Source organism: Gymnodraco acuticeps, unplaced genomic scaffold (genome assembly GCF_902827175.1).
Source record: "Gymnodraco acuticeps unplaced genomic scaffold, fGymAcu1.1, whole genome shotgun sequence".
Taxonomy (NCBI): Eukaryota; Metazoa; Chordata; class Actinopteri; order Perciformes; family Bathydraconidae; genus Gymnodraco; species Gymnodraco acuticeps.
The window spans coordinates 35,410-98,689 of NW_022991750.1; the positions used below are offsets into that span (position 1 = coordinate 35,410).

At 40.8% G+C, this 63,280-nt stretch overlaps 1 protein-coding gene across 1 annotated transcript; it reads right to left on the bottom strand.

Annotated features, from left to right (window-relative positions):
* Window positions 1-41,750: 41,750 nt before the first annotated feature.
* On the bottom strand, window positions 41,751-51,753 carry LOC117534927 (acetylcholinesterase-like). Its single transcript, XM_034199201.1, has 10 exons — window positions 51,646-51,753; window positions 49,888-50,196; window positions 46,478-46,712; window positions 46,177-46,309; window positions 45,934-46,085; window positions 45,145-45,331; window positions 44,667-44,977; window positions 43,804-44,013; window positions 43,569-43,726; window positions 41,751-42,181 (listed from the first exon to the last, which is right to left on the bottom strand). Exons 2-10 carry the CDS (start codon window positions 50,186-50,188, stop codon window positions 42,087-42,089), a joined length of 1,782 nt encoding a protein of 593 aa, XP_034055092.1. The 5' UTR covers window positions 50,189-50,196; window positions 51,646-51,753; the 3' UTR covers window positions 41,751-42,086.
* Between the last annotated feature and the right edge of the window lie 11,527 nt (window positions 51,754-63,280).

Below are 63,280 nucleotides of genomic sequence, written 5' to 3' on the forward strand. Positions count from 1 at the left end.
ACCTCTGGAAATGCTTTTTTTTTCTATTTGCATATGTTATAATGACAGCCCCCTGGTAGGAGATGTTGGGGCTATGCATATACATATGTCCATATTAATGCATTTATGCACAGAAACAGTTTTCAATCTTAACCTCTCTACATCCCTTAGCTCACATTTTCTATTTCTATTGCACCTAAATCTCTACTTTCTTATTTGACATGCATTCATGTAATACAATTCCCTTGTACTTTAACAACCTTTTTCTTTTTTATTAAAGGTTGCTGAAGTACATCAAGTGCTAATATAATGTTCAAATGTGTATACTTGAACATTGAAGAAGCACGCTCAACTATTTGACCCTCCACAACAAACTGGTGGCCCATTGTTTTGAAGGCCCCTCATTTAAGAAAATACACACTCTCCCTACAACCAGATGCACATATGGCTACTTATTATATACATTTTGTTTCCATACTATAGCAAAGGCATGCCTCAGCCCTTGTATTCAAGGTTAGAATACCAGCGTGAGCCGATCGGAGTAGTGACGCCTTCGCTGTCTTCGCAGAATAATTAGCAATATGCGCTTCTGTGTTGCAGGGTGAGTGTTTATTGTTCAGAGAAACGGCCGTTTGGTTTTGGGACAACAATCTTTCGGACATATTGGCATTTAGTCCAATGTGAATTTTTTTTTACAGACTCTTGAGGTTTAGGAATAATTGGCCAATCGGAACAATGGCATGGCACCAACAACTGCACTAATATGGGATTCAGAGATTTTCCTTTCATTCTGAAATGCAATGTTCCCCACAGCTTTCACCCTGTCATGTTTGTTCATTTGTAAATGGCAGACTCGCTTGAGCACATTGAGCAAACAAAATATATTTTATAAGATCATTTAATCACATTACATGTCTTCAACCAAATGAATTTCATTTTCATTTCATTTTTATTTGTCCCGCTCATGGTACGCCTAACCAAATGTACAATAATTACCAACAAAACATGTCTCTACATCTGAATGGTTGATATGACAGCATGTTGGGGTGTGGCCTTGGCTGTCTGACTGTGGAAAGTCATCAAACAAACAATGAACTTTGATGTTTGCTTGTACTAGTGTTCTAAATTAGATTAACCACTCTAATTACTTCACAAATTTGAATGCAACCTGTTCATAAGAAAGTGTGCATTCAGGCATTGCAATTGGTTGTTTGATCAAACTACGATTCCTTACTTTTATTAATACCAATGTTAACAAATACTATAGAGACACATTTTCACATCACATTGTCTGGCCCTGCTTTCAGGGAATCAGCAGCAACATTGAAATACCTTTAGAAGTTTCAGGAGTTCAAGTGAAACAAGTTGATACAAAAACTGATAACATTGATACAAAAACTGCCATTGCAGCACAAAGTGAGACGCTACAAAACAATGTTCATAACTGTTTATGACACATTTATGATAGTCAAGGGTATGTAAAAGCAACAGAGATTTTGATAAGGGAATAGTGAAGCCTACAGTAGCCGATGTCTCAGTGTGGAGCAATAGATAGCGATGCAGGACATTGACCAGCATAAAGACCCTAAGAGAGAGAGAGTTCTCTTAAGAACTCCTGAAATCTATAAGTTGCCGTGCCAAAAAATGTCTTACTTAATTTAAATCCATGAGGGTAATGGATTTTTTCTCTGTGGAGAAGTACATCCTTACTTGACTTTGTACGAGAGGTGTGGAAAACTGGTGATGGATAGACAATCAGAGTAACACGAGGATATCCTCCGATGTTGTCAGACTGTCAATCAACACAGAGCAGTCAACATGTTTTTCCCTTCTCCTTTACTCAAAAGGATAAATCCCATTTGCAAGCAAGACATTTTTTTTTGCCAGGAAAGCTAAGTAACCATGGCAAACCTGTGATATATAATAAGTGAAGCACTAGAGCCATTCTTCCCCCCTTACGGCCCGTCCACACTACAGCTTCAAAAAAAGCTTGGAGCTGGGCGTGTCTGAAGCTTGGGGATTTTATTCGAGCACCGCGACCAACAACCAATCACATGAATGTATATTGCATTAATGTAATGCAATATAGTCTATGATGTGGCAGAGGTAAAGTGTCAGCGGATGATGAACATTTATGTGATTAATGTCTATGGTGCTATTTTATGCTAAATATAGTGGCTAATGGCTATGCTTGCTAGCTATGTTAACACTACGTAAACTGGATATAAACTCCCCAAACAGGCGAAAACCTACCAGTTTCACCCACTGTCTCTGCCACCTCCCTCCATGACTGGTTCTTCCGGTTTATATCCCGGTAGGTGAAGAGGGTCTGGTCCTACAGTGGCGGTTCTAGACCAATTTGACTGGGGGGGGCCACTGGGGGACCAGTTATTTTCTGAGGGGGGCACAATAAATGCAGGACGAAAAAGAGAACTAGACAGTATGAAGTAATTGCGAATAAGAAAACAATGCAATACAGTCATTGGTATTTGTTTCAGTACACTTATTTATTTCAGATAGATCTTATAGTTATTACTGTTAGCTTCAGCTTAAGTTATAGTACAATTTTTGCACTAACACCATATCATATTTATATAAAAATAAAGGCAATGAACAGCAGTGGCGTTTTCTCCCGGAGGCCAAGGGAAGCCAGAGGCGGCTGGCTTCCCTTGCCTCACAATCCAATCAAATCGCATCAATTTAGTGTTGCAGTGACGCGTCCTAAAATCCGGAAGTAAGCTGCTCTCGGTTTCCCTCGACAAAAAAGCAACGGGATTTCTCCATAGGATTTTGGAAAATAGCTCGAAATAAGGTCAGTGGAAAACAAACCTGTTAGATAAATGCAAGTTTTGTTCAGTCGGATAATATTCACATGTCTACCCTACTTTTATAATTTTCGAATCATAAATCTAATGATAGAAGATAGATAGCGTCACTGCACCACTCTCACCGCCGTTAGAAAGTAGCAAGCAATTGAAGCAAGTGCAATTATGGAGGGTGGAGATGTGGAGTATTTCATCAAAAGTAATTGTACTAAACTTCCGCTACAGCAGCAACAACAAATAAAATCTGATGACAGGCCGATGCCCAAACTGGAGCTGTGTACAGCGAGGAAAAAAGGAGCGAATTGGACGTAAAACGTTAAAGGTCTCCTGATTTAGTTTGTGAATGAATGCTTATTAGAGTTTCGGCTGGAGAGTGCGTGCGGACCTGTCGGTTAGATAACAGGCGTGTGTAAGTCCTGCATCTGATACAAATGTGTGTAAAATGATACCGGGTGCTGTAATCACTCATCTGGTTACGTTATTACATTGACCACCACACCCCCGACCCAAAAGAAAGGACGTATTATTGGCTTCCCCTAATTTTTTCCCCACGCCACGCTACTGATGAACAGTTACATCTCTACTTTACATCTACAATTACACGGATACAATAGTTTAACTCACCTTCAATTATCGTGGTAGTCTCTCGAAACGTAGGTTTCAATCAGTCTTTCTTGGATGCAACAGCCTCTGATGATCCGAGATGAAAAGTGTTTGTTTTTCGCACGCTTCAGCCGGACAGTGAAAGTGAGTGCACCGCTCTAATGGGTCCGACTAGAATGACGAATAACGTTAGTTCCGTCTATTCCGTCATTCAATAAATCGTGTAATAAATCATACATTTTTCATTTTTTTCACTTTTCATTTTTAGGGGGGCCACAGGGGGGTCAGCGGTCAGTGTTAGGGGGGCACTGCCCCCCCCCCCCTAGAACCGCCCCTGTGGTCATACAAAACCGGGTGATTTGCTACGGCGATAATTAGTTTCTCCTCCATCTTTTTTTTAAATATAGAAATGAACGGCGGGATATCTCTCCCAGCTTAGACGCGGTTTGATTGGCTAGGGCTTGAGCTGTCAGATTTTCAGAAACGGGATTCGATTGGCTGGCGCTGGCTACTCCGGCGTCAGAAGTTGAACATTGTTCAACTTCTGCAGCCGGAGACGGCGGAGACGGACCGCTATGCTACCCACAATTCAGTTCGGCGAAAAGCGAGGCAACGTGACGTCACCCCATTCAAAGTGAATGGGCAGACGCGTTGGAAACCGTTTTTGAAGCTGTCGAAGCTGTAGTGTGGACGGGCCGTTAGTGTCTTGTAAATGCTTTATCCAGATCAGCATTTAAGATTACTCCCTCATGAGTTCTACATTTCATTTCATTAGTCCTATGTGTGTCAGCACCCATGGGCATTGCACTTTATATGTAAATAGATTTTGCAGCATCTGTGATCTCAATTACCACCTTTAAAAGGAATCAGGTTATATTTTTGGAACCAGGAAGTAAAATACCCATCAAAAAGAGGTGCTTAGCATGTGTCATGGTTTAAGTGTCAGTGTTTGGCCCCGTGTATAAAGAGAACTGGATACAGCAATGGAGGCGGGCCCTGATCATTCCTATGAATGTTGCTCAGTGGCGTATGAATCAAAAAATGGGCTGACTATCGAGAGCAAAATGACTCGTATCTTGGCCCAGAGAGCATACCCACTTACGTTTCTATAAGCCCCGCCTCCAATCCTCAACATCAAAACAACTAGCATTCATGATGGCTAAACTGCTAAACTGCCCGCAGCCGTTAAAAGACAGAAAGGAAGTAAACACCAACGGGAACAGCTGAAGAAGACAGACAGGAAGTAAACACTAAAGAGAACACCGTATTGGTTCTGGCAGAAATTAAAGAAAGAAAATATGAACAGACTTGGAAAGTTACAGAAAACCTCGATCAGTGCTGCCGTCATTTAAAGTCACGTTGCTGTTGCCGCAGGTCCAGACGTTGGTACACTGTGGAACGGACTATTTGTCTTTGTGGAAGCAATACATTCATTTTTAAATAAATACAATATTTTGTAAACAACATTGTAATTCAAGCCTTTGATTTATTTAGTATGTAGCCACGTAATGATGCTTCGAACCAATAGTCCTGCTCACCCTGTCGGTGTTCTTTTTTCATCAATGACCACCTTGCTGTAACCTGTGATTTCATTGAGTTATTTAGTTTTACAATAAATCAATCAATCAATGTTTATTTATATAGCCCAATATCACAAATGTTACATTTGTCTCAGTGGACTTCACAGTGTGTACAAAATATCAGTATGACAATACGACACCCTCTGTCCTTAGACCCTCACATCGTACAAGGAAACACTTCCAAAGAAAACCCACAGTTTAAAGGGAAAAATGGGAGAAACCTCAGGGAGAGCAACAGAGGAGGGATCCCTCTCCCAGGACGGACAGACGTGCAATAGATGCCGTGTGTAAATTGAAAAATGGCTAAATCCCCTTGTGGAGCCCTTAACAAATGCATATATAAGAGCCCTGACACCTGCACTCTGTCTTTCCCCTTAGCCTAGAAACTGAAGAGTCCACGAGGGATGAGAGGATTTCGATTGTTCTCATTAAATCAGCTCTTAGGCTCCTCTAAAGGCCCAAGTGGACAGTGTTAGGTCTTATTGTTTCCAGCTGCTGCTGATTGGCTGACACAAATGCACCATTCTACAATCCTCAGATGTTTGAGTTAACGCAGGACAATTTACAGTTTGTAATCCAATGTATACATTATTTTATTCTACCTTAATCAATCCTTATTTGTCTCTGAGATTGGGAAAATTCTGTAAAAAATGTCAGTTTTTTGGTTATGTTATAATGTGATGCTAGTCTGTGGTCAAGTAGCTGGAGCAAAAACTGTAATTTCACACTGTGTTGTTTAGAAAATGAGTTATGTGTGAATGTACTGTATATGCTTGCATTTTTTTTTTGGTGTGTCTAAGCATGTGTAAAATGGAGAAAATGTGTCGGTTCGGCAGCAATTAGAGAGTGTCTGCCTCATATAGAACTTGTGTAGTAGTGGGTATCTGTGTGAGAGATTATTTGTGTGAGTTTGTGTGTTGATGTGATGCTAGAGAGGCGTGTGTGTGTGTGTTTAATTCCTGTTCTGAACTGATGGTTAATTCCCTCAGACTTCGCTGTGATCGTCTGATTAATGACCCAGAGCGCGACTTAAAACAGCAGGCGACAGGAAGAGGCCGACACCTTCTCTTCCTGCCATCCTCTCTCTTTTTGTCTTTGGTTCTCCTTTCTCGCTTTTTCTCCATTGTATCTCAAACACTTCCCTTTCTCTTATACTGAATCTTATTTTTGACATAGACCCATTTGTACATCACTCTCTTTTCTTTCTCATCTCATTTTCTTTCTCCCTACTGTTTCCTTCCTGTTTGTCCCGTCTTTTTCTGTTTGCCCTTTCTCTTTCTCTGTCCCCTTTTCCTTTTTCTCTTGATTGTCGGATTTGTGGATTACCATAAACAATATTTTTCACCGGGTCATTGTATTCCTGATTTGTCCTTTGAAGCGAATGCAATCAGCTTTATCTAACGTCATACCTCAGATTTGAACACATGTATTCAGTCCTACGGGGATCTATTTGTCTAATGGTTCCTTGCTTAAGGAACAGGTGGGAATTAGTATTTCTGGTTGCACTGCATCACTTGCATAATGGCTCCATGGTATGTGGCCCAGTCTTACAACCTAATTACCTTGGCTTCTCCACCAGTCTTAGTAGTGTATCATCTCTGGCAAACAGTGCCGTCGGCCAGGTGCTGGTTTCACAGCACATGAACGCTTCATGGCACCCACCAAGGAGCTCGTCAGTGTTTCAGCCAATCAAAATTGCACATGCTCGGTCCACCTCCTTAGTTTTAAAAAGGAACATTTATCATTTGTTTCCAAGTTCTGTGAAGGGAAAGGGCTTGACCCAATGTCCTGTTTTGTCATTTCAGTGCCATCCTTCCTCTAGCCTCTCTTTGATACATACATGATGTGTCCCACCATGAAGGTAAACCGGTCAATGGATACAGCTAAAGGATGAAATAAAATGTTGGCAGGAAGTGACACAAGCCAACTGTTGCCCCTTTTATCAGGCAGCTGAAGCTTCTGGTGCTCAGGTCCTTCTCTGAGCAATTTGAGCCCTTTTAGGAAATTACCATCAATCTGGTGTCTGCTAGGAGAGCGTTATTGCTGGCAATGACTTTAATGAAACAGATTCATGGGCTTGTATCAGTCCATCAAAGCTGCTTGGTCGTCCATTGGGATCACAGTGGTGCCACATTTCAACAGACCCCATCCATTACGCCGAAAAAAATCAGCAGCCCTGTTTAAAACTCGATGCTTTTCCACCAATTTGTCTAGCGGAGATGAATCTGGGTACATTTTCTAATTGCTTGAGCGTAGATGAAACAGATTCAACTTTTATCTCGAAACAAATCTGATCCACTCCTTGCGTTCGTTTGACCATAAAAAGGCGAACATACAATATAATCCATTACCAGTTAGCATAAATGCGAGTGCAAATGTAATGGAAATTGAGGTCAACAGAAAATGTAGCTTCCCAAATCACCCCCTCCTTCTGAAAGCAGTCAGATAAAACCACTACCAACCCCGCCCTAAGCTCGAGTGAAGCCCCCCATCTTACCAATAATGAATGAAAAATACCACATATAAATGAAAAACAGAGACAATGAATTTGGCTCCTACATGCAGCATTACTCTGTTGCTCTGTCCTTATCCCATTTGTGTCTTCATCTTCTGTCTTTGTACTCTCCCTTCCTTATTTATCTCTGTTTCACCCTGTCACACCGGGCCTCCCCTGATAATTAAAGATGGCCCCGGTTCCACATGGGACTCATCAGTGTTGAACATAAAACTACTAGTGAAGTGGAATGCCAGAGGAAGCGAGGTAAATAATTTCCAGAGACAGCAGTTTACCTGTTGATGTCACGAGCAAATTGAAAATAAATTGTCCAGTTTGATGTGTTATTCTACCGATAAAGCCATTCATTTGTCCAGCTGAGGACTCAGTTAAGCATATGTGTGTATAACCAAGTTTGTCTGCATTTGTGTTTAGGCGCCTGTATGTTTAGCGGTATACATTTAAGTGTGTGTGTGTGTGTGTGTGTGTGTGTGTGTGTGTGTGTGTGTGTGTGTAATCTTGTTGAGGAGGACCATGGATAAATGCATGTGGCAATTTGTGATTATGGTCTGCTTCTTTCTCTACATTCTCTCTTAACTCCATCAGCCAAAGTATGTACAGACAAGTACACACACACACACACACACACACACACACACACACACACACACACACACACACACACACACACACACACACACACACACACACACACACACACACACACACACACACACACACACACACACACACACACACACACACACACACACACACACACACACACACACACACACACACACACACACACACACACACACACACACACACACACACACACACACACACACACACACACACACACAAGCATATTCAAAAGGAAACATTATCCACTGCAATGTCCTCTAAGCAATGTGACAGTCATTTCATTCCTAATGGCCGGAAGCATTAGATGCCTGTCTGACTAAAGGATTGGATCATCGTTGTCCAGAACATACTGTATCTTTATGGAGTACTGTTAGCCATTATTCCCATAATATGTACAAAGTTTAAAGGGGCCATTATGCACATTTTCAGGTTCATATCAGTATGCAGTGTCTCTACTGGGACATGTTTCCATGCTTTTAATGTTCAAAAAGCTCTTTATTTTTCTCCTACTGCCTGTGCTGCAGCACCTCTTTTCACCCTCTGTCTGAAACCAGAGCCCAGTCTGCTCTGATTGGTTAGTTGTCCGGCTCTGTTGTGATTGGGCAAACGCTTAGAGATATCCCGCCCCTTAGCCTATCACGTACAATGTGTTGGAGCGCTAGCCAATAGAAGTTGGATTGTTAAATAGTGATGTCATTATGTTCCATTTGAAAACAAAGGAGTCCAATGGAGGCGTTTGAGGCGGGGGGGAAGTGTGGAAGAGAAACTCCCTCTGGAACCGTTTAGCCTTTTCAGACCATGTACATGCTCGTAATGTGTATGTTAACAAGGTTAGAATAGGGAAATGCACCATGGGATGATGACTTGACTAAAGTTTTCTTTGCCAAGCATATATCCAATTATTTTGGTCAATGTCACGGATTTGCTATTTTCCTACACTGCTGCAAAGATGAGACAGTGAGGTAAATCCTTAGTATTTAAAATGAATCTTCCGTTTCCTGGAACCCACAAGTGATGAGTAGTTTAAGGTCATCCACACACTCTCGCTGGCTCGCTCTCAAATGGAGACACATAAAACACTTTGCCAGGGTGTTTGCTCCATGTGTATCACAGCGCTGTTTGTTTTTAAACACTGCGTATATATATTTTAATCATTGCATCCGGTCGGTACACTCACAAAGTCATCCGCACACGCAGATACAATCACTCATACTGTGTGGATCTCCTAACCTACGCAGCTATACCAACTCTCACCCACTATATTTATTTCTGTCGTTTCAAACCTCCCTCTCATGTTTTTAATAAATGTGTGTTTTAAACAGCAACAAAGGAAACTAACAAGACAATATGTAAAGCATAATACAAATCCTGCTCACCCCGAAGGTGATCTTTCTGTCTTGCTGCATATTATCCAGCTAATAACACAGTTTCTTACTAAATACAGCAATAATAGTACACACAATATTGATTTAAATATTTTTTGGGATCTTAGAAGGGTCGTATTGATTCTGCTAAGAAAATCGTGCTCTGTTCCAACGTCTGGTACAGAGACGTAACTTAAAATGACGGCAGCACTGATCCAGGTTTTCTGTAACTGTCCAAGTCTGTTCACATTTTCTTTTCCATTAACACTTGCCCTCCACAAATACAAAAATATTTTTCAAAAGATATTCCATTATGTTTTCTGATGGAGAAAACAAATGTTTGTTGTCCAAAGCTGATGTTACAATGGACCGGACTTCTTTCTGCGGATTGATATGACTGCACATAGTCCCTTGATCTTCCTTATTAACGGTCTATTCCCCTTAGCAATGGTCTGTTAACGAAAATTAACAATCTCTTAAATGTCCGAATTGACCAATCAGAATCAAGTATTCAACAAGCCGTGTAAACATATCGGATAATGGGGGAATCATCACCACAATATCAGAAATCTGAGTTTCAATAAGACATGTGATGTAGAGAAACACGGAGATGGAGGACAAAGAGATTTGGTTTCCATTCCTGTATGTTTTGTGTAGCATCATAATCTCTCATTATATCTGAGGCTGTTCCTTTTTCTTCCCGCCTGCTGTGTCTAAAATGCTGGGCTTCATGCATATGGATGAGTTCAGCGTTAAAGCCTACCAATTGGATGTGCAGTAAATCGCTGACTCTTTTGAAATTGTAAGTTATCTGGACCCCTTAATATGAAAAAAAAGATTGACTGGGGATTAAGTCGAATATAAGAGTAACCAGCAGTTTTTTCTTTCCAATGTATTCATTAATTTTATAAAGTTATCCAAACAATGATTTCTTCAATTATGAGATGATTCAACATTATTGAAATAGCTTCAAACAGTGGTGCAATGTAACTAAGAACATTTACGCAATGTAACTAAGAACATTGAGGTACTTGTACATTAGTATTTTCAAATTATGCTACTTCATACTTTTACTAGCATTTTGTTGGCAAATGTTGTACTTTGTACTCTTACTACAAACTATGAATCAACTGATATATTTGCACATAATATTAATGGTTACCCAGTAGTATATAACATATTTTAAAACAATTACCGGTACAACAATTAAAGCATGTTGACATTTGAAGGTCGAGATACAAAATCCAAATATAAATCCTGAAAATGACTGAAATAGGGCCACTTTAAAAGAGTCAGAGTTAAGATGAAAGATATTCGATGCTCAGGTGAATATGTTGTCATGTCATACTGTACGACTTAGTATAGATAGAAAACGCCATGAAGTCAAGGAATCATGTGAGTTTGAGATTACATAAAACATTGGCTTGCCATCTCCAGCCATATCATACCCTTCTCTGCCCTCTGCCATAATAAACTCCTTGTGCTTTCAACTTCCATTTTCCCCTTACAACCTACAACCAATCCCTTTCCTTATCAGCAACCGTGTCTGGGTCTCTCTGTGAATATCACAACTCAAATCATTCAAATAACTCAAATGCTGCACACAACTAAAGGAGGAAAGGTGATTTAAAGGTTGCTTCTTGGTAGATAAAATAGTAAAAAGGTGCAGTTAGGAGTTCAGAAAGTTCACCTGCACTAAAAGCTAAAAATGTTTGACGTTAAACCCCTTTCATTTCTTCCGAGTAAACTTGAAAACCATTTACAGAAAACGATGTTTCAAAAAGATTGACTGGATTGATTTGGAGAAATAAATACACCTTTTTTTGTAATGTGTTACATTCAGTAAGCTGTCTAGACTTACTTTAAAAAAGAGCCTTCCAGAAGAATACATCTCTGTCAAGTAACCTTGCATTCACAGTCAAGCTGTCAAATCAAAATCCCACACAAAAAACTCAGCAGAAAACAAAATAAATCCAGTTATTTATTTAAGATATTTTGATTTGGTTTTGTTCTTTTAAGGTTTTGATCATCTTTTTTGCCATATATAGGCAGACAAGCTCATCCATTTTCACCCACATGTTTCCTTGATTTGTGTTTTTTAAGAGGAAAACAACAATGTATAGATGCTAGATAAATGGATTTATCAAGATTCTAAACTGAAAGGGAGGATGACTTTGTCGACATGCAAACATGTTTCATAACTCCAGCGTAATCATTTTTGTTCCTGCCACGGGTCGTCTCCATAACCAAGTCAAATTCATGAAACAAAGCCTATGACACATGTTAAAATCTCATGCTCGGGGCAAGGTAACAGCTGGGAATACAAATAAAAAAGAGAAAATTAATCTGCATTGCGCCAATCAAAAATAACACTGTCATCCTGGTGAAATTATTTGACATTGATAGTATAAAGTCCCAATGAAAAGTAAAAAGATACAGGCTACTAGATACAAGGTATTTTTTGGGCCAGATCACATCAAGCACTCACACGGAAGTTGTAGTACCACCGTTTGGCCACAACTTACATTAGCCCGGCGCACTTATGGGATGGTTTGTGGTTAGAAGCCTGAAATAAGGTCTGTGTTTTACACAAGCTTGAGAGGTGTTCACTATTCATTAAATGATATAAAAGAAGTCAGTAAATACCCCACATGTGAATGTATGAAGTTTCAATGTGTCTAAAAAACAGAGGTTGAACAAGTGGCCATATGAGTCTTAAGGCCCGGACACACCGAACTGACACAGACGGACCCCCGACTGTTGTGTCGCCTCGCGTCTCTGCGTCTTGGCCATTTGTCGCACTGGAACACACCGCAAAGACTTCAGCCGACGGCCAAGTAGCACGTACGAACTGCGCATGCGTGAGTGGCAATAACTCTCCTTATCAGCAGGCGGCGGTAGTGTGTATTTGTCATTCAAAAGAGGCAACAACCGGAAGACAGACTGCGTGTTTGTTTGTTTGTTTGTAGCCTTTATTTAACCAGGTGAAGCCCCTTGAGATCAAAAGATCTCTTTTTCAAGGGTGACCTGCAGGACATTAGTTACACATGTAACAACAGAACAACAATAAGGATGACAAACAACATAATGTACAGGGTACAGTTTACAAACTCTATTTACAGAGACAGGTACAATGAGTATCAAACAGCATGTCAGCCAGCTGAGTTTTAAAATGATGCAGGGGAACCAAAGTGCTCAGTTTTAAACATGTTTGCAGACTGTTCCAAGTTAGTGGAGCTGCACAACTAAAAGCTTTCTTCCCTAAGACAGTCCTAGCACTTGGCACATTTAATAAAACAACATCATGAGATCTCAGGCAATATGTACTTTCAATTCGTCGAGAGATCAGAGAGCAGATATAAAAAGGTAGTTTACCCAACATGGCTTTGTAAATGAACATGTACCAATGACTGAGCCTCCGTACAGTTAGTGAAGGCAGACCTGCCTTGGCATACAGGGTACAGTGATGAATAAGTGCTTTACAGTTAGTAACAAACCTCAGGGCGCTGTGATAGGCGGCATCTAACTGTTCCAGGCAATGGGCAGGTGCATTCATATAGATCAAATCACCATAGTCCAGCACAGGTCAAAAGGTCACAGAGCCTTTTCCTGGCTTCAAAAGAGAAACAGGACTTGTTTCTGAAAAAGAAACCTAGTCTAACCCTCAGCTTTTTAAGCAGGTTATTGACATGAAGTTTAAAAGTAAGACAATCATCAAGCCATATACCTAGGTATTTATAACTGGTAACCACTTCAAGTACTTGTCCTTGCATAGTAACAATATCCAAAACAGGCTCTGGTATCTTTTTAGCTTTAGAAAATAGCATTACCTTGGTGTTCTCAACATTTAAAATAAGCTTTAGTTCAGCGAGCTGAGTCTGAATAATGTTAAAAACAGCCTGTAATTTAACACCAGCCTCCTGAATGGAGGGACCTGCACAGTACATCACGGTATCATCCGCATAAAAATGTAAAGTAGCTTCATCCACATTTTCACCTAAACTGTTGATATATATGGAGAATAAAAGTGGACCTAAAACAGAACCTTGAGGAACACCATTAGCAATGTTTAACCACTCAGAAGACAGCCCATCAAAGTGAACACATTGGGACCTTTCAGAGAGGTATAACCGAGAGAAGAAGAACAGACTGCGTGATATAAAAAAACAACAAATAGCGTGTGCGTTCCATTTTCACTCTACAGCGAGAAGCTCACGGGGCTTTCCCGAACCTGAGTCGAGAGCTGGAGTTAAATGAGATCTCAGATTTGCCTTCTTAATAGTTTGTTTGGGTCCCTCACTTCCGTTTCGCTTCTCATGCACTGATTCGCTAGCTGAACAGCCAATCAGAGTGATGTATTTGACCGACAGGCTTTGGCCGATTGCCTACCAATTCGACGGCCAAAAAGGTGTCGGGCCTGTCGGCACGGCCGAAAAGACACGACGGTGCAGGACACACCAATCTGAGTAGGGAGACAGAACGCTCATCGTCGGCCAGACATCCATCGACGGCCAAAATCGGCTTGGTGTGTGTGAAGCTGACAATTGAGCGGCCCGACCAAGCATGGAGGCAGAGGCAGAAGGTCCAAAATGATAACCCGGTGTGGGCATTTATTAAAACATGAACACATTACACACAGCCTCAATGCTGCTGCTGCTGCTGCTCACGTGAGCCCAGCCTGCAGCCACCAGGATCTCACACACACTCCCTGCCCAACACAGACAGGGAAACAGAGCCTAAATACCTACACACTAATCAGCACAACAAGACACAGGTGAGGGGGGAGGAGACAACACAGGGCACCAGGTGCACACAATCCAGCAACAGACATGGGGAAAGGGAACACTTTTCAGAATAAAACCAGGAAACAGAGACAGACAAACTAGTTACATAAATTACATACATTCCCATGCTTCCTGTGCAATGTTTTTAGTGCTATATTACCTGTAACGGAGGCCGAGATCTATGGGCCCAGAGATCACCTCCGTTAGTGCTTTAGAGTCATCACGCAGAACATTAGCCACCTTTAGCTTAGCGGCGGTGACCTGAAGTTATTTCACTATAATGTAGCTCTTTACTTTTGGTGATTTAATTTACGCTGCACTGTAACTTTTATTCACGTATTTTTCTTGTAATGCTTATTTTACCAACTTTTTTTTAAAAAATTTTAAATGCCATTTTCTTAATGTCTTTCATTTTTGTAAAACACTTAGAATGTCCTTGTGTTGAAATGTGCTGTATAAATAAACTTGCCTTGCCTTAACTTACACTGCTAAAAGCAGCAGAGATCATCCTGCCGAACGTGTTATCATAAACGTGTCTTATTTTCTGCAAAAATCTAGTGGGCTTACAAATATTCGTCATCACTGCACCCTGTAGTGAACCAACTAGCAAGATCTGTGCTGCAATAGGTCAGATTACTTCCCAAATCATTCTCATCAGAGACATCTGGCCTCTGCAGAGTGGAGTGGGCTTCAGCGTGCACACAGCTTCAGGGCACAGTTTATGATGCTGACTGTTGTAAACCTCTTCAGCCAGAGGGCAGGGGTGCGTGACAGAAATTAATCAAAGCATGACAATCTAATAGATGTTTTTTTTTGTAGAGAGCTGCAATTGTATGATCTGGCAGATATCACTGAGCCAATGTCAGTGCACTGAAGATACAGATTTGGTGAATTAAAGAAATGTCAAGCCAGACGACTCAGATGTATGAGAGACTGGTGGAGAGGGAGTAAGTGGATATTTGAAAGAGATATTTTTCAAAGGAATAACAACAACTGTGACCAATGGCAGTCGTTTTGTGGTCTCTGAAACCTCGAAAAGGGATCTTATCGCAGGTGCAAACGGACATTTCACACACAATCTCTTTCCGCCTCCTCCTTCCTGAGAGGTCTGCTTCTTAAAATTACACATTGCATATTCAGCACACAGATACAGAAGAGCACGCTCGCCTACTTGAACGCACTTTAAAAGAAAATCTTGCAATGCAGTCGCTTTGACTCTGTTATTCCTCACTACTTTCCCACTTTTTTCGCCGGCGCTCTTTGGAAACCTTTGCTCTGGAAACTAAATCTGTAATCAGCTTAGTCGTGTTGATGCATCAGACATTTTTAATCAGCGGTATTGAAAAGAGAGCAGCTCAACGCTAAGGCACTTGGCAAAAGCGATGCACCAAGAGGAGAAGGCTGCAGGGATCAAGAGAGGACAGCACATGTTTATTTTATCTCAATTTGAACTGCATTTACTTTAAGGATAAAAAAAGAGGTTATTTTTAAAGTGTCGTTCACGCTGAATCATTGCTCTCCGTACTGATTTAATTACCCCTATTCAAGAAGGATTAAAGAGAGAAAAAAGGACAAAGATAGTGATTGTAGAATGACATTGTAATTAAGCAAGTTTACCTTGAATTAAAGCTGTTAATGAGTGGAGCTGTAGTTGTCTGCAAACAAAAGGCATTGAGACTTAGTTATGGTCCGCTCTGGTGGTTTGACATGATTGACGAATTGATTGCCGAATTCCTTTATCACTATCCCGGTGAGATGGACGACGGATCAGCTATTTTGAAGGTTCATATTAAATGTGCCCTGTTGTGCTTTTGTTTGTTTTTCCCTTTCCTGTAGTGTGTTATATAGGTTTTTGTGCATGTAAATGGTCTACAAAGGCTAAAATCCCTGTTTCTCTCACACACACTCCCCCCCTGCCCCCCCCCCCTGCCTGAAACACCTCCATTGGACTCCTTTGTTTACTTCCGGAACATAGCGACATCACTATGTAACACTCACGCTTATATTGGCTTGCGCTCCGATACTATATAGGGGCGGGATATCTCTAAGTGGTTGTCCAATCACAACAGAGCCGGCCAGCTAACCAATCAGAGCAGACTGGGCTCTGGTTTCAGACAGAGGGTGAAACGATGTAAGAGCTTTTTGAACATTAAAGCATGTTAACTTGTCAAAGTAGAGGCACAACATACAAATATGAACCTGAAAATGAGCAGGATAGGACGCCTTTACAGCCTGTCCTCCTACAAAAAACGACCATAGGCCGATTGTTCATGCCCTTATTACGACCCAGAGACACGTTTTAAAGTGTATGTTGTTTCTTACACGACCACTAGAGGTGCTCTAGTGGTCGTGTAAGAAACAACATGCTCCCGTCCCGTTCATTGCAAACGCTCAGGAGGGACGTTTATTCACAAATAACCCTCTCTGGAAAACCCTAAATTGTGGAATAGTTTGGCCATTAAAATGCTTTTTGATTCGATTTCTGGCGAGAAGTGTATATTGTACTCTTAGAATCCACGTCCAGTCGATGTGTAGGATCTATAGTTTGATAGATATTACGAAGATGATTTGAGGTCTCGCCAGGATAATGTGTATGCAGCTTCCATGTAAAGTTAGCGTGGGTGAAAACAGTTTTTCCGGTCTCGAAGTTTTCATAATAAAACCGGATATATTCCCCTCACTGTCAAATGATTACACAGTGATATCTGCATTACTCATCCACTAAAAAAACATCAGTTTATCCTAGTTAATTACACAATATTGATTGGTTTAAATTGTGTACAATGCTTTTGTGTTTTTAACCTTCGATTCAGAGAAACAAATAGTTTTTTTTTACATGGAGGCTGCCGCATACCTCAAATCATCTTCGTAATATCTATCAAACTATAGATCCTACATATCGACTGGACGTGGATTCTAAAAGTACAATATACACTTCTCGCCAGAAATCTAATCAAAAAGCATTTTAATGGCCAAACTATCCTACAATTTAGGATTTTACAGAGAGGGTTATTGTTGAATAAACGACCATCTGTAACGTTTGCATTCAACGGGAGCACTAGAGGGCGAAAACTTTAAAACGTAATTATAGGACGTATTAAGCGCTTGAACAAACAACACATTTGGTCGTAATAAGGGCCTGAACAATCGGCCCATTTGGTCGTATGAGTTGGAGGACTTGTTGCGCCTTTACCATTTGCTGGATTCCAAATATGCAGTTGTTGCATTTTCATCTCTGGTTTAAAGATGGTTAAAATATTCATAATCATTCCTTAATCCCTAGCACTGATTTCAAATCGTATTGCACATCCAAAAAATAGTCCTTTGAAGCGAGGAGAGTCAACAGCGAGCCAAGCGAACGCCTCTCTGCATTGTAAATGGATGAGGAGGTTAGGACCACAGCAGCTAATCAGCTTCCTTCCAGCTTCAAACAGCATCTCTGGGATCCAATTTTACTCTAGAAGCAAATTATTCAACTGAAGAGATACCGTAAACTCTTGTTGACATTTAAGACTTTCAATGTTTTCTTTAAGTATAAAAACAGTCGAGGAACCGGCTAAATTTGACATGAAGGAAAAGTAATTGACATTTGTATTATGTAAGCAACACCAGGATGATGTACCGGGAAAAAAATGCAGTTTCCTAAAAGGATGAATGCATGTGCTATATTAAGTTGGGGTGGCTAAATTACCCTCACAGCAAGACGGTCCTGGGACATTTCTGGGAGAAATCTAAAATAAGTAATGTTTTTCAATTGTTTACATTCTTTTCTCACCCACCTTTTTTCACAAACCTGACCCAATGTGCAAGCCCAAACAACTGCACTTTCCTCCAGGATATAAAAAGCACAACGGTCCAACAGCACTGGGAACTAACTAACTGTCAATGTACAACCCTGTCTCCTAAAAATTACATTCCCACATAACTAAACTGCATTCTCGATTAATTTCAGTCAGAAACGTATTTTCTCCCACGTTACGTTTGTTATTAACGTATCTCAAATACGTTTATTTTCTACATATCTTTGCCATTTATTGTCTTGCTTATAATAATGATAATAGTCATTTATAAATATCATTTTAGAGCACACATTTGAAATCAGTAGGTGAGGCTGTAATTTCACCAGCTGTTACTCTCATGAGCGAGGCAGAAAATAATAGTTTTAACATGCCAAAAAGCTGCTGTGTCGTTTATTGCTCCTCAAACATTAAAACAAATCCAGAGTTACGTGTTTCTGTACTTCCTCTAAGAAGAAAGGACAGTAACAGAAGAGCTCTGTGGCTTCAGGCTTGATCGCCGTTCAAATGACAGCGTTGGTTTCCCCAAAAGTGGGCGGGGCTGTAAAGTGACGTAGATTTTACTCTCATCTATTATTCAAAACCATTCTATTTATTTTAACGTAAATTACATGCCAGTGTTTTATCTTTTTATTTATTTGTTTTTATTTTAAATCGTATAATGTCAGACTTTTTTTTCCGTCTGTGAGGAAAATAAATGTGGCTCAGAGCCTCAAAATACTGAAATCTGTATTTTTTTAAATATTTTTTTCCTTCTAATTTGTTATTCTTTTCTAAATAACACACTGTTATTTACTCAACAATAACACACAATTATCCTTGTTTTTATTTATTCGTTTAATTCTATAATCTTGGGCTTTTTAGCCGTAAATAAAGTCACCGGAAACAGACGTCGGCCTATACAGGACATTTCGAGCGATACACACCACAAACCCACTGAACAGATTACCCAAGATCCTCAGCTTGAAGCTCGTTGATTGGATGTTTTAGCCGCAATGCATGTTGGGATATGATGTTAATGCGATATGATATCCGAAAACATTTAAAAAATATATAATAATACTTTATTCCGAGTGTTCTTGCTTTTCTCTTTGGAAGTCATCACATAACGGCATTGTAATACACGGTTCGGCTGAATTAAATATTACACATCTGTCGTAGTTCTTTATTTATAGAGCCCTGATGAGAAGACTTCTGGACAAACTTGAAGAACTGCATCTTGCATTTCTTTTCACAAAATACGTCTCCTTGCAGTATCAATAGTAATTCGGCTGACTTTTATATTTGATCCAATTGGTAGATAGGTTATATTTACACCATAACGGTGCACAGCTGATAGAAAAGGACATGTAGTTTTTAAAGATATTACTGATTTTCTTTGAATTAAAGAATGTAAATACTGAGTTGAGAGAATAGTCAGTGGATTTGGGTGATGGGAGACACATCTATGGAATCACAATTTCAATAGCTTACCATTAAATGACGGATATGCCTTTCTGTCTGTGATGTTTTACAAATCAGATATTAATTTGTAAAAGTAAAACATGAGAAATAGTATAGCAATATCTGTAAAATTATGTAAAAACATGAATAAAACTACACATCTTCAGATGTTATACATACATAAGTGTCCTACACTAATAATACAAAGTTATTATTAGTATGCTGTGTGTACCTTGTGTGCACCGCCTAGTGGTTAAAGCACGTCATTGAATTATTTTTGTTGAATAATGTTATTTTTGTTGAATAATGTTATTTGATGAAAAAAATATTAAGAGTACATACTTTCATAGGGGGAAAGTAGAAAGTCAATGATAGAAATATAGAATATAAAAAATCAAGAAGATACTGTAAGTGATCTCTACAATAAAACAGTTTAGTGCTGGATGTACAAAGATATTAATATGAGGATGTGCAAAACAGACAAACTAATTAACCTTTATTAACACATTAAAGAATACTTTAGGTTAAGGTCTTCTTTCAAATAAGAAAAAAACTTTGGGGGTATCTACAGATAAATATTAAGCCTGACAAAGTACTGAACGTCTAATATATTGCTTTCCTGCAATGTTAACTATGTTGAAGCACTTATTTTAACTGATATTATACATATTAATTATACTCTTATGTATGTAGATAGTATAAGAAATGTGCAGAATTCGACAGTTTAATGGTGGAGGTATACACACATATTGATAGATGTCGTAATGCACTGTTGAGGAACCTGTGACCCAAGTTTTTCATTCATTGCATAACTACACTAGTTGTGTATATGATATGTCAATAAACCTTAGAAAATCTTGAAATCTTGAAAGGGATGTGCAAACATAGCAATTATATACAGTTTTTAATTAACTATTAGTAGAGAATAACGAGTAATGAATATACTTTATAGAGATCTGCAGATACATGTTAGTCTTCTCAAGCACCAACTATCAAATATCTCTCCTGATTGTTGGCACTTGACAATCACCTTTCCCTGAATGTTACTCAGGTGTAACTAAAGTCTGCTTAAGGGTTGTTTATATTTCACATCATTAATCAGAATCTGCAAAGTAACTAAAATAAATGTAGTGGAGTAAAAATACCAGGTTAACCTCTGAATTGTAGTGGAGTAGAATTACAAAGTAACAATGAGCTGTCATGTGGGTATATATTAATGCTGCCCATTATGGACACAAGCGATGTTCACCCATTTAGTAATTACATGTTTTAAATTTGTACACACCAATGTGTTTCCTATCGCCTAAACCTCCAGGGCTGTACACAGTTTAATACTGTTAACTTCTAATTTTGGGAAAAACGAAAACGTCTTATAAAACTACAATTCCCAGTAGAGACGTGCCATAGAGCAGTGATTCTCAAACTTTTTTCACTCATGTACCCCCTTTGAAAAAAAAATTCAGCCAAGTACCCCCTGATCAGCGCAAAAACAATTTGTTAGGGAAGAAATGCCTATATGAAGAGGTACAGTACAGCGCTGCACCATCAGTGTCTGATTTATTAAAACAACAACATTGCAACTGAGAAACACTTAAATGCTACATTTCAAATGTTTACAATCCATCACTAAATTCATGGCAAACACATTTTAACATCATGCAATAACACTAAGACGACATTAGTTGCATTGAACTGATCTTTTTAATAAGTTGTATTTACAATTTAGTGAAACATGGGCTTGTGCTTCACTGAGGATCTTTGTTATTCTGACAGGAAGGCAAACTGCAGTTATTACACTTCGCGTTTTTTTTAAATTAACATAAAATAAATCTCACGTACCCCCTGCAGTACTCCAACGTACCCCTAGGGGTCCGCGTACCCCCATTTGAGAACCACTGCCATAGAGAACATGTTGCGAAACACAATAGCCAGCATGTGTAGTTCTCGGGGGTGTTCAAATCCAGTTTTGAATAGTCTGCCGTGGTTTCGTTCCATTTCAAAGAGCTTGACGCTCGGCGTAACCTTGGCTCACTGCCACTCCAACATCCAATCACAGAGCTTGAAGATTAATCACGGGGTTTGTCAACGGGACTGTAGTCCCAAACGATAGCTGGGGATTATGGGTAGTGTAGTGTCTTCGCCATCCTAAACTGATTTGTTTTCTCGAATATCATATCGCATTAACAACACCACATCTGGCATCACAGAGATCTTCTGTTACTGTCCTTTCTTCTTAGAGGAAGTACAGAAACACGTAACTCTGGATTTGTTTTAATGGTTGAGGTGCAATAAACGACACAGCAGCTTTTTGGCTGTTAAAACTATTATTTTCTGCACAGCTGGCGAAATTACAGCCTCGCCTACTGATTTCAAATGTGTGCTCTAAAATGATATTTATAAATGACTATTATCATTATTATAAGCAAGACAATAAATGGCGAAGATATGTAGAAAATAAACGTATTTCAGATACGTTCATAACGAACATAACGTGGGAGAAAATACGTTTCTGGCTAAACGTAATTGAGAATGCAGTTTAGTTCTGTGGGAACGTAATTTTTAGGAGACAGGGTTGCAATGTAATGCTTTAATTTAATTGCTAAGCTAGCTAGCAACATGGTCAGTGACCGAAAATAAAGATCTTTAATTAAAGTTCTGAAAAAGACAATGAGAGGTATGGAAAGTTATTTGACATTTGCTTAGATTCTTTTGTGTGGCGATATGTCATTCGCTTACAAAAAAGAGGTGGGGTTTATGACTTGTACTGCAGTCTTGGCTTCACTTTTGGGCCGTCTTTTACCTATAAATACTTTTACGAGTGGAATTGTTTGTCCGTATACATCAGTGGTTGCGTTAGACTTTTTCGTTGTCCGTCATTTTGACGGACAGGATCGTAACATTTCCGTCATAATCCATTATTATCCGTCATTTTATTTTTCATGTTTTAATGATGAGATGAGACATATTTAATATTTATGTTTGGGTACTGAGCAGCAAATGTTCATTCATTCATGTTTTAATGATTCATACAGAACTTTTAAGGGCATGGAGAAAAAAAAAGATGAACAGCGACACCGACCGTGTGGTCACTTTTCATGTCAACACGAACATGAAGGATTTATTTGTTCCTGCACTAACAGCACAGCAGAGGGGGGCAGAGGCCGCTAAAAACACTGCGACCATTGTGCCTCAACAGGCAAATATGTACAATGCCATCGTTTTAAATGAGACAATTACAATCAGAAATATGAACAAAACATTTACAAGAACAACTCAATTGATCTGCTGTAGCCTGAACGCTGATTTCTGCATCGTCGTGCACCCTCGGACAAATCCGTTACTCATCTTGGCTTTTCTACAGATGTCGCAGAACATTTTTCCATCTTCCCTCCTCAGCCACTTAAACTCTTGCTCCCACTGAACCCGGTACTCCCGCTTGAACTCCTTGCCACTTGCTTGCCCCTCTGCCGCTGGCTGAACGTTGTCAGTTTTAGTCTTACTGGCTTGTCCTTCATCCTCCACCGCATCAATCCCTCTTTTCACCTCGTTTATCCACACCATCACAATTACTGGGCTTATTAAAAAAGCTTCGGACGATCAGCTGCTGTGACATTTTGCGATTGCTAAAGCCGGTTAAACAACGAGGTAATCAACGAGGTCAAAAACAAGACTAGACAGTAGCTACTTAATATACACACACTCGCCAGCAACTGGACAGGGGTGTGAATGACTACATAATAGTTACAGACTACAGTAGAGTACAGTAGATCGCCCTCAGTCTACCTGGCCACTAAGGATGTAATATAATGTGGGCCGCTGGTGGACATTTTGGCGCTGTTCCGAGTTGTGTTCTAATCTGTCAAAATGACGGACTGCTTTCAGATTTTTCCGTCATTGTTAGAAAAAATCCGTCATTGACGGAAAATATTCGGTTAACGCGACCTCTGGTATACATATATCAGTTAGCAACAGGTGCTTTACACAATCCACCATTACATTTGGCTATAAGCAAGTTCCTATATGAGGAATGCACGATGTCACTGTTACTGTACTTTACACTGTGGTTTGGTGATTAATGGATTTATAATGACAGCATATAAAGTAGAAACATCTAACTGTGATCCATCATTAACTGAAAGGGAGCTTCTATTAATCAGAGCATGCATTAACTCAACATGGCTTGAATCCTAAAACATCTCCTTAAAGGGGCCTTAGTATGCTTCATGGGATTGTCCCTTTCCTGTAGTGTGTTGTATGTTTCTGTGTATGTAAATGGCCTGCAAAGGCTAAAATAGAAGGAAGGAACATACACTGGCATTACCCAAAGCTTTTACAATACAACTTACCTATACATACTATAGGTTTCCAGCTCCCTTTAACTTCCATAACCATTGAATATATTCACAACTCAATGGTGTTACGCTGATTAATATTGGATGATAAAAGGCAAGGGCAACCAACCTACGGTATAGATATCTTCGCTAGTCTTATCCTGCATGAATCTCTCCATGACACACCTTCCTCTGTTCTCATTAAAGAGAAGCATGTAAGGAGCTGGCTAATTTCCACAAATAGAGATTACATAATGCAAAGCAATTTCAGATCTAGGATATGACGCACGACCAGGTCTGATTCACTACGTTGTATCATGTCCTCCTCCTCCTCTTCCTCCTCCTCCGCTGAACAAGGTCAAGTCGGCAATTTGTCTTTTTTGTGGTACTGCAATGGTCTCGCCATACCGTTTTAAAACCCTTGAGTGGTCATTAAAAACAACGGGCTTCTGTCCTACACATTAGTACATAGTTCACATGTGATGATCTTTGACTCGCACTGCGATTTGCACAGCAGACGACGAGGCTCCAACATGGTGGAGCCTCTAATCATGCCAGTGTCACAGCATTTAACGTAATCCTGTTGTGTGTGTGTGTGTGTGTGTGTGTGTGTGTGTGTGTGTGTGTGTGTGTGTGTGTGTGTGTGTGTGTGTGTGTGTGTGTGTGTGTGTGTGTGTGTGTGTGTGCGGCCTAGCATTACTATACTTGTGGGGACCTAAATCTGTTTACACAGTCACGTGTGGGGACTCACCTCCCTTATGGGGACAAGATGGAGGTCATGGGGAATCATTCATTTTAGGGTGAAGACTTGGTTAGGTTTAGGTTAAGGGTAAGGGTTAGGGGTTAGGCATGTATTGGTTATGGTTAAGGTTAGGATAAGTCTCCAGGAAATGCATGTAAGTCAATGTAATGTCCCCTGAAGTGATACCGTACGTGTGTGTGTGTGTGTGTGTGTGTGTGTGTGTATGTGTGTGTGTGTGTGTGTGTGTGTGTGTGTGTGTGTGTGTGTGTGTGTGTGTGTGTGTGTGTGTGTGTGTGTGTGTGTGTGTGTGTGTGTGTCAAGCTTTCTGGCCACCAACGTAAGGTTCTGGAGGCCAATCCAATAACTGTACATAGTGTCCCTTTGAGTGTAAGAAAATATGAACGTCAGGATGTGACAATATTTTTTTTGCCGTAATAATTGCCTCCAACATCCCCTTCCCCCATAAAATGTCCTTCCAGAAACTCAATCCAGGTTCAAATATTGATCTTACTATGTTGTTGGTGACTGAATTCAAAGATATATGCTTGACAGGAGTTAGTGGCCAAACAATTCAACACAGAAAATTAAGCAAGTTCGATAACTAATGGCATAATAAGCCACACCCATTCCCAGCCTGTTTTTTTAAATACACTTTTTTTAAATAAACTAGTAGTGTTATTTGTTAAAAATATAATTGTGTTAATCACAATAACAATCCGTGATTAATCAGGAATAATTAAACGTTTAAGATACTAGTATTTACTTGTATTTTTGGGGAGAAAATCAAATTACAAACTGGAAAGAGAGATTAGAGGGTTTTTCTGCAAATTCTCAGACACTAAACTATAGCATGCAGGGCCGCCCCTCCCTACAGGCCAATCACGCAGGCTGCATGGGGCCCCGCCATGCGCAGGGGGCCCCGCCCAGAGGGCCTCAGCTGCTGTGCGCAGTTCTCCGCGCAGTTCTCCGCTCAGTTCTCCGCTCAGTTCTCCGCGCACCCCCCGCGAGAGTGAGAGGTGAGACAAGGGGAGCACGTCTGTAACCCGACACCGTTGCAATGAATCGACATCTGACCAATCACGACTTTGATACGGCCACTAGTGCAGGTGAAGAGATGTCGGTGAAAAGACAGTTTCAGTCCGGCGCAAGCAAGAGGGGAAAAAACAAAACATGAAGAAACTAGAGCATCACTCGAAGGTGGGCTATTGTATGAGTCAAATGTACAACTTGCGAATGTTGTATAAGTCAAATTGCCAATTGCCATATTAAAACATCAGCTGCAATTCACGACATGAAGAAGTCAGTCTCTGCAGAGCATACAGGCTAATGGAGATGCAGTTATTTCCAGCATTCTTTATTTACCATTCATTCAAGTATGTTATGCCTTTTATCTGCTAATGTACAGGAGGAAGAGTGATAAACTGTATGTCTAGTTGGCTTACATAACAGTTAAAGTTTGCAGCTTAAAAAACATGGAGCATTTTTTTCCCTTGTATTCATTTTATGTCAATTTGCACATTTCATGGTGACGCTCAGCCCCTCCCCTTAACTCCTGCAGTCATCATCATGTCAACCACAACACAGATAAATACTGATAGAAATGTGTGTCTAGTTGTTGATACATTGCTGACAGAGGGAACTAGAATACAGATTTAAGAAATATCAGTTTTTGAGCATGTCATAAGCATGTTTTGTCTTGACTATACAACTATATTATAATAAAACAATATAGTATTTGTATTATTGAATTGATTATGATTATCATTATTATTAGTAGAAGTATTTGCATTAATTACATTTTAATCTTTTTGAGGCTAGTATTTGGCAGGAAATGCAGACGTATTCACCTGTAAACACATACTGAACGACATACATGCACATTTACCATTTACCTCACTGTATACAAAAGTAACTGTGTTGATAATAATAATAAACAGGAATTATATTTGCAAAGTAGCCTACTTTGTTTCCAAAAAAATGTGTTTCACTCCTGTCGGTTGGGGGGGGGGGGCTCATCTCACAATGTCGCTTGGGGCCCCAAGTTGGCCAGGGGCGGCCCTGATAGCATGTACACAACGGCTATCTGTAAAACGGGCGCTACAGAAGGCATATGGTACTGCAGTATTGGTGTTGTGCTATCATATTGTAATCTCCCTCTGTGCCAGTGTCTCCACTTTCTTTGCCTATTAACTGCCATGCGATTCATAGTTAACATACGCAATGCAGTTACGAGAGGAACTTGGGGTCAAACTTGGTAATGGGATTTATTTGCAATAATTCTTTAAAACGCTTTAAAGGTTTTCAGATTAATCGTAAGCGTTAACGCATTGACAGCCCTACAATACACAGCTATACGATAGATTCACATCACCCCCCAGTCTTATATAGTTTCCATTAGAGCTGATGCGCTGAGCTGAAAGTACATTCATAGGGAGTCCAAGTGTGTTCCATTATTATCCTCATCATTATCTCTATGGCCACTGAATTAAAAGAAGAACATTTTAATTATAAGGCTAGTATTAAGTCACAGTGAATAATCATGAGCCAAGTCTTTCTTTAATTCAAAAGCTAAAATATAATGGTCCTTGGCTGCCCTTCGTTATGAGTAGGTGGCTAAAAAAGGGGTGTTATATCCTGGTTTGAATCAGGACAATTCATCAGTTAAATTGTGTTCAAATGATGGAAATACTGTGTGTGTTGATGCATGACGACTGTATAATGATTAGTATCTTGACATCCTCATTAATCTTCAGACTAAAGCAAACTATTCTTTAACTTAGACAAGACAATTCTTTTGGAATATCTAACCCAAGGGACCCTATGACATTTATTTGACCTCTTACGCCCCGTCCACACAGCGGCGTGCGTTGAAGCTTGCCGGTGGGCGTGTCTGAAACTCGACCAACAACCAATCACATGAATCTCCCGCCCCTGACACACAAGCAGCGGTTTGATTGGCTAGAGCTTGCACTGGCATATGATTCGATTGGCTGACGCTTCTGCCGAGGCTTCAAAAGTTGAACATTTGCTCAACTTGGTGTAGTCCAAACGATAGCTGGGGATTCTGGGTAGTGTAGTGTCTTCTGCCATCCTTTACACCGAAAAAACATTTGTTTCTCCGAATCGAAGGGGAAAAATACAAAAGCATTGCACACAATTTAAACCAATCAATGTTGTGTAATTAACCAGGATAATCTGGTGTGTTTTAGTCGATGAGTAGTGCAGATATCACTGTAAAATCAATCGACACTAAGGGGAATACTTACTTCCGGGTGTACAATTCTCCGTTATCCAATGAGAATGGACGCTCACATTGCCTTTAAGGGCAGCCGACACAAACGAACGCCGTGCTTCCATGAGCGTCCATAGAAGCATATGGACATCCCGGAAAGCTGAAAATGGACGCTAAGGCCCCCCCCTTGCGTTGGAAAATGCCGACAGGGGACTTGACATAACTATAGGTTACTTACGTAACCCCAGTTCTCAGAGTAACATGAAGTGAGATGTCTCACTATGGGATGCGCCTCATCGCGGAGCAAACAGAAGCATCAATCTCATTACGCCAATCCTGATTGGCTGGAGATCTTGACGTCAGCGTCAGGGAAATCACCCCCTATAAGTAGCTTGCGCCACAACGCATGCGCCATTCAAAATAAGCACCTCTTCTCGCTTCACCATAGCAAGGAGGGCCGTCTGGTGAGACATCTCACTTCATGTTACTCTGAGAACTGGGGTTACGTAAGTAACCTATAGTTCTCATTAATAACACTCCGTTCGATGTCTCACTATGGGAAATTGTAGCTCCCGTATTGCCAGACGAGCTTATCTCGAAAATCACCAAACCAACCAGAACTTAACAGGTAGAGCTCTGACTCAACCAGGTGCCCAGCACTGCTTGAGTCACACTGGGAGCAGAACGTCCAGCCTGTTAGGAGGCAGACAAAAGTGAGCGGCGAGGACCAGCTCGCCGCAGCACCAATGTCTTTGATGGGAGACATCCTGGACAGAGTCCAGAATGCAGACAGACTCTGAGTCGAAAGAGCTCGCGGACCCGAGGGTGCCTGCGAACTCTGACTCGTATGAGCCCCAAAGCAATTGCTTCCACAGACCAGTGGGAGAGCCGTTGCTTAGTAACAGGCTTGCCCTTATAAGGGTTAGCCCAGGACACAAGGGGTTGGTCATTATGACAAAGCACCCTTGATCTGTCCCTGTACGTGCGTGAAGCACGGGCTGGACACGGCAAATCTGGCCGCTGTTCCCCGGAGGAATACAGTGGCGGGGAGGATGCCTTAATGTCAAATGTGGTACCCGAACCGACCGCCTTAAGATAAAGGCAGGGTTGGGCTTCACCACACTCTGTTTGCCCTGGGGCAAACTGAGTGCATGAAAACTGTACAGATAGTGCATGAGTGCCACTGGCTCGCTTGGCAGCTGCCAGGGTCAGCGTCATGTCACACTGTATTCAGATTGTACCACTCACGGACCAGGCCCATAGAGCCAAGCGCTCTGGGTGTGGGTGAAAGATCGCCCCCCCCGCTTGGGACAGTATGTCCCTGCGTAGTGGGAGCTGCCATGGCTGCCCGCACAGCAGCTGATATATCTCCGCTAGCCAGTACATAGCTGGCCAGTGTGGAGCTATCAGGATAAGTGTGTGGCGTTGCTCTCTCACTCTGGCCAGAGTTGGGGGTATCAGAGCCAGGGGTGGGAACGCGTACAGAAGGCCCGGGGGCCAATTGTGCGCGAGTGCATCCACGCCTAACGGTGCATTTAGATCGCGCATCGAAAAGAACAGCTGACACTGAGCGTTGTCTTTCGATGCGAACAGATCCACCGTGGCTCTGCCGTAACGCACCCACAGCTGGCTCACAATCCTTGGATGTAGAGTCCAGTCTGCATAAAGTGGTATACCTCTGGACAGTAGATCTGCCCCGAGGTTCCTCACACGCGGTACGTGCGTCGCTCTCAGAGAGAGGAGACGCCTACCGCTCCATATGATAAGTTTGCGCGCCAGTGTGTGTAACTGGAGAGAACGCAAACCCCCTTGGCGGTTAATATACGATATCGTGGTCGTATTGTCTGTCCTCACGAGGACGTGATGTCCCCTGAGGAAAGGCAGAAAGCGTTTTAGGGTGAGAAACACCGCTAAAAGCTCCAGGTAATTTATGTGTGCCCGCTGGAGATCTCTGCTCCAGAGACCCCTCACCGGGCGACCTTCATAAATACTTCCCCAACCTGTCAGACATGCGTCCGTGGTGACCACTTTCCGTGAAAGGACAGCACCCATAGGCACACCTCGTACTAGAAAAGTCGGGTGCAGCCAGTGGCGCAGTGCTATTACGCATTTCACAGTAACCATCACTCTCCGCGCGCCATGGCGCGCAGGGTTTAGTTTTAGGGCGGCCACCCAACGCTGAAACTCCCTCATGTGTAAGCGTCCCAGTCGTACGACCAGGATGGCTGACGCCATGAGCCCCAGCAATCGCAGGCATGATCTGAAGAGAACATGTTTGCGCAGCTGGAAGAGAGCGAGACAAGCTCTGAAAGCTTTCACTCTATCCGCTGACAAGCGAGCTGAAAAGGGCACCGAGTTCAGGTGTAAACCCAGGAAGAGTAGGCTACAGTCTGTGCTGGGCACAACATGCTCTTCTCTGTGTTTATTATGAAACCCAGGTTGAGCAGGTGCTTTACGAGGACATTCGTCTGCGTAACAGCCTCCTGCTCCGACTGTGCGAGAAGCAGCCAGTCGTCCAGGTAGGTCGCCAGGCGAATACCCTGTTGTCTTAACGGGGCTATCGCGGCTTCCGTACATCGTACAAACACCCTTGGACTGAGAGACAGACTGAAGGGGAGTACTCTGTATTCATAACAGATCCCCTGAAATGCGAATCTCAGATATTTCCTGTGTGGGTAATATACTGGGATGTGAAAATACGCATCTTTCAGGTCGACTGATGTGAACCAGTCGTCTTGTCGCACGAGCCGCAGCAGAGATGTGTGAGTGAGCATTCTGAACTTATATCTTTTTAGATATTTGTTCAGAGCCCTCAAATCAAGTATTGGCCGAATTCCGTTCCCTCCCCGTTTGGGAACGAGGAAGTACTTGGAATAGAAGCCGCCCTGACTCTGCTCGGCGGGTACAATAGATATAGCCCTCTTTTCTAGGAGAGAGAGAATATTTTTCTCCAGAATATGGGCTGACTCTCCTCGGGCCTGCGAATGCAGAATGCCCGAGAAGCGAGGGGGGGTGACAGCGAATTGGAGTCTGTAGCCCCGTGTTACTGTCTTGAAAACCCAGGCAGATGATGTGAGCATCTTCCACTGCATGCTCCTTAGAGCCAGTGGAGATGTCACATCTCTTCCCCTCTGAGTCTCTATTTGTTGTGTTATGGGGCCCTCTAGTGTCTGAACACAGTGGTGCCCCCTTTCGACAATCCCCACCGACACTGCGCATGCGCATGACGGTGGTGCCTTCACAACCCCAGCCGGCACTGCGCATGCGCGTGGCGGTGGTGCTTTTAAAAACCCCAGCCGGCACTGCGCATGCGCGTGACGGTGGTGCCTTCACAGACCCGCCTGTAATCCGCCTTTTGAGAGATGCCGTAGCTGCTCTCAGAAGAGGAACAGTTGACGGGCTGTTTATTGTTTTTCTTTTCATTTTTCCGAGCTGCGCCCTTGAATCGAAGCCTGGATGCGTCAGCGGAAAATGATTTGTGACAGAAAAATCAATAAGTGTGTGACATGTGTTTATGCGGACTTGAGGATGGTGTTGAGGCATCTCTCGAGGCGGCGGGAACACATTTAGAGCTGGGGAACCGTAGACTTCCAGCTCTGTCACAGAGGGGAGAAGGAGGGGCTGTCACGCCGCTCGCTTCTTCTTCCTCGACTGCTGGCCGAAATTCTGGGTTGGCTGCGCCTGAGCTGCAGCCGGAACCGGAGATTTTCTAGGCCAGCTCGCCCTCGTCTCCAGCCTGGGCTGGGGACTCGGGGCGGGCTTTTCTTCACGACCCCAGCCGGCACTGCGCATGCGCGTGACGGTGGTGCCTTCACAGACCCGTCAATTGTCCGCCCTTTGAGAGAGGCCATAGCTGCTCTCAGAAGGGGAACAGTTGACGGACTGTTTATTGTTTTTATTGTTTTTCTTTTCATTTTCGAGCTGCGCCCTTGGCTCGAAGCCTGGATGCGTTGGCGGAAAATGTTTTGTGACAGAAAAATCAATAAGTGTGTGACATGTGTTTACGCGGACTTGAGGATGGTGTTGAGGCATCTCTCGAGGCGGCGGGAACACATTTAGAGCTGGGGAACCGTAGACTTCCAGCTCTGTCACAGAGGGGAGAAGGAGGGGCTGTCATGCCGCTCGCTTCTTCTTCCTCGACTGCTGGCCGAAATTCTGGGTTGGCTGCGCCTGGGCTGCAGCCGGAACCGGAGATTTTCTAGGCCAGCTCGCCCTCGTCCCCTGCCTGGGCTGGGGACTCGGGGCGGACTGCGACCTCTGCGTTTTCGGTATTTTGAACCGAGCAGGGTTCGGAGCAGCTTGGACGAAGGGCTGCCGCTGCGAAGGCAGCGGCTGGGCCCTTCGAGGGAGGCAGAGGTGGAGGGCTTCGTCCTCCTTCTTTTTCGACTCGCATCTCCTCTGCATGGAGGCAAGAGCAGAGCCGAAAATCCCCTCGGGAACGATGGGCATGTCAAGCACATCCTGAACAACGTTCAGAGCCCTGGCGGACAACGCTGCAGCTCTGTAGGACCGTTCAGTCATGGTCGACTGGAAACGGTCCACCTTCGCTGGCAGCGTGGGGTTCCTGCTTGGTGACCCATCCTCGGTGGGAGGTGGGCTGCCACCAGCAGTTCCATCGGCGGTATGCGGAGCAGGCCGAGCCTCTGCGGGCGAGACCATGGTGAGGTCTCGCCGGGAGCTCCCGCCTGGTGAGGCGTGGGGCTCCGTTCCCGCGTCTCTTGCCGCCACCGGGTCCCGGCCTGAACGGCGTGGGATCCCGGTTCCGCAGCTGCCGCTGTTAGTGAGCCCCAGACCGACACAGTGAGGGGCTCAGTCTCTGCGGCGGACGCCCCCGTGTCTTGATTGCCAAACGGCGAATCAGTGGACATGAGGGAGTCCTGTTCCAACAAGCTAGCTTGGTGTGCTAGCCGTCGGTGGAGGCTCTTTCGGGTGAAAAGGGCACAATGCCCGCACGAGCCGGGGTTGTCGATAGCCTCCTGGGCGTGTTCCAGCCCGAGGCAGGACGAGCAGACCTGGTGTGAGTCTGTGCCTGCTATCTTCAACCCGCAGCCGCATGACCGAGCCTCCGAGTCCCTGACTCCTCTGGTGTGAGGGGGAGAGGCGTCCATCTTGTTCGCCTCGTGGCGTGGAGAGGACCCGCTCGTAACAGTTACGTCGTTGAGAGAAAAAGTGTTACCAACCCGTCCTTAATCCGGAGAAAAAAGGACGGTGTGGGTCCTTTGTTCTCAAAGAATATTGACTGGTGTGTCAATATACTTCTAATCCTTTTCTCCCCCGTGAGAGAGAAAAAGAAAAGCGTCCTCGCTACCGTGGTGTCGGTAGTAAGGGGAAGCTAGCTAGCAACAGGTGCGTAGCTAGCTTGAGAAAAATCAAAACCTTACCTTACTTTCCGGGAAAAGAACGGCGAGGTCGATTTTAATACTAACTGGCGTTAGTATTACCGTCTTCTTGCGAAGCAGAAGGAGTAGCCGGCGAGCGCCCGTCGACCGAAATGGTTATATTTGGGTTCAGTCTGTGGACCGTTAAGCTTGTCCGGCTACTATAGAGATGTGCTCTGAAGCGAGAAGAGGTGTTTGAATGACGCATGCGTTGTGGCGCAAGCTACTTATAGGGGGTGATTTCCCTGACGCTGACGTCAAGATCTCCAGCCAATCAGGATTGGCGTAATGAGATTGATGCTTCTGTTTGCTCCGCGATGAGGCGCATCCCATAGTGAGACATCGAACGGAGTGTTATGAATGAGAACGTCAACATAGGCCGACCTGGGAGTGAGGATGTGTTGGTCCTACATGTATACAACTTGGTGGGTATATGTAACTTGTGGAAAAGACAACAAAAGTGAATTGGAGCAAGTCCATAAACCAAACAGGAAGTATATTATACTAACAACCTATTTAGAAGAAAGGTTAATATTTAAAAAAAGACATATAACATTTGTTGGACTTTAAAGTGGAGAGGTGTGCAGATTTTTAAAAGAACAAAAATGAGGAAGGGATTTACAGGTTTTACAATTTTTAAATGAACATGATTCACTCAAATAATGTTCATTAATGCAACTCTGCATCTGAATACAAACTGTGTGTCCATGAGGGTGAATGAGGGTGTGAGTACTAAACATAATAGTTGTAACAGAAGGAAGTGAGGTAAGGAAAAGTTGAAATCATGCAGGGTTGGGTTCATATTTTTTTCTCCACGGCTAAAAATTATCGGGATAAACCATAGAAATGATTGAAAAAATAAACATTTCAAAGACCTTTTTCAATTTCCGTGGAATGATGCTATTATATTTCTCCGCTTCAACTCATCATGAAAGCCTCCTCTTGTATCACTCAGTGTCACTAAATCCCTTCTCATTTTTGAAAGTCTCTTCCTTTATATTTGTCCTCTCTCTTTCCACACTTTTGTGTTTATCTCACTCTCCTCCTGTATCCCTAATATCTCTTCCTCCCGTCATAATTGTTCTGCTCTCCCTCATCACCACAGGCTGTGTCCATCTCTTCCTGTACCGCCCTGTTCGTCTCTCTGTTTCTCTTTCGCTGTCTGGATTTGTCCTTCCCCTAATCGCCTGTCTCATTTGAATGATGGCTGTCTCTGTCTCAAATGACAGCCGAGGTCAGACTCATTCTTGCTCTGCCATGGTGTCAAATAGCGTTTTTCTGTTTAACTCCGGGGATGTCTGAAATGTTTCTTCTTATGGGATTCACCAGTTAAGTGCTGTTTTTTCATAATCATGGCTGAATGTCCTGACAAAACCTTTCAAGGTGATTCAGGTTTCTATAGACATAGGAGATCAAACTGAAATGCAAAGAAAGTTATTTGCCATCTATCTGAAGTTATTTTCAAAGAGTTTAAAGGCAATATGTTTTGAGATATTTGAGACCTGATTCAAAATATGTATGAGCCAATTAGCCCGGGAACACAAACACACCTACGCTAAGGTAAAGTTTGATTACCGAAGTCATTGTGTTTAAGTGTAATTTTGTGTTTTACGATGGAAATCTGATGCAAGTTTAATGGACAACACTACGAGGAAATAAATGGACTCAGTGTTCTAATGGAGACTTTTCGTATGGGATGTTTATTCATAAGACAAGCTAAAGTGTGCGTCATTTACTGTAACAAATCGGTGTGAGAGAATATTTTAATCCGATCTGTGTATTTAGAGGTTCTCAGTCTTTCTGTAAAACTGTTAATCACAAAGTAATGCTTTTCGTTAAACCGCATATACTCCTGCCTGTAATGTGATCCTGGGTGTAACTTCTCAGGAAGACACAGGTCAAGAGGTCATCTGTCTTCCTGTGGGGGAGAAGCTTGGCTCATGTGGGTTTGCAATACAACGAGTCTTTGTCTCGACATCTGGCATGCATTAAAGGAAAGCCCGCGTTTCTAAGGCCCTCCTCTTCTCAGGTATAGATGTGTTCCTGTCTCCTTTGTCTTCAGAGTTTGCTTGGTGTCTCATAAAGAAGTTGTGAATATACCTTGTGAATTCTCCGGCCGTAATATACTCTCAATAAATGTCCGTGTTTGACTAAGGCGAATCCAGTTTCCATTCCTGTCACGAGCATTGGCTCAGCATTGATAACAGAAGTTTTCCTCACAATCGGGACCTCAGTGGCATAAAGCATTGGCTTAACCTCTACAAACAATATATTTCTTAAAATGTGTCATGAAAACGGCGGTTGCTTAAAAGTGACTCAATGAGACTACTAAACGCCATCACGCCACACTTTAGCTTAGAGTGGTGACGTGAAGTCATGTGACCGTGATGTAGTTTGTTTATAGCCTATTTGCTTTTGAGTTTTAGGGGTTCTATTGGTGCTTAAAAAATTCCAAAGCGGAGTTAATATGTGCATTGGTTTAGTTTTTTGGTAAGGATGCCAAGTGGATACAACCTTTGGACGTTGAAATTAGTAACAACTGACAGATTAACACACCGGGGAAAATAGGAAGCAAGAAGTCTATCCATCTTATCGTCTCTTATCAGTTGGCCAGGATATACGTCAGTAAGCGACTGACTCACGCGATATTGATGGATAGACATGGGTGTTGTCACTTCTTTCATAGGAAATGTTTTTCAAACTCTGGGTCAAATGAGGTGTTTTTTTATGACCGTTCATTGCACCCGGTCAGCTGATGATGATCAAATGTGGAGTTCACAAATGAAACATTAAACCCACTTCACCTCATGGTAAAATCATTCAATAATAGAGAATATATGAAGAATGTGTATATAGTGCTACTCGTGGATATTCAGAACACCTGCGTTTGACATTGTCTGCTTTGCATTGGGTCTTGTTGTACTGATTTCACACGACACTCAGTGGGAGGTGTTGCCCTTTTTATTAATGAAGCTATCACTGTCGTGCCTATTAATCACAGCTCACCGCAATATCTGTCAAAGTGTCTTGTCTGAACTAAACTGTGGCACTGACATTAGTCAAAACAACTAACCTCCTTTGAAGCAGCTGTTCGTCCTTCAAATAATATTTGGTATATGATTTGATAATTAACACTTACGTTTTCTCAAAGGTAATAATTCATACAGTACATTGCTCATTTTCAGGTTCATATTTGTATTTAGTGTCTCTCTTGTGACATGTTTCCATGCTTTAATGTTCAAAAGCTCTTTATTTCTCTCATTCTGCCTGTGCTGCAGCACCTCTTTTCACCCTCTGTCTGAAACCAGAGCCCAGTCTGCTCTGATTGGTTAGCTGGCCGGCTCTGTTGTGGTTAACAGCATAGAAATGTCCCGCCCATTAGCCTATCACATACAATGTGTTGGAGCGCCAGCCAATAGAAGCGCTAGTGTTACATAGTGATGTCACTATGTTCCAGAAGTAAACAAATGAGTTCTTAGCCTTTCCAGACCATTTACACACAAGCACCTATAACACACCACAGGAAAGTGGTAACCCAACAAAAACATGATTAGGCCCCTTTAATACTACACAGCTATAACACATTTTAATGTTTTAAATGTTCACAAACAGCTAGTAAGACATGTGAAGAAGTCAAACCCTAACATTTAAGTATATGCCAATGGCTTTTTTAAGATTATAGAGATATTTTTAAGATATAAACTGCTCTGACCACATGATTGCTTTTCCAGCTTCTGCGGCATGTGTCAAACAATCCAGGTCAAACCCCTGCTGCCCCACAGCATCATCCAAGTTGAGGAGCAATGAAGTTAAACAGTTCTCTACCTTATTTGTTTATTTTCAGATTTCAGACTTGACCTCCGACCTGTTGTGATGACAGTGTGGAGCATCACCTTGACTTACCATAGTGATGATGCAAAGGCTGAAATTACTCCTGTGCTGTAACCTCGAAAACGTTTCCTTGTCTTTCTCCCCCTCCTCCTTGCTTCACCTGAATGTCTTTATCCCTTATGGATCCATTACATTTCATTTAGTGACGCTATTATCCAAAGCAACGTACATTAAGTGCAATAAACCCTTGAGGTACAAAATCAACAAGAATCCTGCAAGTACATTAGCTTTCAAAAAACCAAATCATTTGTAAGTGCTACTGAATGAAGCTTTATGTATTTATCATATTTTTGGCCTAAGTGCATTCGAAACAGTTTTTCTGCCTGCGACGTAAAGGCACATTGAAAATGATGGGACTTTCTTTTGAAAATACCAAATGAGGTTGTGGTCATGTCACTTCTAATGGCAGCGGTCATGTCTTAATAGACAATCTTTGCCAAAATACACCTTCTGGAACATTCCTACTCCCCAGTGTGTTGTACTTTATATCCCTTTCTTTGTGTGTGTCAGCATCAGACATTAGTCATCCTATATAAGTCACTTTAAAAGGTCAAAAAGGAAAGAGCAACCGTAACTTATTGTGTGTGTGTGTGTGTGTGTGTGTGTGTGTGTGTGTGTGTGTGTGTGTGTGTGTGTGTGTGTGTGTGTTGTGTGTGTGTGTGTGCGTGTGTGTGTGTGTGTGTGTGTGTGTGTGTGTGTGTGTGTGTGTGTGTGTGTGTGTGTGTGTGTGTGTGTGTGTGTGTGTGTGTGTGTGCTTTGTTGTGTTGGGGAAGGATCCAAACTGATTATGACAGAAACGAATTGCTTGGCATTTAACAAGCACAGGTTCCTTTTGTCAGTTAAAACGCCAATTGTTTCTTGTAATAGTAGATACAAAATAACATGTAAGTCATACAAAAAGTATTTAACAAAAATAGCCACCATATAAACGCTACATACCAGATGTTCAAACAATGTAATTACTTGTTCGTGCACAGTGTTCAAGGTCACTCCTGATCATTTCTCTCCCACATCTCATTATCTTTTTGTATCAACACTGTAACCTTTTGCTCAGCGACACTGTTTATGCTCACATTACTGTCTTCAATGACAGCCTGAGGAACAATAACACAGTATGCTAAACTGTGAAACACTTCGGATGACAACAATACATATAATTCAGCAAGTAATAACGGAAGCTATGAGATTATTTAGCATCGACACTACAAAGGACTTGTATTACTCAATTGTTGCCTAAAGAGGTCTGACTATGCTTTTTAGAGTTTCCTTTTCCTGTTTGTTTTATTTATGTTTTTGTGCATGTAAATGGTCTGCAAAGGCTACATTTCTACCACACACACCCTGCCTGCCGGAAACGCCTCCGTTGGAATCCTTTGTTTACTTTCATAACATAGTGTAATCGCTATGTAACATTCACGCTTCTATTTGCTAGCGCTCCAACAAAATGTACGTCATAGGCTAAGGGGCGGGACATCTCTAAGAGGTTTACCAATCACAACAGAGCCGGCCAGCTAACAAATCAGAGCAGACTGGCTCTGGTTTAAGACAGAGGGTGAACAGAGGTGCTGCAGCAGCTTTTTGAACATTAAAGCATGGAAACATGTCACAGTAGGGACACAGAATACAAATATCTCCCTGAAAATGAGTAGAATAGGGCCCCTTTAATGTCATGATGACTGAGTCTTCAGTAGACTCGACTACTGCAATGGTGTCTTCACAGGTCTCACTAAAAAATCTATTAGAAAGCTGCAGCTGATTCAGAACGCCGCTGCTCGAGTCCTCACTAACACTAAGAAAGTGGATCACTCCTGTTCTGAAGTCTTTACACTGGCTTCCTGTGTGTCAAAGAATAGATTTCAAAATACTGCTGCTGGTTTATAAAGCACTGAATGGTTTAGGCCCAAAATACATTTCTGACCTCCTGCTAAATTATGAACCATCCAGATCTCTCAGGTCTTCAGGGACTGGTCAGCTTTCTGTCCCCAGAGTCAGAACTAAACATGGAGAAGCAGCGTTCAGTTATTATGCTCCAAATATCTGGAACAAACTCCCAGAAACCTGCAGGTCCGCTGCAACTCTGACTACTTTTAAATCCAGGCTGAAGACTTTTCTTTTTGCCGCTGCTTTTAATTGAACTATTCACATCTTAAACTGCACTGTAACTTTTATCCATGTATTTTTTCTTTTAATGTTTATTTTATTAGCTTTTCTTTTTAATGACTGTTTTAAATGCCATTTTCTTAATGTCTTTCATTTTTTGTAAAGCACTTTGAATTGCCTTGTGTTGAAAGGTGCCATATAAATAAACTTGCCTTGCCTTGAGTGATTGGCGATAATGAACTTCAGTTCAGCTTTTTCAGCAAGTTTTAATCTTTAATATATACACATTATATTATATGTACATCTCAGAAAATGTGTCTATTAAGAGAAAATGAGGAAGAGAAATGTGAATAAGCTGCTGATTATGCACATTCAAATAACTAGACACTGTCACCTTTGCTTTTTGCAATTGTAATTGAACCACTGGCGTCATGTGTGCGAGACAACATAAGTATTAAAGGAGTGAAGATTAACGATGAACACAACATTTCTCTGTAAGCTGACGATATCATTCTTTAATGAACAGACCCAGAAAATTCAGTACCACACTTGCACGACACGATAGAGCAATTTGGAAGATACTCAGGATATAAAATTAATTTTAAGAAATCGAATGCTTGTTTCTTAAATATGACGCCAACAGCTAATTTGGAAAAGTCTTGTTCTTTTAATTTGTCACCAGGTGGCTTTAAATACTTAGGAATAAATATAACACCACACCTGGATAATCTGTTTAAAGAGAATTACAATCCACTCATTGACAAAATCAAACAGGATTTATCTAAATGGTCCACATTACCAATATCACTGCTAGGAAGAATCAATGTCATAAAAATGAATATTCTACCGAGATGTATTTTTATTTTTCAAATGTGACCATGCTATTTATCCGCTGACTATTTTAAATCTCTCAATAGACACATCTCAAAATGTATCTGGTGTAATAAAAAAACAAGAATCAAGTTACTTACTCTTATGAAACCAGAAACTATGGGTGGTCTTCCCAACTCTCAACACTACTTCTGGTCGGCTCAATTAAGAAATGTACTTGGTCTCTGGGAAGAAAGGATTCACTATGGGTTCAGATAGAAGCCAATACCTTTGACCCGTTGCCAGTGGAAACTCTTATATTTGTTAAAGACTTCAATAAGGTGAAAAATATGGCCAAATGTTTTACAGTGGTCAATACACTTTTAGCCTGGAGGTTCCTGTTAACTCAGGTATTTCGATCTTTTCTCCTATTTTGAACAATCCTGATCTTAGCAAATATTTGTTGTCAATCAATATAAACAAATGGACGAAATCAGGTATAAAGCAATTGAAACATTTGTTCCACAAAGATATAACATTGAAATCATTTAATGATTTAAGAGCAGAATATGTCATTTCAAATAAGGATTTTTTCAGATACCTGCAAATTAGGAACGTGATCCACTCAATTATTAAAAGCAATACATTGAGATCGGGATTGTTGGAAGAGGAGGAGATATTGATGTCATCGAGCACGATCAAAGGTCAAATTAGAGAATTTAATGCAGTTTTTTCTAAAAGAGCTCAGTCATCCTTTCCAACTTTAAAAAAGATCTGGGAAAAGGTCTTAGGGATACAGATAGATGAAACTACTTGGCTGAATATCTGTGAAAGAACACATTTTCCATTCACAAGCAATAAAATCAAAGAAGCACATTTTCTCAACACATTTTACCTCACACCCATAAACATTTCCAAAGAAAACTCTTCAAAATGTCCGAGATGTAAAGTAAAAGAAGGAACATTTATGCATCTGTTTTGGGACTGTGATCTCTTGAAACATTTCTGGGATTCGATTCATGCGCTCACAAAAGCCGTTTTAGGCATCGAAATGAGCCAAAATCCATGTTTGTTCCTGTTCAATGACATGCCAAACTTTAAACTGCACCCCAAACATTACAGAATACTAATCACAATAACATATTTTGCCAAGAAATGTATACTTTTACTCTGGAAGAATGAACGTCCTCCAACATTTAAACTTTTCATTGATCAGATAACACATCTGGAGAAAATGACATTGGAAAAATATAATCGTGGACATATCTTTCAAGCTCTGTGGTTGCCATTGTTTTCTTATTTGGAAAATATATCTGAGATATGACCAGTGATGGAATGCGCTATTTTTTCTGACGGCCGGAAATACTAGTTGTGTTGTCATTGTCTATATTGTCGCTGTATTGTATAATTAATTGTATAATTATTTGTTTGTTTTACTTTGATGTGGGTTTATTTTATTTATTTATTTCCATTTTTTTTCCATTTTATGTTTATCTTCATGGCTCTGTTGTTTAAGTTATATTGATAAGCATTTTTTTTGCGGGTGGAGGGAGGGAGGGGGGAGTGTAGTGAGTGTACTGTGGTACTGTGATATTACAATATAAATGAAATGGCATCGATTACTGTACACTATAATGAAATAAAAAGACTTGTAAAAAAAAAAAAAAGTAGGAATAAGTGTGTTTTTTTCAGTGTGTGTTAAAAGAAGACAATATGTGTGTTGTACAGAAAATGTAAAGTCACTCACCATAGTATGTACAAATAACTTTATTGATTTGTCCTTAAATGGTCCTTCCTGACAAACACAATGGACAACACAAATCCACAGAAACCCTGATTGTCTTTGAATGGATGTGATCTGTGTGGTGTTAGATAAAATAAAACAAAAACAAGCATATAATGTGTTTTCTGCGGGTTAAAAACGAATTTGGGAAAATCAAGCTTAAAAAAACAGCATTTGTTTAACTAAATTAGTCATTTATTGGAACAAACAAAATGCCTTATACAATAGCAAAGACCAAACCACTATATCTTATGTAAACTGTTGCATATGGCTGCATATAATTAAGCTTCATCACTTCTCTATCAATAGGTCAGAGTTATAACCAGTAGAATAAGCAGGAAGGCGTAGTTGCAGTGGATAATTATCCCATTCCCTTTTACACAAGCCAGCAGTTCATCTGTGGAGAAAGAAAGAGGTAGACAGTGAGACTTTTATTTTGTCGTCTTTTGAAAAAAGATTGTTTAAAGGTCCCCTATTGTACTGTTTTTCATCAATATATTACCGCTCTCAGATATATACAAAACATGTCTCTGAAGTGTTTGGCTCCAAACACCAAACAGATCATTGCAGCATTACCCATAATCCCCTCTGTTTCAGCCCTGTTTCCAAAGTGCTGATTCTCTGTCTGTTACTTCAGATGAAAATAAGGAGCCCCTCCCCACGCCCCTCTGAGAGACATTTGGTTACAAAGAACTCAATGGTGCTCTAGGAGGAGATTCAGGTGATAAACCTTTCAGACAGGTTTGGTGCTGACGGAGAGTAAATGTGCTGCTGGTGCTCGTTGCCTTGCTCAAGGACAAATACTGGCAACTCCCCAGCTCAAACTACATTGCTATCGGGACTCTAACCGGCGACCCTTTGGATTCCAAGCCAAGTCCCCACAGACTAAGCTACTTCAGGTATTTTTTGGGGTTGTATGTTTATTGATGTCTTTAGTTACATGTATTTTGTACTTAATGTTTAGGTTATGTCGCTCACTTTATATAAAGTTGCATGTTCAGACTAGTCGACTTAAAAAGCCATAATGTAATTTAGAAAAGGGATAAAGTGTCATTCTGGATGAAGCATGTGATAAATTGATAACAAAATTGTGACAGTGCTTTGTATGGGATCAAACATTGCGTGTGTGTTTTTCTGTGTGTGAATAATGACCACAGATGAGAAGTGCATTTGTATTATTCACTCTGTGTGTGATCAGTGTTCATGGAAGTGATGACTGACCCTCCTCTCCTCCCACTCAGACCTCCAGAGCTGTGGTGAGGTGGAGGGGAGCGAGCCAGGATACACATCTCCTCCACAGGCTAAACACAGCACAACGCCTCCCGCAATGCCTCCTACTACAGGTAACTATTATGGGCTCTGTGTGTGTGTGTGTGTGTGTGTGTGTGTGTGTGTGTGTGTGTGTGTGTGTGTGTGTGTGTGTGTGTGTGTGTGTGTGTGTGTGTGTGTGTGTCTGTGTGTGTATGTGTGTCTGTGTGTCTGTCTGTCTGTCTGTCTGTGTGTGTGTGTGTGTGTGTGATAGACAGATAGATAGATGGAGGGATGGATGTATAGGTGGGTGACCAGACAAATGGATGATGGACTATTGGATGATAGAAGGATGTATTAGTCGATCGATGGTTGGACAGATGGACGGATGCATGGATGGATCAATTAATGGATGGATAGCTGATAGTTGGATAGATGGATGAATACATTGATGGCTAGTTGGATGGATGTTCAGTATGGATAGATCGATAGAGAGAGAGAGGTATAGTTGATAGATAGATAAAGAGATGTCTAACCTGAGACTCCTTGTACTCTTGGTATTAGTTTTTTCCAGAGATGACATTCTCTAGCTGACATCATATTCCTTTGTTCGGGATGGTTGTAGTTCAGAGTGACGTACTCCTGCTTTTCAGCGGTGAACACGGGCCAGCTAGCTCCATCAAGGCCTGGATTTCTAAAAAAGAGAAAAGCCAATCAACACATTTCGACAGTACCATTAAGGTTTCAACAGTGCCAGAGGATTATGCTTACCCTACTCGAGCAAAGTTGGCCCAGTGTTTCATAAACTTCTTGGTCATGTTCACTTCATTCTTCGTGTATCCCAGGGATGCGTTCAGAGGCATACCAAAGACGAACTCTATCTCATAGCCGTGCATAACGCCCATCCATTTTGGCCATGGATTTTCAGAAGACTGGTGGTCAAATGAATAGAGGAAAGTCTTACCGCCACGGTTTGAGTAGCTGGGGAGAAAGAAGTATTAAACATGTTTTCGCTGCACTAGGTCAGATTAAGGAGAGAAATATAATAGACATACTATGTAGCCGCCACAAGAAACAAACATTTACTATTATATTTTTGATAGGAGTAATGCACTGGTACAAAGGTGCTTAATCAGTTAAAAAAACTGATGCTGCTTTGGCAAATCAAATATAGATGCAAGTGCATATTCTATGAAGATTAGAATATATGTAATTGTTTCCTTATATTCATTGTATATTTATCCTTATGTTTAGTATATTTTCACCAAGTTTACTTTTATAAAGTTAAATGAATAAAAGGAGAACCCTAACCCTATTTTAAACATAATATGCAAAGTTAAATGCAATGTGGCTTAATCCTAAATTCACACTGAAATACTAGTGTGAAAAAAATAAGATATTTTAAATATAAAACAATTATAGATTGGACTGAAGAACTTGGCAACATTTTCAAAACTGCTTCTGTGGTTGTTCCTGCTACAGCATATTCAGACATACATGTGGCCATTATGCGACCCTGCAGTACAGTAGACTATAGAGAAAAGGACAGCTGTGATGGCTGGCAAAACATATATATACATGCAGTACATCTAGTATATTATACATAGATATATCTTGGATGTGTTGAGAATTACCTGTGAGCAAACTCTAGTAGAGGACAAACAAACATGTGGTCTCCAACCAGACTTCCCAGCAAGTCACGATTCTTCATCCTGTTGTTCTCGTCTGTCCACTCAGTGTACTGGAAAATGGCCGCATCTCTTGTGAGGTTGCTTGCATTTGCCATTACAATTGCCACTCCTTTTAGGAATTCATTCCTGGTGATGAGACTCTGACCGGTGACGTTAAAGCCAGGCAATCCATAAACTAGGAAGTAGGTCCCTTCGTCTTTGTTTAAACCAAAGAGAACCTCTTTTTTGGGAAGTTTGCCGGTGCTAAGCAAAACCTGCACAGAAAAAACAAAAGGGGATTGTGACGCAATATGTTTTTCAATTTGTGTCAAAGACTTGTGTGCTATGTACCCGGTAAACTTCATTTGACAAGCATGCAGTTAAGTCAATGTTGTTAGATGTCTATATGCCTAATGACGTCTTGACACAGACACACACCTACTTCAACTTTATCTGGCAGGAAGTCCCCATCAACATGAGGAGCAAAGGGTGCGGCAAAGAATGAAGGTTGTCCGAGAACATCAAATTGATTCAATGAGATTTGCTGAGGATCGGCTTTTTGCATACAAGCTTCCATATCAGCCGGAGGAGACGTGGGGCACCCCAGTAACGTCACTAGCTTCATGGACCTTGATATTGATGCAGAGAGAGAGCAAGGCAAGAGACAGAATATGTCGGCATGAGAGGGAGTGTTATGATCTTGGTTGTTGTGTTTCCTGTTGTATTTATGAAAAGTGTTCTTCCTTTGTCATGTTTACTTTCACTTTCAGTCCTTGTGAGTTTTCCCATCTGTTATGATTGATAATAATTGTAAGTGTTCCAATGAACTCTGCAACCTCCTAACCTTCGCTGCACTCTCAATAGTTCAGACTGTGTTTACGCCGTGGTTTTTCTGTTTATTCAAGGTTCAAAGTTCAAGGCTTCTATTGGTTATGCGTACATAGCTACAGTGTAGTTATGTCAATGAAAATCTTAGGTCACAGGCTCCTCCAACAGAGCAACACAATACAACTGAAACAACTGAAAAAAGTAAATACAAAAAGACAAATTGTGGAAAAGTGAAATAGCGGAATAGTGCAATAAGATTCTCTATATGCAAGTGATTGAATATGATATATTGGATACATCATTTCTAAATTGCAGCCAGATTAATATTGTTCAAACCATCAATTCAACTTTAAATAACCAGCAATGACGGAGGGAGGGAGTGAAATGATCGAATACACCCTACCTGCGCCAGGTCTCCTCCTTGCTGACTGTTGCCCAGGGTGCATTAGGAGAGCCACTCTGCATCACAGCCCTATGGAAGAGACTCTGGCTGCCCGGGGAGAGCAGGTGTAAGCCAACAGATGCTGACCCAGCACTCTCTCCAAACAGAGTCACCTGGAAACAAAAGCCAACACGTATTTGTATTGTTTGTTTCAACAATTTTAACAAATCTTGTTGTCTGATTTTTAAAGCGAAACCATTTTACCTGTGAAGAATCCCCTCCAAAAGCAGCGATGTTGTTGGCGACCCAGTTGAGCGCCAGGCGCTGGTCCAGCAGGCCTACATTGCTTTGGATGTTCTTGTTGTCAGGAATCGACAGGAAGCCAAACGCTCCAAGTCTGCACAAGAATAAGGACAGATGTTGACAGCATTTAACTGAAGAGAAAACCACCTATTGATGTAGATTTACCATACAATCTCCATGAGCACACATTCACCACATTGCTAATTACCAAAAATGTACACAATCATATTAAAAAAACGTTTCCATTTATTTCAGTCCTTACCTGTAATTCATTGATACCACGACAACACCCTCGGATTTAGTCAGGAAGCGACCATTATAAATGTCCAGAGAGGAAGTTCCTGAATAGAACCCGCCCCCATAGATCCAGACGAGGACTGGAGCCAGCGGAGAGGGCTTGGATTGAGTTTTGTTGAATCGTGGGGACCAGACGTTGAGGTACAGACAGTCCTCACTGACAGGAGTGTTTGGGTTCCACATCTCTGATCCTTCAAACCCTGGAAAAGATTACAATAATTATCCAGGTAACAACTGAACGATTAGGGCAGTAATGCAGGTGTACGGAGAAGTCATTATCGGTTCAACCACAGAAATGATCATGACGGTATTTTAAGAATGAAAGTGGGGCGTGGATTATTCTGGAAGTCAAGTTATATATGGCAAATGTGGTATTTTATTAATTATCATTCATTCGCAATGCAATAGTTTCTCCATCATATTGATTTAATATTGGTGTAATTATTTCCACAACCTCATATTGCACTCTCTTTCTGTCCGTCTAACTACATTTATGATCTAAAAATGCTTTAAAAGCTGTATAAAGCCCAGTTTATTTTGAACTAGGAGATGAATATTCACTGACATACAGTATAAGGTAAATGTTTTTCTTTATATATTTTGACAGGTTTCGTTAATGTAGAACGTGATATACGAATACAGCTGATAAAATACAGGCTTTAACATTTATTTTGATGTCTAGGCTGCGGGTGGTTGAAATAAATATAGCTGCCACGCAATTCTTTGATCTTTCTAGCTCTCACAAATGACACCTGCTTGGTGAGTGAAAGCCTAGAATGGTTAACTCTTAGCCTGTTGTGCGCTCGGCGGGGTGCAAAAAGAATACAGCAAATGTTTTTATAATGTGTAGTAAACTGAACAGCTTGACTTGAGGGAGGAAATGAACACATACAGGTCAAACTACAGGTTTCAACTTTTATTTTGATGTCTAGGTTGCAGTGTTTTTTAAATAAATGATCAATGGCTAATATAAAATATATAATATAGATGAATAGTTAGTGAAATCAAGTCCTATAATGCAAACAGAATGGGTATTGTTATCCTCTGCTCAACCCACTTCAAAATAAATAAGTAACACCCTAAATAATAATGAGACTAAAGAAGTATTGGTTTACATGTGGACTTTCCCCAATACTAAGTAGATGTCCCAAAGGCTGCAGTCTAGTAATTAATAGATACTCTTATCTCAGATGTTTGGAGTTAAACACACTTGTGTGATCAGTCATACAGTAAGTTAAAGTTCACCTTCATTATGACACTTCCATTTGATTAATTAATTCAGGACGAACAGCAAAAAGAATAAATAAATAAAGACTTGTTTGGTTTCCTGCTAATTAGCCCCAATTTGTCCAAACAGGCGTCCAACATCAATGCCTTCTGGCCATACCTATCTGTGTGTCATATCTATATTTGGAGCAAAATGTGGGAGTTTTCTCGTATGTCTGGCACTGGTTAGCTATCAGACAACCCCTGACATGTGGTTGAGTCCACAAATAGCTATGTGTCAATGCCCCTAGCCACAAGTCAAAAACCCAAAGGACCTTTTTGGGTGGGGTACAACGCCTGTATCGAATGCCATTTTTGTATCTGTGTTTATGTGCTTATGTATCAGTAGAATGGTTTTGTTTTGATAAATTGGCTCAAAATATTATCTTACCATTCATTTCCAAGATGTATAACTGTCTACTATAAAGTAATAAATGGTGCTATCATCTACGGTATGTGTGTGTGTGTGTGTGTGTGTGTGTGTGTGTGTGTGTGTGTGTGTGTGTGTGTGGTGTGTGTGTGTGTGTGTGTGTGTGTGTGTGTGTGTGTGGTGTGTGTGTGTGTGTGTGTGTGTGTGTGTGTGCGTGTGTGTGTGTGTGTTGGGGTTGTGGTATGGTGTTACATAACAACCTCCTCCCATATCCTAATTTAAGGGGTCCTTTAAGGGCATCTTTTTTTAACAATCAACTGACATGCAATCCTTTGGGGCACATGGGATTATTAGAGGGGTAGAGACCGCATTCATATCACTGGGTGGAAACATAAAGTCAATTTCACTTTTGGTAACATTGCAATAATCTTGATGTATTTACTTTTGTTATGTGTGTGTGAGTAATGGTGTAATGTAGTGAGAATGGTGACTTTCAATGACCCCTGCATTGTGGCCAATCTCATTTTGAAATTAAATGGTAAAGAATATTTAGATTTTTGCCTAATGTTCGGGTTTTGAGAAGGGAAAACAAATGAAGGGCTGAGAAAGGGGGTGAGGAATATAAATTAGACTGGACTATGTTTGTTCATTTAAAAGTGTTACCAAATTGTATGCACATTATTTTCCGAATTACAAACATTACACTAAGCTCAGTCATGTTCTTTATTGCTGTGATGCACTTTCATACATACAGTATATATATGAATTTCACATTCATTTTAAATGCATGGTTTGTCGTGTCCATTGCCAGAGGTTTATAAATGCAGATGTCATGACAATTCACAGGTGTTTTTTTAAAGGGGACATTTCTCTTGTGGATCTCTCGCTGAAAAGGAACCCCTGTTTTAGAGCATCAGCCTTATGTTCTGTAAACAAGCACTTACAAATGTAGCTTTTTTCATAATGTTGATGTTAGCATATCTGACTATAAATGTAATACAAACAAGGGACTTAAATTAATGTGTATGCATTTGGCCGGAGTCTGAGAAAATCAGCCCAGTTGTTATCATAATGATGTCACTAGGTTATTTGGGGACTGGACTGAGAAACACGGATGACATTTAAACAAAGGTCCTCTGCTACAAACCATTTGAAATATACAGCATTATGAAAGTAGCATTATTTGAGTGTGGGATCCAATGATTTCAGAGCTTGAAATATTCTGAAAGGGGCTAAAAGTCAAATACCTCGACCTCTGTTGCATCCATTAGGACCATTTTTTTCCCTCTTTGTGAATTATCCAATTGTTTGGAAGTTCAGCTGCTATAGAGGGACACATTCTGCTGAACAGTTTACAGCTAAAGCTCTGGCATTTCGCCATTTTCTCACCGTTTATGTACATGCACTGTAACACACTGTACAGTACATGCACTCCTCCCCTACACTACTTCATTTATTGTATAAGAAATGCCTTTTTGCTAATACTAAATGTGAAAAATAAAACCTTGCACCAAGTGAAGACCTTGTATAACAAACTGTATACAGATTGTGTTTGCACATAAATAATAATAACATTAATATGATCTAATAACTATGTTAGGACTCAGGGGGTCCTGGTGAGTCATCAGATACTGGCTGACCTTTCAAGCAGGTGTTTTTAATCGCTGCACTTGAATAGTCCATATTGCAAGTACACCATAATATACAGTTCATAAATTGGGACCAAACGTGTGGCCTACCTGGAAATGAAGTATCCGGTGACTGGTAGCAGGAATTTGGGAAGTTTGAGGCATCCTTCACCCCTTCCCATCTGGCCACTGGCTCTGGAGCTCTGAATCTCAGTTTCCCCACAGGTGGTTTTCCATAAGGAATTCCCAGGAACGCTCTAACATCCCCACCTAGCACTGAGAGCAGCTTTCCCTGAACTTGCCCATGCTTAGTGTCGACCAGGAGGTCATCTTGATTGGCGAGTGATACCGCCAGGAAATGAGGCAGCAGTAGCAGAAAGGCGAGGTGTGTACACGGAGGGATCGTCGCCATGGAAAATCCTTGGAAGGGAAAAAAGGGCACAAACAACCATTGTTTTATTATTGATCTTCAGATATTAAAATACAGCTTATTGGAGGGAAGGCAGGGATTTTGGCATTTGCAGAACTTTACATGCACAAAAACCGATAAAACAAACTACAGAAAAGGGTAAACATCAAAAGCATTAAAGGGTCTGTTTAATATGAAATAAAACAATTACATTGTCCAGCTTATTTACAAAAGTAAAGGCTATTATGCTCTAAGCCAGAGATTCCTTTTTTAGCTTCAACGTCAAAATACAAATGTGCCATGTCCAAAGTTAGGGCGGGTCGAAACGTTTAATTCCCCTTGGCTGCAAAAGATTAAGTAAATCATTTGACTGCCTTCACAATGACTCCCGTGTCAGTAAACAGTGTGGTGTGCTGTAATATAAAATGATTTAGTCGATTACAGAATGAATAATATTATGAATTGTTTTCTTTTTTTCTTGGGTTGATGGAGTTGGGTTCAAGGATCAGAGTGCAGTATGATACGTTTAATTATTTTACTGTGTAAGGCATAGTCCAAGATTAGATGCTGTATAATTAGACTTGGGAGTGTTCAGGCTGTTGTGGAAAATATCAATATGGATGTTATACTCCATGAGAGACACAAACAACAACAACATATTTAACATTTTCATAAATGTTTTACAAATATTAATGTGGGTCATATAATACAACTATTAGCTGATATGTTACCTGCATTCAATACAATATGTATTGCCAAGTATGTTAACACTTAAAAGAAAATGTGCCTTGGTGTATAATGGTAAATACTCAAAATCAATGAGAGGAACTTCGTTTTAAAAAAAGAGCAAATATATAACTATTAAATAATAATAATGTAGAAAACACACACCTTTTTGGCCAAGCAAAAATCCAGCGCATACAGAATAACCCATAGCATAGCTCGTGTGTGTGTGTGTGTGTGTGTGTGTGTGTGTGTGTGTGTGTGTGTGTGTGTGTGTGTGTGTGTGTGTGTGTGTGTGTGTGTGTGTGTGTGTGTGTGTGTGTGTGTGTGTGTGTGTGTGTGTGTGTGTGTGTGTGTGTGTGTGTGTGTGTGTGTGTGTGTGAGACAGAGAAAGAGGGGGGAGAAGGGGGGGGTTCATTCCCGCAGCAAGTGTGTCACTTTAACAGCGTCTTCTGATCATCTTGAAACAATAACAGTTAACGATAAGAAAACAATAAACTGGACCTTAGCTGATATACGGACGCAATTGAGTGCACGCAGCTGAATCGTGGACGGATGCGCTTTTACTTTGAAAAGACTAACGACAAAACGATCTTTAGTGGATTGACCGGGAGACGCACATGTTGTGAGAGACGCGCTGACTCCGGGAATGAATCTAAATCACTAATGCGTTTCCTCATAGTGCATTTTTAAATACTAATTCATTGGAAGAACAAAAAGTTTAAGTGGCGTCTTACCTTGTTAGCAGTCAATGTGTGGCCGGAGTGAATGTGGACACAGGACTGATGGGATGAAGAAGGCGTGGACACATCTCCCTGTCCACAAACTGCTGGGCTGGCCCTGCGCGCACACACAGCTGCTGCAGACACAGTTATGACTGTAGCAATACAAATGACCATATACTAAAACATATTATATAATATTAATTAATGATAATAATACAAATGTGAATAAAGTGATTCAAAAGACACACATTGTAAAAATAGCCACATTGTAAAAAAAAAAATTATAACAACGAAAACATGTTTAAATTAAGGGAAAGAAAAATAATAATAATAATATACTGTTAAAAAATAGACATATAATATATGTAGATCATAACTACCTCATATAACATCATGCCCCCTCCAACATGTTACAAAATAAATCTTAGAGGCACATGTGGGAGCACAAAGAATAACAACTACAAATATGTATAAAATTCAATATGTTATATTTGTGGTTGATACATTAATTAATAAAGGGGGTGACCATCTTTAACAATCCATTTCATTTTTGATCCAAGTATTTTTAATCTACTTTTCTATGTGATATCCTTTTCTTTTTTTTGCTTTCAGATTAAATAGCGTACATAGAGTACAAAAAACACTCGGAAATGAATTACAAGTATACAGTAGCATAAAACAGAAATGCATAAAGTAGGCTACACATACTAAAGTACAATACAATTACTTTCCACCAGTTCCAGAAATAAATCACTGCAGGGGTCAGTGCAGGTCACTTCAGCAGACACACAGACGACTGTCTCTGGTCATCAGCTCAACAACAATAAACAATAACAAGGACATTATGCAACGTTTGAAACAGGGCTTCATCTAGCATCAAACATCCTGTTGTCTGCATCTCCCAAATTCCAAAGCTGTCTCTTACAGTAAATATATTTAGCAAGAAAAATGTGCCAACAGTTGTTGTTTTTTTTGCAACACATTTACAACAAAGTGTGAGTTGTAAAATGTGTGTGTATTTATTTGCATTGAAATGATTGTATTTCACTCTTCTCTTTTCTTATTTTCAATTACAATACATTGAAGAAACATTTAGAAATATTATAATTGTTTTATTCAAAATAAAATAATAAAAACAATAGATTGTGTTGGTGGCACCTTGAAAGGGAAGCATACAATGCAATAAATACTCTAAAAGGTTAAAAACAGCAAAAAAGGCTTTATATAATTCCCCCCCATTTCCTACAACATGGTTAACTAGGGGTTAACTAATCCTTATATTGGACAAGTGTTATCCATCATGACCGAGAGATTATTTGACGTTATGACACTCTCTTTTTCCTTCTCACTATTCCACTTCCTGTTTCCGTCCTTTGTTTCGCTCTCACACAATACGGTCTGCTTAATGTGTCATCGTTGCTTTCCTTTGCCTCTTATCCGGAGGGCAAAGCTGGAAAGAAAAAAATAAGTTTTCTTTGAAATGTTTAATGCTGTCTTTGTGTGTGTGTGTGGTGTGTGTGTGTGTGTGTGTGTGTGTGTGTGTGTGTGTGTGTGTGTGTGTGTGTGTGTGTGTGTTGTGTGTGTGTGTGTGTTGTGTGTGTGTGTGTGTGTGTGTGTGTGTGTGTGTGTGTGTGTGTGTGTGTGTGTGTGTGTGTGGTCTAGCATTACTATACTTGTGGGGACCTAAATCTGTTTACACAGTCACGTGTGGGGACTCGCCTCCCTTATGGGGACAAATTGGAGGTCCCCATAAGGGGATCATTAATTTTATGGGAAAAGACTTGGTTAGGTTAAGGGTTAGGCATGTGTTGGTTATGGTTAAGGTTAGGATAAGTCTCCAGGAAATGCATGCAAGTCAATGTAATGTCCCTTGAAGTGATGTATACATGGTATGTGTGTGTGGGTGTGTGTGTTGTACATTTCTGCTTTTTTTTACTTCTTGCACCACAATTCTTTCTCAATGTTCTTCCAATGAAACTTCAAAAACATGTGTGACTTCCACAGAACTGACAAAAACACTCACACCCTTAAACACACATGATGCGTGGAGTCATTTGGCTTTGGTGATTGTTTTTGCATGAATTCAGAATCATTTTCTTGTTGATGCATTCTTGTTATTTATAGTATGCTCATGTGAAATTGGATTAACCTAGCCTTATTGCGACTGATGCAGACTGAGGCCTGGACCCCACCATCAATATAATATTCTATCATGGTGCACACTGTACATAGACCGTACATTATTCACTACATGACTGGCACCTGCACATATCACTATAAAACCAAGAAAATAACGGCAGTAATGCAATATTGTTTATCGTTTGTGCTTGTGCATGTTTTCACCTGTTGATGCAGGCTGATGGCTGTTATATTTGTATATTTTATACTTCATATGAACCTTAAAATGCAGCTTGTGTAGTTGTTACGGCCCGCCCCCTACTCCGTGGTAGTGGCTCGTGGGGAGGCCCGCAACATAAAAGAAAACACACCAAACCACCAGTACTTAACAGCGATCATTTACTAAATGTACAGCCGTTACTCACAGAAGCCAACCGGCAAAGGAACGAGGTCTGGAGGACTGGCCAAAAGAAACAAAAAGAAGGAGGGGGCCCTGAGCCAGCCACACCACGGGCCGTAGGACCCAGAGCTTCCCTCCCCTGACCAGATAACTAACCAAAACCCTATGAGAAACAAAATAAAGCCACGAAAACTAGACTACCAGGCCCTCCGGCTACACATCGTAACAGCAGAGAGATCATCCACAGAACAGAGTCTTCCGGCATTAGGATCGGCGACTGATCCTTCTCCTCCAGTCTCTCCTTATAACCCGGCTGACTGGAATTTAGGAACACCTGGGCAGAGGCGGAGCCAGGGGCAGACCAGACTGGGGAGGGGAGCACGTAACAGTAGTAATAAAATAACTTCATCATTTACCTTTAATGCAACAATGGCAGTTTGCATGACCTCTCTGTTGATTATTATTGTTAGAATATATGTCCAGAAAGCTACACAGTATTAGATTACATTAGATCTACTATCTAATCAGAAGTGCAAATAAGGCAGGAAAGTGTATAAAGGTATATACTGTAAATATGACATCAAGTATGTACACTATAAACAGTATATATTAGTATGAACACTATAAACAGTAGTATCTTGACCATAATTGACACTTCTTAAATTATATGAATAAATATGAGCTTGCTGTTGAAGATATAGCTGTTTGGACTGTTCAGAGATGTGAAAGAACGTGGGTTTAATCTGTCTTAGAATTCTGCGAAACATTTATTCTGACGTTCATCTTTCATTTTTTCAGAATTCTGACTTTTATCTTTCAGAATTAACTTTTGGTTGGATCCAAAAAGAAAGAGAAATGTTATGTAGCCCTAATCTTCAAAATAATACACAGAGTAAATACAATATTCAAAATTATATTGGAAAATATATGGTCTGAAAATCATTGAAAAAAAGAGTCATTATTGTTTACCCATAATACTTTTTATTTATAGGTTTGTACAAGTCCCTGTGCACCGGCAATGACGGATTACATTTCCTTAATGTAATAACTTCAGACTATGGGAAAACATTATTCCCATTGCAACAATTTGTTGAATTTGTGCCAGTCAGTCTTTCTCTTTCTTTCCAGGCATCTTCCATCACTCCATCCAGCTAGCTGTGGACATCAAGGCAAGAGAAAGGTAGCCATGGGAGGTCTGGCTCCTTAGAGACGTGTGCAGCTTAGCGTCTGGATAAATATATATAAGCACAGACGGATGTAGGCAGAGAGACAGAGCGATAGGGAGAGGCAGCAAACAGTTTTGTTTGAGTGGCAAACATAACCACACACCATCAGGGATTAGCCGCTGAAAGGGAGCAACGACAGGCATTTGATAGAATGTTTCTCTATTTCGTTCCAACATCATCAAAATAGGCTTGGGACTGGAATGCAACCCCCATTACACACACACACACACACACACACACACACACACACACACACACACACACACACACACACACACACACACACACACACACACACACACACACACACACACACACACACACACACACACACACACACACACACACACACACACACACACACACAAAAGTTAATTTCACCCATGCCCTTTTAATGTCAATCTGCCGTTGGCACAGATAAGCAATGGAACAAAAATATAAAAAAGAAAGAAGCAAAAAATACATTTAATTCATTCAATTTGTGTGTAAGCTTGTAGCAATGAGATAGTAAATATCCAATCATGGTGTCACAAAAAGGGATATTGGTTTATGTCTGTCTCTATTTGATTTGAATGTGAATGAGTGTGAGGGTTTGTGTGCTATATCATGTTTGTGTATGCAGACATTTGAGCTTTTTAAAAGGTACTTAAAGTCTTGTACTTCATCATTATACCTCTCCTGAACAATGATACAAGCACAAGAAGACACGAGAGGCTAATTAAGTGGTCACACACCCAATGAAATGTAAATAAAAAGGAAATATCTCGGATGTTAAACAATTACATTTCCTGATAAGAATAATAGCTGGAAACAGGAAAGTACTCATTAAACTGTACGACTGGAATTCCTCGACTTCCTCAATCAGCACTATACAGTACCACATCCTCCCTCTGATTCCCAACGAGATACGATGTGTTGCATATGAGGCGTGACACGTGCACATACATGTGGATGCACACTTGGCCAACATGCACCAGATTAACCAGTTGAATGGTCTGGCTTCCTTTAACCTTCAGAGGTAATAGAGCACTTGTCCTTCACTGACATGCGCTTCTCTAATTGGTAGAACAGAGATGGATAGATGTGGGGCTAGTTGGGTTAGGGGGTAAGGGGGGGGGGGGGGGGGGTGTTGTGCTTAAATGCTGCAGACAGGGATGCATGTGTGGCAGGTGGTTAACCGGTTTCCGAACAAACCACTCTAACAGAATGACTCTGGTAAATGGAGTAAATGGGCTGCAGAATGGAGAGTGACAAGGTCAAGTGGGACAGAGTGGTAGACACCATTTTTGTGGTGGCCTACAAGTATAAAGAACATGAGATACAGTGCTGGGCCCAGGATGCTAAACAGTACATGCAGACATTTGCAATGTAAACACTTTGTTTACACATTGGCTGCTCAGTGAAAGCAGCACGTCAACAGCAGCAGGCCTCTGTCAATTGTTCTATTTAAAAATGCCTATGGATACACCTGCTATTTGTTCATAACATGTTCATATAGGTTCATGCTACCTCAATCAAACGTTTACTTTATCATAGTGACATCCCAGGCATATATTTACAGCTTTCAAAATGTTTCATTGTGCATGTTTGTGTTTTCTAAGGAGCCCCTAAAGGGACATTCAAAAAAAAAGAGAGAGAGAAAGAAAAAAGAAAATGGGGATAACGGGTGAGTATCTCGTGTGCACGACAACGGAAGGATAGGGTCTGTCAAATTAGTTTATTTTGGGGATTGAATGGATGCTCTGACCGGTCCACTTCCTGCTGTGTCGCCTCGCGTCGAAAATAGACTTGCATCCTATTTTTAAAGGTAATTCAGGACACATTTAAAAATATATATATTTCCATTGTATTCCTATTTAGCTGCAAACAGTAACACAAGTTCAATAAAAGTTCAATACAATTAAATAAATACAAATAGTAGATATAAGCTTTATATCAAAAATAATCCACTCTTATCAATGACAGCTGACACTTTCAGCTGCAGTTAGTGCTGAAGACAAAAGAGACAGAAGAGGAAATTAAAGTTATGCCTGCTTATTGGAATTGGAAACCACTACGAATAAGAAACACATTTAATCACAATTGGTTGAACAGATATATTTGCATAACGTAGCTAATATCAAATGAAGTCAGGGGAGGAGCATACATATCACCTACATGTACATTCACACAAAGCTAGTAAAACATGTTTTCTTTAAACGCCAGTAACATAGCTGTTTTCATTCAATTGGATTTCTGTTCTATTGATTTGTATTATTAGTCTTATTTTTACCTCATTGCAATCCTTGAAATCGTATTTTGCTCCATTGTTTGCAAAAAAGTGTTTTATGTCTTAACTGGCTTTCATTTCTTAAAAAGTGCTAAAAAAATGAAGCTTCTTCTTTTCCTTCTTAATCTTCTTCTTTCTATTATTATAATTATTTTTATTTGAAGGTCAATAATAGATATTTATGCAGAAGAGAGCGAGGGTTCTGTCCTAAAAATGTGGATTTGTCAACCTGCTTTATTTTTTAAAATCCCCACCAGCCACAGAGCGGTATTTAGGTCAGATGAGTGTCCACTCTGCTGATGACACTGTGTATAATTCTGGGTAATGAAGTCTTTAAGATCCCATCAGGACACACAGTCATCTCACACTCGATTCCAGCGTGTCCATTTCTCCAGACAATCTTTTTTTTGCCTTTATGCAATTATGCATGACGTCATATTTCTAAATAATAGGTCACATTCTCGCCTAATGCCCACATCCATATTTGGGTCAGGCTTCACTCTTCGGAGTATGTCAACACGGTGCTCTTGCATGTCACAGACAGATTACCAGGGATTTAGAGTGTTTATGCTCCAGTGTACTGGTGGCTAAAAGGTTAGAGAAGTGCGAGTGCAGCGTGACTGCAAGTGGACAAGTGTGTGTGTGTGTGTTTGTGCGTGTGTGTGTGGGCATGTGCGTGAGACGGAGAAGCAGCATGATAGATTATACAACCATTCCAGCTGTGTAAAAAATTCATTTGAAATCCTTCTTTTGATTCAATCTTAATAAAACACTCAACTGTCTTGCGACCCATTTAGTGTCCCATCGCTCACATACCTATCTCCCAACTCGCTCTCACTGGCTCGTGCTCACACACACACACACACACACACACACACACACACACACACACACACACACACACACACACACACACACACACACACACACACACACACACACACACACACATGCTCGCTCACACACAATGGTCTTATCAGGCTGCCGTGTGTCTGAAGTGTTGTTTTTATATTGCAGCCATATTTCATTTTGGCCTACTTTCTTTAAATTGCCTATGGGGTTTTGTATGGGGAGTGGAACCAACACATTTATATATGAGATTGAAGGAAAGGAGGTGGGAGACTTGTTTATGTTCTTATTCATTTTCCTTTATTTTCCATGCTGCCCTTTTTGCCATTGTATTGCAGTTGCTCCACTGTCTCTTCCTCTCTCTCGTGTCTCTCCTCAGGCATGTGCCACTGTATACATGGTGGGCTTAATTGCTGTGAGGGCTCCGAGGTGAAGTGGGGAAGGATGCTTGGAAACATAGGAGCAAAGGTGTGGGAAAGAGAGGAAAGGGAAGATGGGATAGACTCCCTGGATGTTTGTGAAAATTGTCTTTCTTAAAGCGGAGGACCAAATCAAATTAGAAAGTTAAAATTGAAGTTTTTCTTTGATAGAAAGAATGGGATAAATGCACACGTATTGTTTGGGAGGGCTACTTTAAAAAGTTTTCAGTTAGTTATAATTTATAAAAGTAATGTTTCAACACTTCTGGATATCCTCAATATCAAATGAATACAAGAGAAGACTTGTATTAACACTTTGTTTTTACTTCAGTGTATTATGTAAGACAACAGAACAATGTGACCACAGAAAAGAAGTAAACCAAGATATTTAGGATATTGTGTCCTCTGCTCAGAGATTGAATTATAGGAAACCCTCCCTTCCACATCCGGCCCGCCAGACATTCTCATCCGGCCCGCACGGCGGGGGTGACTGTGGCGTTGGCGGAGTGGTTACTGCGTTCTGCTCGTGAACTGTCAACGTTTTGATGCAGCTGTAAAGGACTACAGAGACCTTGTTTTGTATCCCATATGTCTTTTTAAACATGTCATAAAACGATCTTCTGTTCGTCACATGATTGGAGTTGAGTTGTGCAGAGAGTAAAAACTTCCCCTCAACAACTGTTTCCTTTCCCGACGTTGCATCACACATTTAAAAATGTTTAGTGTGACTTCTGTGGTGCAACAAGCAGTAACTCGCTATAAACAAATAAATCATGTCCACAGGAGTGTTCATGAGACACACAAAGTGGGAGGGAGTTTTGAGCCATTTTGAAGTTGACAAGTTGACTTTGATTGATTTTACTAGGAGGCAAAAAAGGTAGTTGCACAAACACCAAAGCACACAAACACACACACACACACACACACGCACACGCACACGCACACACACACACACACACACACACACACACACACACACACACACACACACACACACACGCTGTAGAGTTATATTTGTATTTATTCATGTTAGCAAACTATGGATAAGCTTAAAATGGGAATAATTTGGGTAAAACTGTGAGCTGGATATGGGGCCTGTTGACATGTGTTTTTGAGGACAAAGGAAGATGGGGGAAGGTGAGAGCATGTCCTGATTTGCATTCAACTTAGATCGAGCTACAGTGTTTGTGATATTAAGAGAGGTCTCTTGGGTTTCTCTGGTGGTTATCAATAGTAGCAGTTAAGTGAATACTGTTCAAACAATACCTGTGTTTGTGTTTTATATTGATTTCTCTGTTTTATCCTTTCATAAATGTAAGGACTACAAATGGCTATAAACATTCTGGGCTGGTTGGAGTAAACAGGGTTTTATTGCTCTGTGGGGGAGGTGTAGGTATGCAGGCCTTGAGACCTTTTGTTGTAAAGTGAGCCTGTTTGGTTTCTTGCTGCGTTCCTGCTGCGTTGCGTCTCCCAATGAGATGACCTGAAAATATGACCAGCTGACCTAAACCCTAACCCCTCCTTCTTGCTCTGGTATATATCCGGTGGATCCCTGGCGTTCGGTCTCTTCTTCACATGCTGCCTCGGGTGAAAGTAGCTCTGCAGTATGCGAACCAGGGCAGGAGTAAGCCGGCATTACTCCTTAAGCATTACAATATAACTGTAATATATCATGTTGTATTGTAATGATTGTATTGCATTGTCATATTGCCATTAAAGTAGATTATTGTTAACGGTTACTTTGTAGATATGGATTCCTTCCTGTATTATAACCAGCTTCATAGGAACGCGCGGAGATTTGAAAAGCGGACCAGTTATCCCTCCAAATCTCCCAACAAAATGGTGACCCGACGTCTAGAGATAACGAAGCTGAGGAAGAATTCAGACGCTTTCAAACATCTCAGACAATCAGCAGGATTCTGCAACTCTGCAAATAAGGTAAGCAGACGATGAAAATCGCCTGTTTGTAATTGGATAACACTTTAGGATTGTCTGTAGGCGTTTCACAGTGTTTTTAAAGTTTAAATGGAATATACAATGCATATTTTACTATGTTAGGAAAGTTATATACGAAACGTAAACGTTGATCGACAGGTAGACGAAAGTCCTGCGTGACGTAAAATAGAGCAGTTTGGCGTGGATCTGCAGGTAGATTATTCCTGAGTGGCGTAGAGATGGTGCAGTTTTGTGGGTTGCGAGGTTTGATTCCTGCACGACAAAAACCTGGAAACTCGATATATTGGATCGGGTCGCCGTTTAAAAACTGGGGTTTAAATAACAGACCAATGCTGAAAGCTTAAAGCCAGAGGTCTGTTATATATTAAACCAAGGGAGAGCGTTTCCCTTTGTCTGTAAACTTCTGCTGCTGCCATCTAGTGGCTGAAAGGGGGTATCACACCCTTGAAACTTCTGCTGCTGCCATCTAGTGGCTGAAAGGGGGTATCACACCCTTGAAACTTCTGCGAGCTAAAACTGGTACAAAACAATAAGGGATTGAACATTTTTTACAACGACAGCACCAGGAGATGAGTAAACTCAAGAATCTGTAGAGTGTAAATACATTGTGCAAAACACATTTTACACTCGAACTGTTTGCACATCATAGACAAGGAATTTAGACAATATAAATAAATGTTCAGAAAGAAGACATAGGCCTACACTTGATTCAAATTGCATTACTGTGATCCGATTGGTGTGCCCTGCAGGTTTACTATTGTTCGAAGTAACAGTGGGATTTAAAATGAGAGAAGATATGGAGATGTTCTTTCGTAGTGTGTGGAATATGTGATGCTGGAAACATGTAAGTATTTCGGAGTTGTGTTAGGTAAATATGTAACAATGGATGAAACCATTTTTGGAGTGAGTTTTTGTTAGATGGCATTTAACAACTAAGACAGATAGTATGATTAGAAAGAGACAGAGTGGAAAGGGTTGGATTTATTTAACATCAGTGGGCTAGACTTCTTATAGGTAATGTGTACCGAGACCTGGACTCCCCCTCTGAGTTAGAAAGGCTATGATCCCGACCCTCCAAGCAGATGAAAAGACCTAACCCAACAGGAGACTCCTCCTTCTCCATCGTACAGACAGAGAACCAGAGCTGAACCAACAACAACAACAAGACTACATCAAGACTGCAGCCAGAACTATCTCCACCTGTGGCATCCAGAACCAAACAGCATGCTGACATACAGAGAGATACTCTCATCAGCCCCTCAGACAGGACATGAGAGCAGAATCCGCCCTCCATAAAAACAGCAGAGAGACTGTAAAGGAGGAGTGCAACAACAGTGGCATGATGGGGCTGCGGATGTAACTGGGCCAATGGCTGCCTACAAAAGTTACAGCGGATGGATTCAACAGCTGATGGACTGAAGAGAAGACAGAATCAGAGGAGTTGGCATGGTCGATTAGAAGTGAGGAGGCCGGGGTCACGGCTTGAGAAAACCAGGGGAGGAGAAAAGGAGAACGGGAATGAGTGAGTTACACATAAACACACTTATTCACAAAACGCACATTTAAATAACTTGAATTAACTTCATAAATACGTAAAGACAGAAGGATTTGTTAATCAATTGGTCAATTGAAAATAGCAGTAAAGAGGAAAATATTAACGTGAAATGAGAATCATCCTAAAACACACTGACAGAGTAAAACTTTATTCTTCAATATTTTCATCATGTTAACAAATCATTCTTTAAGAGATTTTTATTCACGTGTGAATGAAGTAGCGATCTCATTGGTTACAATATTGATCACCATTATAAGGATAGTTTTAGGAACCACTCTATAGGACAAATCTTTGTTTGTATTAATGGCTAGTGCCAAGCCACATATTAAATTCCAATCTAAAGTGTTGATTTCACCATTGTGGCATAGTTATTACCAGACTTCGGTTTTAATTGTTGCATGTTCGGACACCCAAGGTTCCACACACTGCTAAAATACTTTAACATTGTTTTTTAAGTAGACCAGAATTATAATGAGCTATGAAATGCAGAGCGACACAGATCCTAGTAATGTTTTGACTCAAGATAATAGTTATGTACACAAGTTTCTGAAATAGATCATTAGACATTTTAATACTAATTAGGTGTAATTGGATTGCAGTAGTAGTGGTACTCGAAGGAAGTGAGTTTTGTACCAAGTTTCAGGAAAAGTGGGAGGCAGAAGTCCCAATGACAAGTGAGAATCATCTTGAAAATCATAGTTGAAATCGTGACATATTTTTGTAGACAAAGGATACTGGCCTATGCTGAAATGTCAAAGTCTCTGCAGAGCACGACACATGGCCAAAAAAGACGGAGACCAACTGACCTTTGACCCTGACCGACAGTGTAACTTGACAAGGCACTGTGGATGACTG

Excerpts from the sequence above, each read along its gene's own strand:
- LOC117534927 (XM_034199201.1), bottom strand. The coding sequence starts at position 50,188 with ATGGCGACGATCCCTCCGTGTACACACCTCGCCTTTCTGCTACTGCTG. Across the intron at positions 45,332-45,933 it reads AAGGAGGAGACCTGGCGCAG|GTCCATGAAGCTAGTGACGT; the intron begins GTAGGGTGTATT and ends ATCAATATCAAG. Across the intron at positions 43,727-43,803 it reads GCCAACTTTGCTCGAGTAGG|AAATCCAGGCCTTGATGGAG; the intron begins GTAAGCATAATC and ends TCTCTTTTTTAG.